At 42.1% G+C, this 72,089-nt stretch overlaps 1 protein-coding gene and 1 long non-coding RNA gene across 2 annotated transcripts; one reads left to right on the top strand and one right to left on the bottom strand.

Annotated features, from left to right (window-relative positions):
- The first annotated feature begins 8,961 nt into the window (after positions 1-8,961).
- syndig1l (synapse differentiation inducing 1-like) lies at positions 8,962-47,046 on the top strand. Its single transcript, XM_034580181.1, has 4 exons — positions 8,962-9,387; positions 15,558-16,224; positions 36,897-37,034; positions 45,791-47,046. The coding sequence occupies exons 2-4, from the start codon at positions 15,706-15,708 to the stop codon at positions 45,947-45,949; spliced, it is 816 nt and encodes a 271-aa protein (XP_034436072.1). The 5' UTR covers positions 8,962-9,387; positions 15,558-15,705; the 3' UTR covers positions 45,950-47,046.
- Positions 47,047-47,415: 369 nt separating this feature from the next.
- LOC117758475 lies at positions 47,416-60,376 on the bottom strand. Its single transcript, XR_004613295.1, has 3 exons — positions 60,366-60,376; positions 50,573-50,577; positions 47,416-47,953 (listed from the first exon to the last, which is right to left on the bottom strand). It is a non-coding gene; the product is annotated as an uncharacterized LOC117758475 (long non-coding RNA).
- Positions 60,377-72,089: the final 11,713 nt, after the last annotated feature.

Consider the following 72,089-nt stretch of genomic DNA (forward strand, 5'->3'; position numbering starts at 1 on the left):
TTTTTAGATTAAAAAAAAGCTAATAACAATAAATTATAAAGGCATTTTCAAACCATTTACACAGGAGTTAATGCAACATTATCAGGGGCGGATTCAGGAAAGGAGCCAGGGGGGTACTGGCCCCAGGTGAAATCTGACTGTCAAATCTACCTGTCAGTAGTTTATTAAAAATATAAGCTAGTCATTTAGTAACAATAATCCCAATAAATATAACAATTTGTTAAGAATTTGTGTTTTCTGAGCTTTTTTGAAGAGCACAATGTGTTTGAACAAGGAACACAATCTTTGCTGCATATTTACAGTTAAATACCTCAAAATACATGGTAAAGTTACCATAAAACATCTTTCCAGTCAGTTGCTGCAATTTGCATGGTTTTGTGGATATTAACAAGTTAAGACATTTGCGGTTGTGCTACTACATGAAATCAGTGAGTATTCAATGATGTGTGGCTTTGCTCAAAGCTACAGAGCCAACAGTAAACAAGGAATGACTTCAATGTGCACCTTACAGAATGAGGAATTGTACATAGATGTTACATATGTGACATATTATTGGCCCCTTCGTGTAAATTGCGGCCCCTTTATGGCCCCTGATTTAGAAAAAGCCTAGATCCACCACTGACATAATTGCATAAAAGTTATTAATCAAGACACTGTGCGGCTACAGTCATCATAACGCACACCAGAGAACTTGCGGGGGAGAATCCTTGTCATCGACGGCTCTACTTGTCACTCAGTGTTCACTGGTGGCTTGGTCATGTGATCGTAGAACAGCCGCTCGGGGTTATCTGTGGTCACGCCAGGCGTTGACTGGTTGGCGGCCGAAACAGTCGTAAGCAGGCGCAGCACAAGCACAGGCAGGTGGTGGAATCAAAGGAGCGGAGAGAAATACTTAATAGGACACCCAAAGGCTGGCAGTGATGCAACAGAGATGGAGAGGGTCCTGATCAAAGAGGGGGATGAGCTGAGAGCGGCCATCAATGGAATATAGTACCAAAGAGCTGCATTAGTATTTTGCACTGTATCTGGTATATTGCTTAATATTAATGTGGAATGTGTGCACAATGCCAGACTGATATATAACAGTGTTCTGCCGTTTTAACACTTTTAATGCTCAGCCCTTTGCATTAATAGACATTCACCATAGTGTATACTTGCATGTACGCGTGCACATACGCACATGCACGCATATACAAACCCACATCCTGCGAGGGGAAGACTGGAGTCATGCCGAGAGATTCACAGGTTCACCGACAGGCCAGAGCCACGTACTCCTCTCCTCTTCTATCATTAAAACAAATCTCTTTAATGCCAACACTTTCTTGTATGTTCGCGATTAATGGCCATAATTTCCAGTGACCGGCTGCTTTACCCTTATCAGTCACGAGATTCTGAACATATGCATCAGGCTACACACAGGAGAGGCTTATTACACTTTTGATGAAACAAATCCGCGATTACTTAATTCTCTTATCTTGAAACGTATTCATTAGAGCAACTGACAGTAAAGATTTATTATGCACAGTTGAACTGAGCGAACCATGTTCACTTTGCTCTGACAAGTGACTTTGTGGTTTGAGGATTAATCTTTCTGAGAAGGTACATGCCTGAATAAACTTGACTAGATTTTTAAAGTTTTTTTTGTTCTTCTTTTATGTCTACTTCCACTTTTACTCACCAGAATTCATTCATCTGAACACATTTGAAAAATACATCAAAATATGAATAACTTATACTCTATGTGTAGAAATAGCTGCATATCCTCTACAGGGGATGATTTTAGATATAAAGTTGAAGATTTGATTTGATGAATAAGTCAAGAATTAATTACAATTCATATTAAATGTACATTTAAGTATGTGTCGTACTTTCGATGAAGGATAGAATTACAGGGGAGCTCCAATGAAAGCCTACTTTCGTGAACTTCTCTTTACTGAAGTAACAGATGCCCGCTTGCCTTTTGAAAGCCACTATGTATTCTGAACGCTGGGTGTAGTGTTACTCTGAGTACAGTGAAGTGAACAGCAGTGATGATTTTTTTAGCATTTGCATATCAACAAAGGACAAATGCATTTCTGGTGGGAAATTAAATATGGGGTTTTCTCCAGGTACTGCAGCTTCCTCCCACAGTCCAAAGACATGCAGATTGGGGTTTGGTTAATTGGAGACTAAATGGAATAGAGTGAATGGTTAACTGGTGGTGACCTGTCCAGGTTGTACGCTGCCTCTCGCCCAATGCCACCTGGGGTTGGCTCCCTCCAACTGCCCAAGGATATGCAGTATAGAGGAAAGGAAGGAAGGAAGGAAGGAAAATGATACACCACTGCGTGATTTTATGAGACACTAAGGGCTCAAAATGTAGATCCACACAAGGACCTGAGAAACTATTCAAATAAGAGGACTGATGGATTTCTAGTGGCAGTGAGGGGGTGGCAATCAAGCGTCATTGAAGACTCCTCCAAAGCAAACTGTAGTCATGAATGTACTTTAAAGATGTAGCTGGAGTTGAGAGATACTGTAGAGTCTCCGTCTTTCTCGACAGGCTCAAAGCTTTCTCCAATAATCTGCTGTGACTGCTCTCTTATTGAAACGAGAATAAAATTCACGACACATTTCAAAGTCCATTTAGAGCAGTGTGTGTTCAGCACAAAGGAAATGTCCGCTCTTGGTGCGCTTATTTTTACACTTTTATTTTATGAAATTTTCTTTTGTTCTCTGTTTCGTTTGGTGGAGAGGACAGGAAGCTCTGTTTGAAACGGACGCTCTGATCTGCTCCCATTGTGATTGTGAAATCCAATTAATGCATAAACAAAGTTAAAGTTATCGCTAAAAGTGAGTGGGATTTCATTTAAATTACTGAAACGAGTGCTGTGCATTTAAATGCACTTGAAGTCCCTGGATGAAACGGCAGTTGAAAAATACTCAACGCTTACTGCTGGTTTTCTTTGTCTGCTGAGTTCAGAAAGATGACGGTGGTGAGTTGATGGCACGCGGGCGGCAATTCTGTCTCTGCAGCACCAGTGGCTCTCTGCTGCAGCTGGGCATATGTGACTGATGTTGTTACCTACTGATCTTACCTTCAGTGGAAGGCTTAGAGGGATATGGAGACCACAAAAACATATTTTTCTTCTGAACCACGAGGTGGTTCTGCTTAGTATGCCAGATGCGATCCTTTCACTGCTTCTGCATTAGCCACATTAAACACACAAAACAATAATTAGACTCTATTCGGCTTTCAGCTAATACAAAGAGACACCACTTCAGCCTCAGAGTCATGAATATAATTTAGCATATGTAGCTCAACCTAGCTACGTATTAGTAAATATGTACAGTTAGATTAGCAAACTGGAAACGATGTGAAACAGCGAATCGACTCAATGAGATCCAATTAACCCGCAACTCAAAGTATCACTTGTAAATATTTATTGCTTGTTAAATCCATAGACTCTATATAAAGATTCATGATATGAGGGCTCCCCAAAAGTGAAGCCAAAGCATTGTGATCAACCACCTACCGCAGACAATGAAAGACAACATTATCACAAATTATTAAGGTCATTTTATACTCGTGACTAGTAGATTACTTGATGAAATGTTGATACTCACTGGTTTCATAAGCATTTACAATGTTTTATAATAAGTAAAGGCTGTGGCGTACAGATAGACTTGACCTATTTGATGTACAAGTCACCACTTTGTAGTGTGTTGTGTATGTAAACTGGTATTTAAGAATGCAATGCACACTATGAATACGTGCTGGCTATTGGGTGAGCCTACACTGGCATCTAAACGCAGCCTACGCACATTATCAAGGGGTTATTGTGGTTCCTAACAGGTTTGATTCATCATCCGATCAAATAATCCATTGTGTTGTTTTAGTGCATATACAATAGATTAGAAGAACAGGAATATTTGTATAAATTTGTCACCGAAATCTTCTACTTGATACATAATCCCTCTGTTTTTCTCTCAGGAGATTACTGGGAGTGTGTGGCGTTCGAACTAGCAGTAACCCTGTGTCAGGGCAAGCAAGGCAAGCAGGGCTTGACCTGTTGAAGCTAAAAGTAGATATGAAATATACAATGCATGAAGCAATATATATCCTTTAATATGATCTCAGAACAGTTTCAATTTTTGTCATTTACTGACTAGCAGCCATTGCAACTCACTGTCTCTGTCATTTTCACGGCAGCAGCATGTTTTGCGCATGCAGGTTGAGAACGAAAGCTGGGATGTCTGATGGCTGACTTGCGCCAGACAAGTGCGTTTGACTCGTTGCACACATTATCATACAACATGTGCACGTGCCTGTTGAAACTGTTACTTCAGCAGTCTTTCCTTGCTAAGCTTTCAGAGGCAGCAGTAGGAGGTGAACAAAAATTACACTGTCATTTATCATCTCTGCCAGATCTGCAGTAAGTCTAAGAAGTTAGAGACAATGTACAGTTACACAAGAAGTGCAGCTGGAAGTTCAGTGTGTGTAAGCAGTGAGTGGGCGAGAGAGAGAGAGAGAGAGGGTGTAACGGAGAGTTGGAAGTTAGCAGTATTGCTGTGAACAGTAAATAAATGTTCCAACTCCTCAAGACCTAAGCCCAAGTTCATGTACTTTCTGCTGTGAGATACCCTGGTCTTCCTCATTCCACTGCCCTGGTCTTCATCACAGCTATAAGATACCCTCATATACATTGAATTTACAATATTTTTAGTGTAGTAACCTGCAGAGTCATGCATTGAGATGGTGTTTTGTTTGGGTTTGGGGGTTCAACGGCTTTATGTAAGTCACCTCATGCCACTGCAATAACTGAAGTCACCAGCCGAGGAAGTCAACACCTACTTGGGTTGCGTCTATACTTGACATTAATTGGTCTGTAGACGGGCACGCATCTAATTTTGCCATGTTGACATCTCGGCTAATGTATTTGAATAAAGTGCATAGAGAAAAACCTGTATCTCCATTTGAATGGAGAAAATTAATGAACTGGTTCACTTCCTTGATTCGTTGTCAGTGTAAAATCATTATAGTTTTACTATCGGCAAAATGAACGTCCATGTGGTTCAACAACATTGGCGGGGAAGACTGTGAGCTGCCTCCACTTCTTTAATGGTTTAATGGCGTCTCAACTTCCAGCAATTGGTGTTTTCAAACTGCAAACAATCCAAACCAAGGTTCAATTTGATCGGGACTGAGACCACATCTTTCGGTCGGACAAAATTTTGGTCATTTGCTCCGGATCGTCGTCTGATGCATCGTTCACACCTGTTATTTTAGTTGTAAACTGAAAAGTCCAAAGGTCCGGACCAAACAAGGCAGGTGTGAAAACGCCCTTAGAGTTGTAACCCTATAAATGAGCTATTAATCTATAGTGTGAGTCAAATTTATTTGTGTAGCACATTCAAAACCAAAAGGAGTTGTAGCAGAGTTCTTGAGACATAAAGTTGGACGGGCTACAGTCAGCCACAACGACCGAGGTAAACATCTTCGTCTACTGTCATCTGGATCCACTTTGTAGAAGTTATGGCTCCTCCAAACTTTATTCTCACATTGTCGCTCATTTGTATTCCCCCTGTTCCTCTGCTGAGAGGTAAGAGTGACTGCAGACGTTGTAACTCTGAGCACGACACTGTCGATGAGTCTTCTACCTTCTAAATTCATTTGGGAGAGGGTCTCTGAAGGTGACAGATGAAACCATGAGGGGGAAAGAAGACGTTAGGAGCGGAGTACAAGGTACCTCAGGTGTTAAAGAATTCTCTCCGTGCTGCTGCCATTATCCCAGTGTGCCTGTCTCCTGTCTGAAAACCGACTGTAAGCCGCAGAGCCCAGGGATATTAAATTACTGCCCTAATGTTCTGTGGCAAAGGAATTGGAGCCATCTCAACACAACAAATTGGATCTCGCAGCTCATCTACAATGCAAGGCATGCCCATAGGTGTGGCGTCGAGCTGAATGACCGCCTCTAACAAGCAGAGGAGGATTTGTTTGAAATCTGCGGCGTGACAGGCGGTTCAGTGGTCAGGCCGGATTTCGGAACAGGAGGAGTGACGGGAGGAAGAAAAGCTGTGTATGAAATCTGTGAGTGATGGGTTTCTGATGAGGTCCTGAGTGCAGCTGGCCAGTGGATCTGAATCTATTTGTCAGATATGATTGTGGTGATATTGAGTTAGAGAGAGAGAAGAAAGAAAAAGGAAAAAGAAGACAGTGGATGACAATGTGGGGGGGGGGGCGAAGACTGAGAGAGTGAGGAAGAGGAAATAACAGGCAACAGTGCAGGGTGAGAGCAGAGAGTGGTTTGGAGGAAATGTTGAAATGGAGGTGTGATCCGTGTTTCAGAGCACTCAGGCTATTACAGCACCTGTCAGAGCCCTCGCCCTCCTTCCTCTCCCCTGTTGCCCACCCCTCGGTCATCCTCAACAATGATCAGTGCCGCTACATTTTCCATCCTCTCACTTCCTGACTATTTGTTGACCTTCTTTTTCTCCCCTCCTTGTTTGCAGCGCGGCGCACAAGGTTCAAACGCCAAAAGCACAATATATTGTACATGAAAGGAAAAGGAGGCGTGGGTAGCGGAGATCCCTCGCTGGAAGCTTGGGGGATTTATCTTTAAAGATCAAAATGACAAGATTGTGGTCAGGACTCCACTTACGTGCTGTTTAAGAAGATTTAGATCCCAGATAATGATACGGGATTTCAGGCCTGGTGCCGTGACTACGTTTGAAGTCCATTCACTTGAATGAGCTTCTTCATCTACACATTAACCCTGTGGAAGCTGCCTTGAACTTTAAATGACGACCTTCTTTTTAGGAGTCGGAACATTAACCGTGCCTTTTAAAGAGTGGTAGCCTATAAGTCACAAACCATACAGTATATTTTTACACAGATATTTACATTCAGCGTTGTCATTATAGTAGGACACAGGCTTTCATCTACGTTTATCGTTTATGTCTGAGCTCGCCTTTTTAATCATGTCTCGATTCTAAATATAAAAAACATCAGTAAAATGACTCTACATTTATGGAGCGGAGCCCTTCAGCAGACTGCTGGAGCTGGAAACTGCTGCACTCCTCACTTTTCATTTCCACACAGCGTCAAAAGAATCCGCACAGAAACTTTTACAGATATTTGTGGAACTTAATTCCCTTCAATCGCACTCTTGTGCAATAACAGCTTGTTACATCCAAACTCCAGATTACAGTTAAGAGCATTTCAAGTGCATTGGAAAGGCAGCATGTGTGCAGACTAATAAAGACAGTCCGACAGAACTTGTCAGATTAAACATCTGTTTTTCTCCTCACATCCTACGGTGTGTGTCTTTGTGTGTATTACCTTTACTATACAAACAACAACACAATGACATCCAAGAAAAGAAGACAGCAACCTATAAATAAATATGCTGATGTGCAAGTGCACGTTTGCATTATATCTAATAAAATAATAATTCCCTTGATAAGTGTTAGAAAGGGCAGGTGATTAATAGTGTTACCAGGCAATAGCTTCACCTACAGGACGACTGGAATATGCAATACTTGGTTTGTCCCTATCCTCTCAGGGGTCCCACGGGTGCAGCTCCTAAAATAAAGCCCCTACGGCGACAAGCGTAATGATCCGTCGGTGTCATGGTTACAGTAAACTTGGTCGGGTTTGGGGAAAGATTGTGGTTTGGGTTAAAATGGGCACTTCATCCATCGTCGCCATGGTTACAATATTAATCACGCAGTTACAAATATTTTACTGTAAATGCTGAGAGGGAATAAACGGATTGTTCTGAGTTGTGTCCGCTTTTATTAGCCTGCAATTATTGTCATCACGTCATTGAGTTTTTATTGATGGCCTTCATTTTTAGAACCAAATAAACAACATTCAACATTATAGTCACATGATAAAAAAAAAATCTGACTGTGTTTATGTGGCTTGATTAGGTTTGACTCACGGCAGCCAAGCAACCCACTGATGTTGCTAAAATCTGATTGGTGGTTTGTGACATCACCACACACACACACACACACACACACACACACAAACTGCAGCCCATTCAAGCTCTGTGGTGAGATTGAAGGAAGTTGGAGTGACTAATTTGAGCTCCACAGACCTGTCAGAGTGCCTTCTCTTCCACTTGAACTAATCAAATCAGTCGGCTCGTGCAGACATTACCGGTCCACTGTGGCGGCTCCCGGAGCAGCCAGCTCTCCGCCCTGGAACATGAACTCATGAGAGGGGACAGCACAGTCGAATCCCATCACTGCCCAGTGTGATGACGACTGGGTGCTACTTATTTACACTTGTTGTTTAGTCACACTTATTAGTTATGCTTATTGAAGCAGAAACTGGTTTTGTTTAGTCTTGTATTCAATGAAAGGACATATTTGGACAAACATATACATTTTATGGTGCTTTCCACATTTCACACAGAGCTACCATGTATCAATAATTTACCAACTACCCCCCTTTTTAAAGATTATATAGATTTAAAATATATATTTACACTATTTTAGCATATTTAATTAATAATTCATGCATAGGAGGGATATATACAGTATATATATATATATACACGAAGTTTCCGTATATTGAATGGCATTCAGACTTTATAATGAGACTTGACTATGAAGAATGAAATCTGAATATATGAAATGAATGTTTAAATATACTGAATGAAATCGAGAATGACTGTTTGGATACATGGATTCAATGTTTGAGTATTATGGAATGAAGCTTGAATATATAGAAATAAATCTGAATATATTGATTGGATGTCAGATTATATTCGATATTTTCAAGTTTCATTCCATATATTCATATACATTCCAACTCTCATTACACACACACACACACACACACACACACACACACACACACACACACACACACACACGCGCGCGCAAATATATATAAGTGTTCAGTGAAAAGTGAACGCATGTATTAAGGGAGGCTGGACTCTCCTCCTCCTCCTCCTCCTCTTCCTCATCTCTCCATCCGCGTCTCTGAACACACTGAACCTCCTCGCAGCAGGACACGCTCCTTCCTCTCTCTCTAACACACAAACACACACGCACACGCGCGCACAGGAGGTGGTGGGTTTAACTTTCAGGAGGCGCAAACGTTCCAGTCGACTCTCAAGGCAAGAGGTTTTACTGGTGCGGGGGGAGAGACCTTGATATTTATAGCGGATAAAGAGAGAGAGAGGGGTTGGGAGGCAGTGACGCTGGGTGTCTCTCTCTCTCTCCCGGAGCGGAGAGACCTGTTCGTCACTAAGTGTTCGGCTGTTTCTTCAAATGAAAAAGTCTGAGAAATGTAATGTCTTGTTCTGCGGACGACGCAGCCACGATGCACAGGCGGGGACGCACCGGTGTTTGCAGCCTTCACATCATGTTTGGATCGTGGAGAAGTCAAAGGTAGGTAACTACAAATAAAGATTCACCGATTTAGTGTTTAGGTGTTTGTTTTGTTCCCAGTTTGCGCTCTGCTCCCTTCCTAAGATGTAAAATGCGAAATAAATGTATATTTCTGGGGAGTTTTTACGCACGGTATCCACCATATATGTATATATTTTACGCACGTGTCCATCGCGATGAATAGAATAGAAAGAAGTGGGAGCATGTGTCGCAATGTGTCCACTGTGATGGAGGAGCTGGAGGAATGTTGTTGATGATAATGAACTCCGCACAGTTTCCACCTGCGACTGCCGGAGCATCAATCCCACATTCCCCTGTGTGTGTGTGTGTGTGTGTGTGTGTGTGTGTGTGCGTGCGTGCGTGTGTGCGTGCGTGTGTGCTTCAGGCATGAACTCATCAAGTCTCTGTGTGGGCTCTCTGCTTTAACACTGTACACAGATCACAGATTACATGGTGCATTCGGGGGAATATTTCTCATCCTGTAAACAAAGAAAGCTCTGAGAGGGGAACAAAATAACATAAGATCCGTGGAGGAGTGGTTCAGTGTCTGCACACAGTGTTTGTCTTAATCTTAAGACTCTAAAGTCATTGGTTGAGGTTAATAAATGTTTTGGTAAAGATGAGAAAATCAAGATAAATGAAAAGATGCATGGAGCACTCAGTTTATATGCCTTCTCTGTACACACACACACACACACACGCACACGCACACACACACACAAAGAGCTATCAACCCCCACTTTTTCAGTCCGATCTACCCCTGGTGCCCGCAACAACTGGGACAGCACAAGTGATAGTGATGTCAGGTCTGATCGCTGCGTGAACTGCAGCCCTAATAGATGGAGCTGAGTCGAGAACGTGGCTGGTCCTCAACACACAACCATTATCTCTACCCCTTCAGATTAAAGGGTCACGTGGGGCTGGAACAAAAATGTTATATAGGCTATATAAATGGTTATTATTTGTTATTATTATGTAATATTCATTTGAGACTGAATCCATGACACATCTATTTATCCATCCATCCATTAATCCATCCATCCATCCCTCGATCCATCTATCTCTCTCTCTCTCTCTCTATCTATCTATCTATCTATCTATCTATCTATCTATCTATCTATCTATCTATCTATCTATCTATCTATCTATCTATCCATCCATCCATCTATCCATCTATCTATCTAAATTCTGGTGTTTTGCCATCAGATCATACTGGAGACCACGTTCAGTAGACAGTGAAGACAACTTAGCGTGAGCCCGCCTGTCACTAACAACAAACCACTCTAGCAACAGTGTACACGGCTGCTATTGACAGGAGCCCCGCGCTGAATTATTCAAACATGTGGCTGAGATTTTCAATGGTGCATTTACACATCAAGGAACACTTTAAAACATGTGACAGAGATGTGGAAAACACAGAGGCAGGTGCCCCGAGTGCGGTGGCACGAGGTGCCTGAGGAGTCCTGACTCCTGGGTCCTCGCTGAGGGTTGAATGTTTCATCAGCTCTCGAGACAGACGTGTAGACAGACCGGTCGGAGTATCAGCAGTGGCTGCTGACACAGGAATAGGATTCAGATGAATGTGAAGTGGATCATGACATTTTGACACAGAGGATAAAGGAACAGCCAACACTCACTGTCAGAGGACTTTAATGTGTTGAGGCCGGGGGGGGGTCAGGTTAACTGACAAATCTGCCGTAGGATTTATTTGCATTTTAGTAAATGAGCTCTCATGCATTGTCCCATTGTGTGGTCATCAATAACTACCTGCCGTCGCCTCATTATGCGTATTATACGCCAGCTCCTGCTTCCACAATTAAATTACCGGAAGATGAAGTTGTTGTTGTCGAGCACAGCGAGCTGATCTCCTCGTGCCGTATCCAGGAAAAAGCTGCAAGAGACATGGCCTGGATGAAGTGGGTTGGTAAACATGGCCGACAGCTAAGACACATTGGTATTCCGCTGCATCCTGCCACGCTGGCCTCGAGGCCTGGCTGATAATACCCACTCTCGGCGTCAGGGTCAGAGGTCTGGGCTAGATTGGCAACAGGCTGACACAGGGAAACAGAGTGTGCTGACTGTGGTCTAATGGGGTTGGAGTGCACAGACGCATGAGCGGGGCCTGGCATGTTAGCAATGCCGCAGCCAAGTTCCCACCCACCCATCCGCACCTGGATGCTTACAGGTTGTCCGCCAATCTATTAGCCCCCTTGTCAGACACCTCTGGGCTCTGGTACACTGCAGCGCACACGGGCCTGCGCTCGTGCCATCTCTGTCGTGCTGGATTGTTTTCCCTCGCAGCAGCGTTTGCTCTGCCTCATTCGCTTTCAGCTACACCTCCCAGCTCTTTATTCCTCCCAGCCGGTGCAGTCTACCAACATGCCCGAATGCACTCAACCGGAGAATCACATACAAGTGTGATCTCTCTCTCTCGCTTTCTTTTCCACCCCTTCTCCCTCTCTGTCTTTTTTGGTGCCGTTTCTTTCCGCCAACAAACACATCCGCCCACTCACACACACATATATTTACTCGCAGCCATACATGCACAAAACACAAACGCCTACAAACAAGCACGCACGGAAACCATGATTATTTCTATAACATACAGTATATCTGCTCTGATTACGAGATGTACTACATTGCTGAGCTCGCACTCAAATGGCTTATTCTCCTTTGTTTTTGCCGTTAACCACAAAAAGTCCTGCTCTGCGCCGGCAACGCAGCAGCAAACACCCAAAAAGATTTGTCGGAGCATCCCTGAGTAATGACGCCAAGAATAATCCGCTGTCAGCTTGTAGCACTGGTGCAGAGTAGTTCTACAGTGTTTGCAACAGGGAAGTACTTCAAAGAATACTTATTATGGCTTTATGAGAGCCACTGCTTGTGCTTCCTCAGACCCTTTCAAAGAGTTTATTAGCATTGATCTGGTCTCTAATACCTGGTCTTTTGGGAAAAACCTTAATGTAGAGAAAATAGGAGGGTCATTATTGTCTGAGCCATTTTGAAATCCTGTGTTGTTTCTCCCAGCATCAAATCTAAATCGTGAAATAGAAGTAATGTGTTCTATTCCAGACTGTCTCGAGTGATTTTGCTAATCACACCACTGCTTCAGTATTAATGCAGCAGTGATTTATTGATGCTATGTGCTATTTGTCTGCCTCTTGTAACTTAAGTGCAGCTTTATGAAAAGCAAATGCTTTCTGACGTTTTAAAAACTCAGGGACATGAGGGTGTGTAACGTCAAAGTTGTCGTTGACACCACATTAAAAAAGCCCATAAATAGAAAGCAGCACGAATTAAAAAATGTCAAAGAACAGATGGACTCCATGTCCAGCAAAATAGGTCTTCGTTTTTTCGCCAACCCTACTGGGGATATCGCAGCTAAGATTCAGCGACAAACTATCACCCCTGGAGCAGCCAGGACGGTTAGCTGAAAGAAACTTTGGCAGGGCAGATGCCACCATTGGGTTTCAACTAGAGTGTGGGTTCAAACAAAATTAGTTTTAAATCTTTTAATTTCGCCTTTGGGTCAAGTTCGGCCAAGTTGGCTGGGCTATCTACTTGATTTTTTATGCTGCATGCGACTTTATTCAGGGAAAACATCCGGCCGGGGTCTTGTTCGGACACAAAAAACAGAATGCCTGTCAGATCCGGGTCGGTCTAGTTAGTTTTCTTTCAGAAAATTGCTGCCCCAGCCACGCTCTAGTTTGATCCCGGGTCAGAGCGCATCCTGCCCCAGAAAAAGCAGCAGGGTGTCACACCTGACAGCAGCATCCACTGCAGATAACAACCTCAAGCACCTGGTCATCTTTCGTCTTACACACGAATTTGTTCATAACAAGGAAACTCACACTTTCAAGAACTGCATGAGTGTGCGTTGCCTGGAGCTGTTGGTGGACCAAAGGGCACGCTGGTGTGGTACAACAACATCAGCACAATTCAGGCGCAGGAGGTCCAACAGGGAGGAACCATGAAAACGTTGTTGTCTCTCCGGTGCTTACTGAGCTTCAGGAAGCCTGGGAGCACGGCATGTGTTTTATTCATGGGGCAGAAAACATGAAAAGTATAACAGACAAAAAGCCTGCATGAGGGAAAATGAGGAAAGTTCAGAGAAAAAAAATAAAAGTGTACAATGGAAAGAGGAAGAGAATCTAAAGAAGCAAGTGACGACACTATAAACAAAATGTTACTGGGTCCGCCTTTTTTGTTTTATCAAGACTCATGAGTTGTCCTCTGAGAAATCAAGGAAAATGTTGAAAAGCTCCCTCTCTCGCTAAGGGAAAGACAGAGAAAATAAATTCTTGGATCTGCCCACTGATCCAGATCTGCATCAAAATTTATTGGGTTCTTATTTGACCCTTGCCACATTCTTCCAATAAAATGGACAGGGATGAAAATATTACCTCCTTGGCGGAGGTCAATAAGAATTAAAGAAGAAGGTTAAAAGTGAAAACTCGATGGGACAGAGCAGAGTTACATTTATATAGTAAAAATGTCAACACACTGAACCATGACGTGATTGTCTGTTACTGTCCCCCTCAGGCTATGATGCAATGCGACATCTGTGTAGTCGATGTCCTTATTCAATTGGCGACCATTCTTAGCCCTGGTCCATGAAAGAAAATAACAATTTGAAAGAGACAGTCTAAATGTTTCCTGATGTCATGTACCTTACGCTGGATGTTTAAACGAATGAGCGACGTAGAAGATAAAAGGTTAAGCAAAAATAACAATTAAATTCAAACTTAATTAAAAATTAGATTGAAATTGTTGTTTGCCGAATACGAATCAGCAGAGGTTTCTGACCGCGATTAAACAAAGGATGAAGAAATATATCAAATCATCTGCGAGATGATCAGTGTGCAAGTTATTAACCTGTGAGCCAGACAGATATTATCCATATCCCATCGCCATAAGGCCATTTTGCATTATGTTTAATCTTGTTGCCTTCAGTTGGGAATACCGTATTCTTTTATTGGGTTTGGTAATATTGCAGCAAGCCAGCCAAACACGATTGGGGTCAGGACCCTGACAAATAATCTGCTTTTGGCATTTCTATTTTAAATGGAGATTAATCAGACAGAGGTGAAGGGTGCCAAGTGAGAAGCAGGGAACTCTGGGTTGTTTCTGCAGAGTGTAGAAATAGCTGGGAGGGGATTTCTGAATCATTTTGATGGTTACATGTAGAGTGTGTGACAGTTTGTCTGTCCTCTGTGGGAGCAGAAATTATTCGTATTCCACTGTATGACTGTATGATATTTTACAGGATACTGATCGATATTCCACTTACTTAATATGCAAGTTCCCAAAGATTAACCATGTTAATGATTGTGCATCTCCTGAACTTGAAATGTCAGAGATGTAACATCGTAACTTGCCCGCTGTTGCTCTCTGATCATTTCATTTTAATGAGGAGAATTGTATAAAAGCAAAATGTCAACCAAAAAAAAGCAATCAAACCTGAATGGAATTGACCCAGTCACTAATTCATAATTTTGAATTAATTTTGCTCATGATATTCAAATTTGTATTCCTCTCATTCCATAGAAAGGAGGCCGACTGGGTCGTCTCAGTCAACTCATCATCATTAATTCATCATCCTCACGTTTTAAGCTCTGCTAACTGGGGTTTTCTGCTCATCTTCAACCTATTTTGAATCATTTGTTCACATAGTAAAGAAAACTTAAGAATAAAGCCATATACTCACACGGATGTGGAGGATTAAAGCCCTCTAAGCTGTATATGTGTGTATGACAGTGAGGCTTGTGACACCAAATAACAATTCTACCATAACAACCTCATTAGCTGAACAGAAAACACGTGTGCATCCAGACAGCGAGGGATAATCTGCAAAACTTTTGGAAGTAGCTGGCAGTATCGCTTTGATATGTTGTTGTGCACGGGGATGTGTGTGTGAGTGTGTGTTAGCTCATGTATCCAGCGTGAGGAAGGAAATTAAACTAAATTGAATCATCTGCGGGGTGCAGCTCTTGACAAGCGAGACGCTGTTACAGTTGTTGCCGCTGAGGGAGCGACAGCTAAACTTTGATCTTGTCTGAGCCACTGTTTGGTAAATTGTCACCAAACTGTTACCTGCTGGTAGATGTCAAATGAAATTCTGCCTCCGAGTTTTAAACCCCCTCTCCTTGTTGCTGTTGTGTCCTCTGCAGGTCCCACAGTGCTGAATTCTGAATGACATCAACGCCTTAACCGAACTCAGCGCACGTCACCGAGGAGCCTACTTCACCCGTCGCCCTTCCATATCCTCGCTTAAATCGCAGAGAAGCTCCTCCTGCTGACCTTTTGACCGCCGCTGCTATGGAGAACCTCAGTGAGCTCCAGAACCCGTTGTTGGACAAAAACAGTAAGCACATGGTCAACGGCTACGGGGGAGACTTCCCTAATAACCAGTACCAGGAAAACATTATCAATTATTTCACTGGAGGTGGTGGCGTCGGAGGCGAGGGAGGAGGAGGAGGCGGAGGAAAAGTGAACAACAGCAACGTGGTCAGCGGAGGAGGTTTCAATACCAACGGGAAGGTGAAATCTCAGCAACTTTTGGACGCCACCTCGCTGCATCTGGCAGTGGAGGCCTTCTACAGGCCCAACTTCATCCTGTACAAGGAGGACAGCGGCAGCATCAAGGCTAAGGAATACAAAAGTGAGTGCTGCGAGACCACCTTCACAGAGAAGAAGGAAAAGGAGGCATCCAACACCGCAGGGGCGGAAACACCCGGCACAGAGGATCCTCAGGCAAAGCTGCTGGAGGAGGGCGAGCATGTCAAGATTCAAACAGTTTCCTACGAGGTGGAGGAGGAGGAGTATGTGGAGTACGAGGTAAGAGAGAAACCAAGGAAACTTGCATTTGATCAGAATACATTTTTGTGACATTCAATGTAAACTGTGATCATTGTAATATCAAGGATCTTAACCCAGAGTTTTCCCTTTCGGCATCATCCAAAACAGTGCAGACCATCAAGGTTGCTTATACTCTCCAAAGAGACACATACAAATGGATTTTAAAAAAGGGGGGGTGATGTAATTTATTCAGGGGTCAGGGAGAAACTCGTGCGCTTTTTGTGTTTTTCAATGAAAGGCCCAGTCGAGGTTGAGAAGTCACACAAGCTCAGATACCTGCAGTGCTCTCGAGTTATCAGAGAGAAAAGAGCAAGCCGGCTTGTGTTCCTGTGGTGCTTGCACACTTGTATCGCCACACCAAAGGATTGGGCTCGGTGCCTGGATCACACTGACATTTTACCAGCCACAAATCCCATTTGATCCACTGACCTTGGCTTCAATTCCCAACTGTCGTAAAATTCATCGTTAGATAATAATAAGTCACCCGTGTCTGCTCCACAAACACACACAGAGAGATACTGGGTGCTACAGCATTAGCAACAGCATTTTCCCTCTCAGCCGGCACAAAGCGCTCTAAAGGATTTAAGGGATTGGACGGATGGAAATGGATGTCGAGTTTGACCAGTTCCTGCAAGACCGAAGGGACTGAGCACACACCTGCGGATCCGCTAGAACTAACCTGGTTCGGTGTGAAAAACATGTAGATGCTGAAATGCAACGTGACATGGATATATATGCAGCTACAGCTGGCTCACTCTACAGAAATATAAATAAAGAAATAATTACGGAGGGAATAAAAAAACAAAATTAAAACCAAATTAATTTCAAAACCTCAAAGAGAAATACAAGAGAAGAAATGTGCAGATGCCAAAGAGCAAATCACCCGTAAATGTGATCCCCACTGCCTGCACTGCCACGCAAAGAGGAAAAGACACAGGGGGACTCATTATGCAGCCTCCTTGCAGTCGACCACTGACACCACAAAGTGTGGGATGTGTCGGCCGCTGTCTGACACGATGCAAAGACCTCACACAAGAAAAGCACTTCTGCTGACACACACATCGTGCATGTTGGCGTTCTACCAAGAAGCACAAAGATGTATGTGTTATGTAACCTGAGCCTAAAATGCTTGTTAGAAAACACATTAACAGTTTATTTATTATAGATCATTATGTATTTACTCATCTTGCATTTTGCATGCTTGGCCTTTGGGGATTTCAACTTACAAATTGAGGGCAAAATATAGTTTTGTGGGTTTGTTTAGCATAATAGCAAAGTTTAAATGTACCATGTGGACTTTTCTTGCAAACAAAGAAAGGTTACGTTTATATTCATTGTTACTTACCGGACAAAATCTAAGAATTGACTGCATTTGTTTCCACTTTAAAAAGCTTTTCTTTTTTTTCTTTTGCAAGATTTTCATCCATGTATGCTAGTTTGTAGCTTCTTGGCTAACTTTGTGAGCACAGCACTGCGCTACTTAACGTGTTAGCGCCACCTACTGTTGATCAGCAAAACAATTTGTGGTAGAGTGTAAACTCTGTCACCGATATACTCGCTTGTGAATTATACAAACAAGAAGCCGCATGTAATCGCTTTGCTCAATAGCACTACTAGTGGTCAAAACTGTAAGTGTGTTGTTAGTAAATCAATTTATGGACAATTTAGGTTTTCAAGCCTCTAATTGCTGAAATGGAAAAGGACTCTAACTTTCATTGTGATATAAATATTTATGAATGAAAGGGAGAGATTGTAATAGCTGGGTAACGCTTCACTGTTACTCCCCTTCATTAGCATTTTTATGCCGCATGTAAACACTTACATACATAACTTCTGTGTTCAATTGTGTTTGTGTATTTGAGTGTTTATTAAGCTACCATACATTCCCCACATTAGTTAGAGTGCGTCTGTTGCCTGAAAACCTTTGTTTAAAAACGCTGTTCTAGTGCAACTGAGCTGAAATAAAATCGAATCTCTTTTTCCCTTTATGACGGAGGTGTCTAGATGATGAAACTTAGGGAAGTGAAGGCTTCTTTTGAGGAGGTTAGACTCGGAAGTGTGACAAAAGGATAAAACATGATGCCCCTTATATCAAGGCAATTCTTCTGGTAGAATCTAAAATGGTCATATATTCATAGTTACACTTGTGTGTGTGTGTGTGTGTGTGTGTGTGTTCCTGTACTTAAATCTTTGTGTGGACCATTTTAAGCATAGACCCTACAGAGTGAGGACATTTTGACCGGTCCTCACGTTTTTGGTTTTAGAGTTATGGTTAGAATTAGGTTTAGGTTGGGCATTTAGTTTGGATGGTTAAGTGCAAATGTGTGTGTGTGTGTGTGTGTGCGTGTGTGTGTCTACTTTGCTGTGTGTAAGCACTTTATAGGAAGCGCTGTCTTTGAGGAAAAACGGGGACTTTTGCACTGGAGTGATGTCTCATGTCTCTGCTTTGATTACGGGTAGAGTGCGACAGTTGCGCTGCTTTGTGCGACATCCTGAGGAACTGTCAGCTCTGGAGCAGTGGTGTCTGAGAAGGCAGCATTTTCTGCTGTGAAGAGCATGATGGGGATGTTTCACAAAATAGTCATTAACTATTAATACTGCCTGTGCACTGCTTTTTTTTTCACAGCGACCTCATAGACAAATTATTATTAAGGCTTGTTCAAACCAGCAAATCACAAGGTTCCCTCTCTGTCAAGTCAGCTTCTCATTATATGCAGCTTCTCCTTCAATAGTTTTATCGATATTTCATAAAGGAATCTATAAGGTGTAATGGCCTTCGACAGTCTGCAGCAAGACAAGGGTTTGAGCCCTGTAAAAAGTAGTTTTTGACCAATCATGTTGCTTAGTTGAATCGACTGTCTAATCCATAATCATCGTAATCCGGCGACGCAGGATGATGGAGTCGTTACAAATTCATATTATACGTGTTATCTGAAAAGTTTGCATCCGCGCTTTGAAACTAGAGAGAGAACTTGTGACGATGCCAGAAAGCTCTCTAAAAGATTGGAACACTGTCCTTAAAAGGAAGCCTGTCCCTGCTCGGCTAATAGAGCAGCAAAGATGCCAAAACAGTACAATATGACCAATCTCACAACTTGACCTATACCTACTATATAAAGATTATTACTGATTGAAAAAGGTCAGAGTTATTATCGGCCAAGAACTGGCAGAGGACTTGGCCTGAAGAAGTGACAGAGGAACCTTTAGAGGTACAGAGTGTTTTCGCTCATCCAGTTACATACAATATGAGAAACACTGCGAAATAATGAGCTTTAAATCCTCACCAATTCATAAAAGGTCATTAACTCCGGGCGGTACGAGATGTGCTCGTCTCGCTTTCCCTTTAACTCGCAGTTATTAAAAGCCTGTTGTTTTTAGAACTCGTCACGAAAAGATAAAAGGAAGAATAGAGTGTTCTGTTTAATTTTTTAAGTTATTAAATAAAGCAGAGATTATCCAATTATCAAAGTGCATGAGTAACTTACAGATAGCCTCCGAGGAGAGTCAGTAGAGGAGAAATTTCATCGAGGAAATTTAAATAAAATGTTCCTATGCTCTAATACCTGTCAAACCTGAAATGCAAACTGGAAGCTGTGTTAATGATATTATGTTGTTTTTTTTTGCAATCTCGGTACGATTTAACCTCAAGCTGTCATTTAGAGCTCAGTAATCGCTGCAGAGGACAAACCTCTTTAATCAAGACACCAAAACAGCCAATTATCATGTCCTGTTTAGATTAACTCAAGTTCTTTCTACTAAAATATGTTTTTTTTCTTTGTCATTACATTTTTCTTGTCTTATATCTCCCTATAAAGTACATTTAACATTGTTCACTTCCTTACTTTTGATCAATTAGAGACTAAAGTCTGTGTCCTCAAGTAACATCGCTTTCGGTCTTTCTCCTCCTCTTTTTCATCAACTTGTTTTTTATTCTTTTTGAATACTAGAAAAGCTGCAGTGCAGTTGGTAAGCAAGGACATCGAATAAGTAGAGCACTATCCCTGCAGAAGTGCCCTTGAGCAACACACTGAATCTCTCCAAGTTGCAAGTTCACAGCTCTGCATTCTGAGCTCCAAGCAGGAGATAAAAGCGAAGGGGGTTTTTGCCTCCACAGGCCGACGAGCCCTGTACAGTCCATCCTCTGTGTCGGTTAACCAAGAAAATCGGTCTCTTCTTATCAGCTCCAGTCTTAACAAGTTTACGGTACAACAACACTGGAGGTCCGCCAACTGGACCCACTCCCCCTTTTCTCTGCTGTCCTCCTCTAGTCTCACTGCACATCCGCTGGTGGAGCCATGTTCACACATCGTCATCTACCCTCCTAAAAATCGCTGCTTTCCTCAAACTATCAGATTCAGTGATCCTGTCCACAATGCTGCTCTATGCACTAATGTCTAGTGCACACAAAAGATGTAAACCTGTATCTATAATCACTGGTGCAGTGTTATCTGAGGATGTAGAAGAAGACATGTCAAATCCGTGCGCAGGCTGACTCTTAAGGCCCCGCCCCCACTGACTGCAAGGCAATGTTCGCATGTTTCTTCAAATTGTATTAATATTGATCTTACCACATGTCCAGAACACACCTTAAATTTAAAACTGCCCTTCCTTGGGCCCTCAACAATACACATGCCAAGAGTTAAGTAAGATGTGTGTTCCACATAAGTCGTTTTCAGACCTGACTGAGAATTGGACACGGAGTTTACCCAGAGTCTGTCTTTCACACTTGCACAACACAGCGGGAGGTTCTCTGCACAAATACGTTCACAACAACATCAAATCCTCCGTATTGTTCAGGCGAGAGGTGGAGCAGCAGGCAGAGACAGGAAGTGACGTATTACCTCTGCTGCAGTAGGAAAGAACTGCGGAGTCCAGTGTAGTTCTGAAAGCAGCTATACAGACAGACAGACAGATGACATCATGGCGAACCTTTGAGAACTTGCACCATTTACTAAGTCCTCAGCTAGAAATATGGGTGTGGTCTTTGACCAAAACCTGAGCTTCGAACCCCACATTAAGAAGGTTTTGCAATTGTGTTTTTATTATTTAAAATACATAGCCAAGGTTCAATCTTTTATCTCACATAAAGACCTGGAAAAAAATAATTCATGCCCTTATTTCCTTTCGCTTCGACTACTTTAACTCCCTCTATAGTCGTCTTACTCAGAAATCAATCACCCGTCTACAGTTAGTCTTTAATGCTCGGCTTTTAACAAAATCCCCAAAATGTACCACCCCTGTTTTAGCATCCTTGCACTGGCTGCCTATTGATTTTAAAATTCTTTTAATTACCTCTAAAGCCAGGCATGGGCTGGCCCCTCCCTTTATTTCAGACCTTTTATCGCCCTACGACCCAGGACGCAGCCTGAGATCCTCTGGATGTTACTAGCCATTCCAATATCAAAAAGATAGAGCCTTTGCCACGAGGGCCCCTATACTTTGGAACAATCTGCCAGAAGAGATTAGACTAGCAGAATCGATTACCTGTTTTATCTCCCTTCCATAGACACATAATGCTTGTTTATAGAAGCTTTTATCGTGGATGTCTATGACTTTTATCATCTATACCGTTATTACTACTATTCTTTTACTCTGTTTGTGAATTGCATATTGTTTGTTGTAAAACACTTTGTTACTTGTATTGAAAAGTGCTATACAAATACAGTTATTGTTATTATTAGACAGGCAGAGATTTCTGGAATTATTAGAAAGATTCTGTCACAAGCATGAAATTGTGATGGGACAGATGTGGTCAGTGCTGCTGTGGGCAAATTTCCTGATGGTTAACAGGCAGCATTTATGAGACAAATTACCAATTTACTTTACTGCCTCGTTCATTCAGTTGTCTGACAGGAGAATCAGAATAATGTCAATAACAACAAAAAAATGTCACGCTCTGCTGCACTGGCACACAATGGAAGTGATCATGAAAAATAGGCAGTGACAGAAGTGAGGGTTTGTTTGCAAGAACTAACAGATGAGGAGGAGGAGTAGGAGTAGGAGGAGGAAGAATGTAGTCATTTTTCTGATTTGTGTGTCAGTTATGACAGAGAACGTGTTACAAATGACCTTAAGATGCCAGTGTGGACATTCATCACATTATGCAGTTATCTGCTAAATGGACGGTGATAGATGCAGTGACACAGTCCGGGCTGAGGGGGCCGTGGAGCTCCCTGCTGAATCATAATAAACTGGGAGGCTCAACATGTGGCGTCTGTCTGGTAGATCTTATATGTTCTATATGTGGACCCGCCTGGCAGTGACGGAAGAATAACGTCACAGTACATGACAGGCCTCGGTCTGGTCATTAGTCTAAACTACTCACCTCCGCTGGTTATTTGTGGTGGATTAACTGTGGTTGATGAACCAGCAGGAAGTGATTTACCTTGATTTTAACCAGATCCCGTTGCTGCCTATTGTCCTCAGTAGTATGTGTTCAGTGTTATTCTAGTGGTAACTCCTCATTCAGATTCTGCTCTGGTTCATTTAGCAAATCGGTGGCTACTGGTTGTTAGGCTGAGAATGTATTGATAATACTGTTTCCATTAATCTGTTTTTAAATGACATGTGTATTGATTGCACAAAATTTGACATATTGATCTTAATTTAAAAAATCAATGAAACCAATTGCCTTGAAAAAAGTGAATTGTGATTATTAGTGTTAAGTTTACTTCATAATTACTTTTCCCTCAAAACTTAGTTGTATTGACTTAATTTTGTCAAGTTGCTCAAACTAAAAAAAGGCAAGAGAATTAATCTAAAATTAAGTGGAAGTAAAACAAGTTAGTCTGTTTTAAAGGTTCAAGATTCGGGGGAAAGGATCTATTGGCAGAAATTGAATATAAAATAATCCTAGTGATGTCTTCGTTACAGTAATTGTTTTATTCACCCAAGAATGAGCCCTTTATATTTAAATATAATGTAGAGGGTCGTCTCTACGGAGGCCGCCATGTTTTTTACAGTAGCCCAAACTGGACAAACTAAACACCTTTTGAGTTTTTATGACAACTGAAGGCTACCACAGGTTCTCTGTCATGTTTGGAAAGGGGAGGGTGATGTGAGGGGTATTCAGCTGCAACATACAACTTCACCTCTAGATGTCACTAAATTCTACACACTGAACCTTTAAATGTAGTGTTGGTCCCTGAGCGCATAATGGCTTCACACATCTACACCCAACAAACTACATTACCAACGCTGGATGGTTCATATTCTGCTCTACTGCAAAAAAGCTTGCATTCACTCCTGGAAACATGAGTCTGGTTTACTCAAGTGGACTTAGTTTTAAATCAAGGCAAAAACAATCATACTACTCACATTACATGAGTTGAATCAATTACATCATAAGAAATGAGTAAAGAACACTAATGTGATGTCACCAAGTATTGATATGTGGGAAAACGAGCCTCACGCTGTGACTTGTTTAACTTTTTTCACTTTTACTGTTTAACTCTGTGAGACTCAAATATACTTCAGAATGTTGATCTTAACTGGTAACTAATGAGAAGAAAATGCATTCAACAGCTGGACAGCCATAACTAGCATCCAAAATAGGACTCATATTATATGATAGTGACTTGACTCTGCTTATCTTTGATCTGGCAGAGATTCACTCTGTTCAAATTTCCAATTATTTTCCCCTGCATAAACAAGGGTTAGCACTGGGGATAAGATCCGCCAATTCTATTTGTCTGCCATCTGTTACACCTTCTCCGGTGCATGAAATTAGCATTTATCATCACATTCCATATTGATATAATACTTTGAACTCGTAGTACTCCTGCTCATGAGTAGTATTCAAATTAAAGTGGCCTCCTCATAGCTTTACTGATTGTACAATTCTTTTGTTTTTTTAAGTGCGGGTATCCGACTGCTACAATTAGGGGGGCGTGGATGTAAAATAATAGACTTTTAAAATAAATATACCTCTAATTGCCCTCTGCCTCCTCTCTGCAGGGTTTGAGTTCAGGTTTGATTGAAGAAGGGTCGTCCATTCCCACTGAATCCGAGTGCACATGAGCGCTTATGCCTTCATTAAATCTAAAATGTAGTCATGCTTCGGTTCAGCGCACACACATATTGTTCATCCTCTGAAAGGTCCAGCACTCAGTATGAGCCCGTGTAATATACTCTCGTGAAATCTTTCAGAGATATCCAGTTTCTAATTTAGCGGCAAATGAAATACCGAACTCTTGAATCATTTCAATTCAGCACTATAAGTGGGTCTGTCCAGTGGATTCTTAAGTGTTGTCTCCTCAGCTAACGGCTGATATTTATCCCTCGGTTTGGTGCGTCTCCCTCTGAGCTTATTGAAAGTGTCGCTCTGTGGTGCAGGAAGAAAATAAATTGTGACATGTCAAAAGATAGAAAATGATTGCTGAATAAATGGTGTAAAATTTAACAAGAGAAAAATTCTTTACTCTGGTTTTATAGATTTCATAAATCACACTCACATGAGCACAAATATTAGAAAAAATAAAAGATTCATTGTAAATTTCAATCATAGACAATATATGAAGATGGACAACAGGGCAGCTCCCCAAAAGGGAAGCCAAAGTATCTCAATTGCCCCCTGGTGGCAGGCTGCAGTGTAGCTCATAAATACCGCCTCCTCCATGTTGTTGGATGAGACATGGGCCAAACTGAAACGTCAAATACACGTCAAATACATTTTTTTCATAGATGTTTTCTGTCATTTTAGGTAGTTCTTATCCCACCAATGTATGCGAATGTTCATTTTCCGGTAATTTGTTATTTGATGCCATTAAAAACAGAGTGAAACATCAGGATTGACACCTGAGACTGACTCATGATTGGTTGTGCACATGTATCACATGACCGTGCTACTGCGGCTCCATCTCCCAATCGCTACTGGGCAGATTCTGGCCCCAAATACACAAGATGGCGACGTTGTCTCGATAGTGGGAGGAAAGCTGCGCTGACTTGCTTTGTATGAAGTCTATGATTTCAATAAATTCTGTCAACTACTTCAAATTAAAACTTCAAACATCTTTTTCTCCTGTTGTCTAAGAAATTACATTTCTGAAATGTCAAGGATCTGTTTCATGAGCAGCCCTGCTGAGAATTCCAGCCCCAGAATGACACCTTATTCTCTAACTATTCATTTCTGTGTCGTGCAGCGTGAGGGATAAATGTTTTTATTTTAATTATAAAGCTGTGAAAACAAAATGTCTGTGAAAACACCACAAATATTCAATCAGAACCTGATGATGCTCATGTGCGAATTGAATTTTACATTTCAGAAGGTGCGGAAATTCATCTCAATGTCAATGCTTCTGTAGCAGTTACAGCAATACCAGTGTCAAGTGAGTAGCACATCATCATAATGGCACATCTGTAATGTGCTGCCCAGTGTGAAATGAAGCCATGGCAACCTGACTCCGTCGGCAGTCGGATATTCTGCGCCTGCTGGGATGGAGTGGAAGAGAAATGGCCAATCAGTCTGATTCAGTGCTTTTCAATAATCATTTGACGTGGCCCCCTTCACTTCCCCTTGGCACGTGTTTTACACATAGCGCCGTACGTCACATTAATGGCCACTTGTAGAGTGAAGGAGGCCGGGTCCAAGGGAAGCAGAAAATGAAGCAGACTTGTCCTTGAGGAGCTCTGATAATTGAGAATAATAAAAGATGATTGAACGCAGGTTATATTCATAAATAAGCCCTTCAACTTTCAACACTGATTGCTTTGTTTACTTATCCTTAATATTCCATGGGCTGAGGAAATGATAAAAGCTTACAAAGCATTTTGCTCGTCCGTTTAAAGTCTGTCATTGAGGTCGGATCTCGAAGAGCTCAGATTAATACTGAAGATTTGATCATCTTTAAAGTTACGACAGCTGAAGGTGCAGATTTGTAGAAATTCAATCAGAGATACAGTCTCCAAAGTCAGACAGGGAAGCACACAGCGGGATGGTTCTGTATCCCAAAAAAAATACAAGGTCTCAACTTTACGATAGCTGTATTTTCAACAGATTGCCTCTTGAATGGGGATTCTCTGAGACAGACACATTCACAACAACAGGAAAATATCTGCAACGCTCAGACGAGGGCCGGCACCTGGGTATAGAGCATATGAGAGACGTAATAATTCCACTGCAGAGATCACATGTTTTTGTTCACAGCACATGGACACCGGTGTTTCCCCTCATTGACCAAAGCTCTTGACTCTCTTTCCAAGTTGACGTCTTTGTCTTCAACATCTACGGCACCTTTTGTGCATCCAGAGATGTTTGTATTCTTTTTTATCCATTTTTCTGCTTTGCATCCGCCACATGTCGTAAACATCAACATGTCAACACGCCCACTCGCTCGCAATGAATTCACATTTTCCTTTCTATATTCTCACATGGGCTCACACATTTTCTGGACATCTTACTAGGTGGCTGGCATGTTGTGTTTTTTTTCTCTAATTATGATAAAGTGTCTTCAGATAATGTATGTTGTGATTTGGGCTCTATACAAATTTAAACGTTATCAAATTAAATTGTAAAGAAGGAAAAATCTCTGAGCCACCAGAGACCTTGGCTTAAACACCAGCAGCGGTTCTTTAAGTGTGGACCACAGCTGCCAGTGTTTTCCAGGTGGGACCCTGGTGAGGGATTTGTGTATCAGATGGAGTAAGTGCTCTCCCTCTGTGTACATTATCCCTCCCCAGAATGAGACAGGGAGCCAGCAGCAAAGATGCTATTAAAGTTGGTCATCCCTAAGAGGACAAATTCTATCTTTAAAGTCACAGAGCGTCTGGTGAAGTGATGGTGATGTGACGAATTTCCTGTCTGTTGTTCACTGGGCTATCGAAATACATTTTTAAGTGTGTTAATTAAACCTACATAATTATACTTTCTCAAATGATAGAAAATGATGTAGAGAAAGTCAGAACTGTAATCTACCAGTTTATGTTTCCCTTTTCTGTACGAGCGAGCATGTTTTTTGTCTGTTTCTCGCTTGTCATGCTTCGCCGGCCATTTTATCACTTCTTGGTGATAACCGAAATCGTTTCCAGAGCAGTTGAGAGTAACACCTGAATGCACCATCAGCTCGGGTCTTTAGGGTTTGACAGTGCAGGTCCATTCTGGCTTTCAGGTGCTTTGCAGGATGCACCTTCATGAGCTGCACCCCTCACAGGACACAGCCCCTGATTAGGGATATAGGTCACTGGATATGCTGCAATACATAACGCAACACAACACAACTAGAACATGTTCATGCTGTTGAGGTTTTAATGCAGAAATGAAAATATATTCATACATTTATTAATGCGTTTCACTTTTTATCAGAATATAAACTTAAATTTAGAATGGCTGCCCTGTAGCAGTTATCATATGATATGAGACATAAGAGTCAATTCTAAAATAAAAGACTTGCCTCAGTTTTGCGTTTGAATAAAGTTCTTGAAAGAAGAAGAAAGTAGCACAGTGTTGTGCCGCTGCCAAAATTCCCTGGTGCTCGTATAATCCTCTCCTGAACGGAAGCTCAGAGTATGAGAAGGTAAATAATGAGAGCGATGCCTCGGTAATGCAGCGAGTTTTGAGTAACAGCCGCCCTTTGGGGATGATTGCATGTTACAAATCTGATTGACAGACTGTGTGATTTGTGGACTGACATAGATTTGCATGGTTTAACAACAAGCTCTTTTTGTGATTGTGTAATTGGGACAATACCTCGGGGATGTTGAGCCTAAAAACAACTCCTGTCCCTCCTTCTCCATTAGTCGGGCAGGTCCAGTCACACACCTTCTCATCAGGCTGTGAATAATGTAATAACATCCCCGTAATACACGAAACAGATCCAAACAAAAATCTGGACCGAGTGAATTTAAACGTTTTAATTATTTAATAATATACTGAGTATGTTATTAGTGATATGATTGCTTTATTTTTAGTTGAGATATTTCCACTTCAGTCCTATTTATCTACAAATAACAGTTTTTACCCTTTAAAAAAAGGGCATTTTATGCTTTTAGGAGATGTGTGTGGGAAGGGTTAGGGTTCGGGTGGAGTAAGCCTGACTCAAAGTACTTCTACTTCATGTTTGTTCATGTTTCCATACCACTAAGGCCACAAGGGCACCAAAAACTGCTTTTCCAATAACATGGAGTTTACAAAAGGTCTTCTGGCTTCACAGAGCTAGAATTTCTTATCATTTTTCTCAGATGAAATCGCTGTTTTCTTTGATACGCACCCCACTTCTCCTCGTGCATTCCAACCTGTTTGCGGAGCCCAGCATGAATACCAAGCACGACGTGTGGCGTGTCTCTGTTGTAGCCTCATTACGGCATCCTAAATAGTGCACCTGTCAACAAGAGGCCACGGGGCAATGGGAAGAATGATAACAAATATTTAGTTGTAATTAATTCACCTCAGGTAGCACATACCCCCGCAGACTGCAAAGCATGTTTGAGGGGAGTGCATCGTGACGAGGCTTTTATCATTGTGATCACACGCTCTGTGACTGAGTGTCCCTCCGAGGTTCCTGAGTGCAGTGGACCTGATGTGGCTGCTGAGCCCAGACACAATCTAAATCACAGGTTCTTGTTTACCAGCATGGGAACGTTTTTTTTTTTTGTATACCGACCCTTTTGTGGCCCTCTTTCCCACGGCCGCATAAATTACAGACCCTTAAGATAACACCATAGTTACATCCGGGGCCGGGGTCTCCTGCCCCAGCATAACTTAATATGGCCGAGCGTAGATACAGAGCGAGTGTATGTTCCACTGATGCCACATTAAGATGCCGAGCATGTGACTCGCGCCTCGTGACGCACAGACATGGAGACCAGGTGACCTGCAGATGACTCCTGACGGACAACAAAGCGAACGTGCGGCAGCTTTTGTAGAAATGTAATTAAATGGCGGAGGACTATTAAGAGCGCACAGATTTTAACGGCTCCTGCCCGCTCCCTCTTCTAATGGCATGATTTCTAATGGACAGTGTAGGTACTAGATATCACTAGATAACATTGTGACATGATTTACCATGAATAGCTGTCACGTAGCTGAGTTGAAAATGTCAAAACGTGCAGTTAGCGCCAAGCAGGGGCGGAATTTTAAAGTCAAGCTACCAAGAGTAAAAACAGCACCATGTTTTTCCATAATCTTTCATAATATCTCTCTTATTGAGATAGTTCTAACAAAAATATTTTATACAGTAAACTACAGCAAAAAGTGATCAATACATTGACTCATAGGTGAAAAAGTGCTTTGTAAAATCCCTGTGGAGAGGGCAGATGCATCAGTCCACTATTGGGAATGATAATGCACAGTAGTGCCCTGATATCCTCCCTCCACTTCAAAGAAATTCAAATATCAAAATATGCATTTATTATAAAACTGGAGCCCAGAGGAAAGCAAGCAGCAAATTAAAGACGAGGCGCTCAGTTCCCTGCATAATTAACATTAGTGATTTGGGGATTAATGTGTTGAGTTAGGCAGCGATGGATTTACTCGTTCGAAATAACATTTAAAAAATAATTCGCATTTCAGAAATGTAACTACGTCAGGTAGTCAACCGGAAGACAACGTGATAGGATTATTTCAACATGATCTCACTTTAAATATTACTAACATTACCTATAACGTATGAGAAAAAAAATGCCCTCTCCTCCTTCTTCTGTAATTTTGTACTTCTTTCACACACTTCTATCTGAAAGAGTTCAGGGGACATGTCTCCTGGGTCGCCCCTAAGTTATGATCCTGCAGCCCAGTAATTGAATTCCCTGTTGTTGTGAAGTGGTTTGTTCCTGCATCCAGACCTTTCTCTAGACCTTTGTGTAGCCGCACAGTGAAGCAATTAACTTGCGAGACCTCAGCCGCTGGCTTCTACCTCATAAAACAGTTGAGGAGGACACAACACTAATTTCTGTGGGCGTTTTAATTTGTCTCGGTGTGGTTAGTGTCTCTTAATTTGCGATGTGTTCGTGGTGTGGACTTTCAATTTTCCTCTGACTAAGCTGTTGCGTTGCTAACATCTAAAAGCTGGGGTTTTTTCATGGTCTCACGCTGTTGGGTATATTGTATAACATGTCAAAGAGAAATAATCCTTTCCCTACATAGGCTAGAAAGAACATTTATAGCATGATTTGTACTCAACAGCATCAAAGACAAGTATATAAAAGAGACTGTGATTGATTTTGATACATCCCCAAGGACGATGAGCCATAAGCACATTTCATAGTTGTTTAATTTGAAAGGCAAACCAATAATGATAGAAGTCCAGAATAAGGTCCAGACTAATGGGCAGTACACAGGGTGATTTCATTCAAATGTAGCCAAGATACACAGTTAAGATGAAGCAAATGTACAGTTACAGTTTACCTCTTTTACACCATCAACGGGTACATTCGGGTAAACAGGCTTAAAACAGGTGATTGTCTCCTTCCCCTTTGCCAGCAGAGGATTTCTCATTTTTGTTTTTTCCCCCAGTGAGTCATGTTCGACGTCACAAATGGGCCAGAAACCGAGAAGCTCTCTCACCTCGTGCTCTTGCATTTTGCACGATACGAAGAAAAAAATCGCTGAAAAAAACATGAAGTTCAATGCTTATGACGTTGTGCAGGAAAAGGTGGACCGTCAGCATAGACTACCAAATTAATGAAGAAGAAGAAATTAGCACGTCATCCACTGCCGATCAGAGCTGGAGCCGACAAAAACCTGTGTCTACCTGAGTCATTTGACTGGGGAGTGACGATTGTATCCATTCACATTGTGGACATGACCCAGATGTTAGTGGGTTTATTGACTAGAGGAAAAAGGGGCTTTATAGAATATTAGGTTGATGTGCCTTTATTTTCCTGCCATGTGTAAATAATGAACAGGAATCATCACCATGCAATGTCTACAGAAACTCAATTCGTAGACGTGCTTTGAAGTATGGGTTCGCGCATCACAAATGAAAGGACCATCTAATAATGTGAGACACTTTGTATACAGCAGGGCAGCTCAAACCAAACATACATTAAAATTCATGTCCACCCACACACCATCTTCAGATGATTACCAGCCTTCCAAGTGCACACAGGAGTCCCGCTATGAGACATCCACTCGACATGAAAGCAGGTAGAAAGAACACTTGGGTCGGGAGGACGGAGGACAGGGCGTAAAAAACTGGGCCGGGGGCACAATCCTGTACGTTGTGGAGGCAATTTGGCAACTGATAAATTACACCAGCCCTCCTCTTGGTTACGCTGTCATGGCAGAGTGGTGAAACCATCCATTAGCTTTTCGTTACCTGTCAGCCTGTTGCCTCGTGTTGACAGGATTTACGCCCCACAAGACATATCTGAGAATGGCTAGCAGCAGCAGCAGCATGCATAGTCATTAGGACTTGCAAGTACAGGGGAGGTGGTAAATGAATGACAATGCACGTGAGCGTGCACGCACACACAAACACACACCAACCACCACCGCCTGCAGCATGCTCATTAAAAGAGGGCTAGAAAACCTGGAAAACAAAATTCTGTTTATTTTGAATGAAAGGCAGAAGTCACTGAGTGATGGAGTAGTTATTTTAACCTTCAACTTATAAAAACAGGTTCCTGAGAATTGTATTCAATTACACAGATTTCAGGAAAAATAAAAGAGAACTGTAATCACACTGCAAACGGATCGGTGGCCTCTCTTCCTCTGGATCTCCTACAACCATTCCAAAGGTTCATGATTAACGACCTCCCCGCACATGCCAGGTCCGCATGCAGCTTCCCGTACACGCCGCCCCGTCCGCAGGTGTGCGCCGACTCCACCCGACCTCATTGTTCTCCCGCTTGACTGACTTCCTCTGCCTCTCTCGACTCCTCTTCCTCCCTTCCCTGGTGACTGAGGCCGACCAAACGGCGAGGATCCCCGGATGGTGTGTGTTTTCGTTCTCCAAACAGCCAGGAGGCTGTGCAGATATTGTCAGTGAGCTCAAAGGCACGGAGCCGAGCGGGGCTGGCTCTGCAGAGATTGCAGTGCAGCTCTTGCTTCAGGCCATGACGCCAGAATGACATTATGCAGAACGTAGGCTGCATTATGTGCTCATGTGTTATGACCTTTTTTCCGCCTCGGTGCTGCATTGTGAAGAGAATGAAAATATATCGATCATCTTGACGAGGGGGCTTGTGCTCGCAGAAGAACAACAGAGGGGCATTGTCTTTGAGTGCACAGACAAATTGGACAGGTTTTGCTCGCACGGTCTCATTTGGACTTTAATTTACTTGTTTTATCTTCCAAAGGTCTATTTTTGGAGAAAATTAATCCAGTGTTTCCACTGCCATTAGTGGGCAGAGCCCCCAACACATTTCAACCACACAGCCACTAATCCCCATCATCAATCAACATGGCTTTAAGGGTGTGTGTGTTATTAGAATTAATTGAAAACTGTTTCACACCTCCGAGCAAATGCATTCCCAACACTCTCACCTGGCTCCATTAATTTCACTTTTTAATACAAAGCAAAAACAACAGAGGTGCACTCTGTCTTTACTGAACCAAAACGAAAGGTTTTTAAAAGAGTCCTTAATACCCTTGTTTATTGAAATTATTCATGCAAGACATGCTTTTGTTTTAAGATGCCACTAATTTAAATGATTCCAGTAATCTTTCTATGCTTATATAAAACAAGTAGTGTAGTGAGGTAAACTTCAGGAAGCTCAGGATGCCCCCGGTGGCCTCGGAGGTTCCAGCGCAGACCATTAGCTGCAGCGTTCCTGGCTTGTTCCTCATTTTTCTTCTTCATTTCCTGTCATCTCACTATTGTTCACTGCAGGTTTACAATGAACCCCATGAGTAGTTTTAAAAGTTATAAAAGGGAAACAATTTGTCGAGACGTTTCAGTGCAGAGAAAGGGAAGTCACGAGCTCCGCTGCAAGACTAAAACAAATAGTGTAAAGAATGTTCCTGTATCTGCTTAGATAAGGATAAGAACTGTTATCTGTGTGTATGTGAAATAAAAGTCCCATTTCAGTAGGTTTACCACAGCGATAGGAACACATGCACATATCTTATGTTACAGTACGTGATATTATGTTATTGTGTGTGATATTGTCCACATATTGCCTACTCATCCATCACAGCTGGAGATGAGCTTTTTCAATGCTGCACTGGAAAAAAAAATTCCATCAACGTGATTGTCTGGGTCATTAATAAACGATTTACATTCTGTAGGGATTATTGTAAATGTAAATCCCATTAAAAATACCTACAAAATGAAGGATTACTTAAGATGCTGTCCGACATGCAGTAACGTTTTCCGAGCACTATTCTAGAGCCGGGACCTGGCAGCTGCTGCTTGCAAATATCTCGGGATGAAAAAAAAAGGTGCCATACGTGTAGAAGACGCCAACTGAGATGTCAATTTAAGCCAGCGAGACCTGAGAGCCGTTGGTGACGAGGGCCGACGCCGATGCTTCAAACTTGAGAACTTGATTTCCCCAGAGGAATTTATTAATTTCCTTCCTCCTGCGTGCTCTACCCAGACGCCACCCCTCGCCCGAGCATCCTGGAAGTGTTCCCGGTGTTGTGGACACGTCTTAGTCGGACAACCTCCTGCTGCGTTCTGCATGTGTGAGGTGTCTGACAATGGCCACGGTGACAAGCTGCCACATCTTGCAGGAAGAAAAGGGTGGTCGAGACATTCCCTTCATCAGATTGCATCGCTGTCTAAATTTGATTAATATACTGTGTGTTCCAGTTTCATTCCATGTCCCCATCGTTCGATTCCTCCCCCCCCCCCCCCCCCCCCCCTCATCTCTGATGAAATATTCAATTTAATATTGAATTCATTTTCTTCGACACAACACTATATTGTTAGCCTTGATTCTTCTTTTTTTTTTGCATTCATTTTTCATGTTCCGCCCTCGTGCCGGATCATCCTTCAAACAGGATGATGTCTGAAGGATGCAGCTTAATTGCTCGTGTAGAAACGCGTGACCTCAATCTGCAGCTTCTTTTCATCGCAGACACAGAGGGAAAATAAATCACTATCCCTGATCCTTCCTTTGTCGTCGGGAAAGATCAACTTTAAACAAGCGTTTTAGGAGTTGACGTGGCCAAAATGTTTTTTACAAATGCTGAAATGCTCAGCTGTGGACCAGGACTGAGCATCTGTATCCCCTTCGAGTGACTGCAGATGTACGAGCATCTCTTTCGCTGGAGGCGTCGCAGATCCATGTGAGGAATGTTGCGTGGAGCGTGAAATAGTTTCATAAAGCTTGAGGGAGGAGGTGTGTTTGATTCATAACTATTTCACGTCTGAAATGAAGTGCACTTTCAACCGTGGCTTCTTCCTAATGCCTTTTGTTGTTTAGATGCCAAACTGTAGGAATCTGCATATTTCAAAACTAATGAGAAACAAATGGTCCATCACCAAAAAGTCCATGAATACGAGCTGTGACATTACGTGGAACCAAATGATCCTGCATGCAGCCAACTCCTCTGTGTTTTGTTTCCCATTACACAAATGCCTTTTTCTCTTTCAGTGAATACAGATTCGCTCCCCCGCCCACTCGCCTTGAAAATCACATCAACCTGAACAAAGCTCGTCACTCTCGAAAAAACTTTTTCTTTTATTTTTCCATCTGCTCCAATCCACCTGTTTTGTCTGCAGATCACCAATGAGATGTTGCGATACCATTTTTTTCGGTAATACAACGCACCAATCTGATACCAGTGGATTTAGAAAAAATAAATATTCTATATTACATAATATAATTGTTTTAACAGTTATATGCCACTAACGCTGTATCGAAGTGCTGTTTGCCGTTATTGTTGTAGGGCCTCAGGTTAATTTTGAAAAACAAATACATTGAGTGAATGAATGCCGTAGCACTTCTTTTATCGAGTTTCACAGTCATAACTGAAAAAGAAACCACTAATAAATAAATCTGACAAAACACAATTACTTCCTTTAAATAGCTTGAAACTGAAGTCTTGCATACTCAGTGTTTTACTTGTGGGACTTTCCAGCGGGACTCTCTTGCTCTGGCTAACGCTACACTGGCATCGCTTTTTGTTCTCCGCTCTAAAAGCAGCACCTCCCAGTGGCAGCACAGTGCAACTGCTGATCTGGAGTGGCGACGAAGAAGCGATTTCCGGGAAAGCGATCGGATTCTTACATGGATTTCGTACTTAGCAATGCCCCACCTGGCATTTTCCAAGCATTGGGAGCATTTCCGATGCTGGTATCAGTATCAGTACATCACTAAATCAAATTTTTCTAAATATACAAGCCTCACTGAAAGAACAGGGTTTACCTCTGACTATAATTGGTCCAAAGGGGGGGCTGCGGGATATGACACAATGATGGAAGGAGGAATTACAACAGTCAACTGCACAGTATGAACAATGTAAGTGTTTGTATAATGGATCAGGGTGTTTTCTGAAGTTGTAATTGATTTTAATGAGCGATGTGCACGTCTGTCACACACATCTCGATGCATTAACAATGATCCAATGCATAGGAAGCATCTCCTGATCCAATATGATTCAACCTCTATTACAATGCAACGCAATTTGACATGATCAGATTCAACGCAATGCAGTTGATACAGGAGAATGTGATGCAATGCAATTCACTGTGGTACATGCAGTGTAGTTACCTGTCTCCAGTTACACCTGCACACCTTTAGGATCTCAGCAATCTAATGATGCTCAGGAATAACAATGAAGCGTAGTGCAATGTGCTGTAACCAGTGTCAGCAGCAGGATGTGCTCTACACTGTCAGCAGGGAGGCCAACACAGCAGTGAGCAGGCAGCAGCGGTGTTGTTTTTACACGTCCCAACCGTATAACCGTATATTCTGCAAACTGCTTCTTGTCAAATTGCCCGTCTCCGACAAAAAAAGTGTCATTTGATTTATCGCAGTTCATTGGAATGTGTAGCTGTTCCTCCTCCTGTAATAATCCCTGAATCTCCTTGACACTTTTGAGAAAAGGTTCAGAGGAGGAATCAATCTGAATATATAAAATGTTGGTCACATTTCTAAATAACCACGAGAGGCCTGTACCTTTGATTTGATTTAAAAATGGAATTTTACCAATGCAAAAGCTGTTAGAAGTGATACATCCCAAATTGAATGCAGTGAACACTATTTTTAATTGGGGAATAGCATCGTGAACACGTGCCTAAAATGAATAATTTGACATTTATGAAAATAAGGCTATTCACCTTGATATTACTCTCATGTCTGTATAATAAATGTGAAAATATGAAAATGCAAAGATACTAAATATGAAGATTAAAACTAATGATACACTAGAATTTGTATATGATCAAACAAAAAATGATATAACGCTTAAGTATTGAAGGTGCTGGTAGATGGATTTGGAAACGCTTTACATAGGTTTATGCAGGTACTGGGGAATAACATGTGAAGTGATGGAATAAGGGGTGAACAATTCAGGTTCTTACAAAGAACTGATACTTTATTTATTTTTTATGTTGTACTACATTATTAACAGGGTATTTCACATTTCGGAAGAACGGTGTATGGCTCGATCAGACTCAAACTGCAGAATTTTGAGTGATGTTTTTTGTTGACTTGATGTTGTCTACTTGCGACATCACCTCACATGAACTGTGATTGCTTTCGTGTACAGGGCCACAAAACGAGTTGTGTGTTGTGTGTTGGGACCTGACTCTGTGTTCTCTGTGCAGACGGACTGCTCCAGCGACAGCGAGAGCGAGGACAACTTCATCGTCGTCCCGCCACGAGATCATCTCGGCCTGGCCATCTTCTCCATGCTCTGCTGTTTCTGGCCTCTGGGGATTGCAGCATTTTACTTCTCGCAGGGGGTAAAGACACACACACACACACACACACACACACACACACACACACACAGTATACATAATATATATAGCCTCCAATGATGTCGTCTGACACCCACACACATGAATCATGCAGCATCTGTTTTTCGACGTCTAACGTGAAGCAGGTGCAACTGCCCACGTGCACGCGGACACGTTTCCCTGAATCTGTCGACATGCAAGCACACGCACACACATCCAGCTCCTTGAATGACTCATCACCCTCAAGATTAAGGACTATTACACATTTTAAAAAAGAAAGAAAAAAAGAGCCTGACAGCTGACTTGCTTTCCACCGACGCAAGGACACTTTTTACCGAGGTGCCCATCAATAACTCAAGGCCAATCTATAATGGCTGCTTGATGTTCTGTAAACAGGCTGAGAAGCGGCTTTGGGGAGAGTACATAAATCACTCTCAAGGCTCGGTCTGTAAATTCCAACAAAGGAGGTGTCTGAAATACTCAGATGAGAGAAGCCCCCTTTGCACTACTGGGGATTTCAAGGGGATTGGAGATGAACCCTATCACAGGTGTGGCGACGTATTAAAAGCCGATGAGCTCTCAGACACATGAAACTGACCTGTTTGAGCTGCAGTTTACACAGAGATAAGAAATGCATGAAGGCACGATTTTATTTCTGATTGTCTTCCTGATGTGTTTTTTGTTGCATGCATAAAAAGGAGCTTTCTTTCTGGGCCTATTTCTTAACTTTAGCCAGTTTCAGACGCGAACTCTGCAGAATACCTGCACAACGGCGTCTGGGCTTTCTTTCTCCTTTCACATATGCAGCAGGAGATTTCTCCGCTCGAACATTTTCAAAACCAATGCGGAAATCTTGGGAGCGTGCAAATGAGGGGTGGAGCAGCATGCAGAGGGAGGACATAACGTATAAAAAGATGTGTCGAGCCGACGAGACAACACTGTTGATTCTGAAGCTTTTGCCGATATGTTCTCAACAAATAACATCGGCAAACTGCACATAATGGTCGTCTAATGGATTCCTACACGGCTTTCTTTCCCTTTTCAATTCTAGAGGAAACAAAAAGCGCCGGGATCTGCCCTTTTTTCTCGCTGCTAATCAATTCTGCCTCAAAGCAACATGAAAAGGCAAAATCCGTTAAAAGGCCTTCACACACACACACACACATGTATAGTGTATGTTTAAAGGGACACTCACATGTTACAGACGGATGAGCTTTTCAGTAAATTGCTCTGCCTTTGACTCTTGAATCTCTTCAAAAGCTTGAGCATTTAGCTGTCTTATCTGTGGGCACGAGCAGTCCAAGGCAGATGAAGCCAGTCAGTGAATTATCTTGTCAGAAGCTAATTTGATTCTTCCTGGGTAATTATGGGGAAGTGATGGCTGTGTTTAGGGAAAGTGCCGTCAGAAGGTTCCGTCCAGAAGAGCTGTCAGGAGAAGATATGGTGGGAGTCTGGGATCGCTTCATTTTATAGCTCAATAAACCACTTCAGTGGTCTTCATTTCATTCGATTGTTCAGGAAACCCCTCCGACTGAATGAATTAATTCTGTAGGAGCCAACACGAGATATTGTACATCCCTTATCAGGAGCTGGAATGATCTAAACTTCGGTTTGTCCTGAGAGAACAATATATGTGTCTTTGGACAAAATGCAGGTAAAATGTGGTAAAGTGTGAGATTTGATTTGACACTTATTTAAAAAATAGCAGGAACTGGTGATGGAGTTACAAGTTGAATTCAGATACATTATTCTACCATGTTCTTTAAAGTGAGCAACATTTTTTTTATCTGGTGTGTTTTATTTCTTAATAAATTAACGAGCCTATCTGCATAGCCATGCAAGCAGGGAACTATTTTCACCCCGATCTTTTTGTGTATGTATACAGAATACCTGAAAAACTAAAGGACAACTTTTCATCAAACTTGGTTGTAATATTACTTTGGAAGATATCTCCACATTAACGTTTAGAGCTGATCGGTCAAAGGTCAAGGTCACAGTGAACAAAACTGTGGTCTGAAAGGCACATTTTCTAAGATATTTTCACAAATGATTGACAATATAAAGCTTATATTGATCAGAAATGTATTCCTCATCGTATTATGTCATATGATAACCAGGAATAAATCACAAAGAAGTCCGAAATGACAGGCATAGTTCAAAGATGGATTTTTCCCACTATCTCGGCATCCTATACTACTGTGGACATGGCATTAAGTTTACTTAGATCCAAAATATATGATTGGCACATAAGATTGAAAGGATATCATCATGACATCACTATGAATTCAGAAAATGATGTCATATGGTCTTCAGGTTTTGCAACCTATAGTATCACAGACATAATCTAAAGCTTATTTGTATTAACCAATCATAAAGTGTGAAAGACGTCATGTTGCAGAGTCAGTTACACAGTTTAAAGTTCATTTAAGGTACGAAACGTTTTCTGTGTTAAGTAATGTGTTTGTAGAGCGACAGGATATGCTAATGGTAATATGCTAGCGGGCTTTACACATTATGAAGGTGAAAGCCTGTTTCACTTAATGTTTAAAGGCTAATTATCTTTCAGTTTAATAGCTTATATTCTTTCTAAATGTTTTATGTGGGCTATATTTTTGCTCGTATTCTACCAGAGTAATTTTGTATTTACAAAGTAAATGCCAGTAACCAAAAGGAACATCATGTGAAGGGAGTCACTCATCATGATGACAACATTATGAAAGGGCAGGATAATAATTTAAAAAGTTTGAATTGCCTAAACAGGATATACACCACACATTTAGGCCTCTTCTCTCTAATGTTTTTTTCATTTTGGTTTCATAGCAGCTCATTAACTAGTGAAGGCAGACACAAACAAAGTGTACAGCTCATTTTAAATCACCTGAACTGATTAGTTTAGTGTGAACACTGATACATGTTTTGATGTAATAGCCAGTGATGATGGCTCAGAATTACAAGTCGAACTCTAAGGTGCAGTTTTTTTCTTCTCAGCTACTTGTTATCAGGCCGTAAACAACAGGATGTGAAAGCATGGACGACACGGTTCACTTCCCATTTGAAACTGATAACAATTTTATCCATGACCGGTCCACAACAGGGGCACTGCAACGGATATTTAGGACTTGTTGCTTCAAACCCTTTCCTATCAACTTCGCATTTCTTGTAGTTACTGCTCTCTGCCTGCGTGGGGCAGTGTAAGCAGAGGCATTATGGGATTTGACAAGGGCAGCTTGATGAGCCAAGAAGAACATTTTTGGAAATGATTGCACATCAGCTTCACCACTTACTCCGAGGGCATTTACAAACAAACAGGTTAGCAAGTGTAATAGAGTCTGTAGACAGCAGATCAATAGTGTCTTTGTCCCACTGGAAGGTCAAGCTTAGTCAAACAGAGAGAGAACGGAATGGCTTCCCAAGGAGAGGAATTTGGCGAGAGCGTCACAGCTCACGAACGTACACACAAAGACACACACGTGCATTCATTCGCTTTAAATGGTTCGTATCCTATTTGCCAAAGACTACAACTTTAATACTGCGCAACGTTTTTGTGGTAAAAAGTGCTGCACAGTTAAAGGATCCAGCATTAACCGCCCACACACACACACACACGCACAGCCGCAAACGATAATGACTAGAATACCATGAATATCTGGGGAAAATTAGCTTTGAGCATTTGATTGGGAAACGGAATTGAGTTTCAATTACTGCCACTAATAGGGTGAGTGTTTTGTTTGGAGATGCTGATAAATGTTTCTCTCAGCTCTGAGACATCTGCGCTGGAGAGTGCAGAGATGAGGAGCAGCAGCAGCGATTCCCGTCATGATTATGCAAATCAGACTCCTCTAAAGTTATCTTATGGCGCACAAGTCATCGTAATGGAGGAAAATGAATGAGGAGTTGTGAAACCGTTATGTATTTGCATTTGTGTGTCTGCACAAGACAGACACAGAGAGGGGGAGGGAGAGAAGGAGAGTGGTTCCGGGCTGTGGGCGTTGTGTATTTGGAAGAAAAACCTGTTAACGATGCTGAATTGACTTCAGAGAGCAAATCTCAGTATGAGGCTCCATGCAGCTAAGTAGGAGATGTTATCTGGATTTTCTATGACACCAAATTTCAGTCATTCTGTCAAGGTTGTGGAGATAAGAATAATCTTTCGAACCATTTTCCTCTCAAGGGGATTCAAGGAAACATACTCACATTGATAAATATATATATATATATATATATATATATATATAGTACATTATACAAGGCTGGTGCTTCGAAGAGAGCATGAGCGCACCGCACCCACCAACCATCCATCCATTATTCACCATTACACCATTTCATTTCAAGACAACAAGGAGATAAAGTTCCAAAGATTGAAGAGGGTGGTGCAAGTCCATGTAAGGCCTTATACACAATAGTTGTACCGTGCAGTGTTTATTAACTGTGTACTGGTGTGCTGTGTATTTGTGGCCTGTTTTGAAGACTTTATTCTAAGATGAGAATAAGATGAAAACATGCTGTGTTCCAATTTGCCTTGACAAAAGGCTGGAACGTCTTATTTTTTAAAAATGAATGGCCGTATATGGCTGGCCTAACAACTTTATTATATGCTTCTAAATGGAGTTGGAAAAGGTCATTTGGCTTTACAAGAAGGTCACATACTGCTTTGTATCATCTTGAACACTGTATATACAAATGCAATACATATACAAGATGGATAGAAAAAGCAAAGGGGCCAAGGACTGATCCCTAAGGTACACCAACCTAATTCAGATCTTCTATTGTGTTGAGTTCTATTGATCAGAATGAATAACACCATGAACAAAGAACTTCTGAATAAGGTTTTGCCCTCGGAGAGACAGAGAGTTTATCGTTTGAAATCTGTAAGACTGGTTGTTGTTGTAGTGGAAATAATAATGATAGTCTTCAATTGTATCTCGCCGTCTTCAGGTGTTCGAGCCTTTTAATCGCAATAGCATTAAAAGCCGAACCTGCCGAAATCTGGCTACTGGCTTGTATGGCAGTGCTATAAAAGCCATGTGGCACACTCAGTAGATCAGACGTCATTAACTCTATGCCTAATTTTTAAATTAATACTTACTCTCATAGGCAGCACAGTCAAAAGCTGTAATATTTAAGAAACAGAGCTTATCACTCTTCTGTGATGAGTGGGGTCAGGCATCCTGCAAAAGAAAAACCTCTATTGAGCTACTTTCATCCATTTTTCTGAGAGCTTGTAAGCAAAGGTGAAGGTCAAAACAAGGATTTCTTTCTCCGGTGCTTGGACGCTGCCTCTAACTAACAGTCACAATCCCTCTCCACCTCAGTTGGGATTAAATAAATGAATAGGGCTTTTATTAGATGACCAAGGTTTCGGAGTTGGAGGAAGTGACCCTGATGCCAGCTTTATCTCACGCACACAAATCAGCTCCATCATTATGAGAACGGCTCCGGCATAACAATCAATGTAATTTCACGCAAACGCACAGCCTCTTCTTTTCAAATCACACTGCCATACAATCAGCACAATAGCCTGATGGATGCATTGTGTTAAAGGCACAACAAATTACGACTGGGATTTAGCAACATGGTGAACTGTTGACCACTGAATCTCATCGAGTGGAAAAAAAGATAAATCAAAAGATTAATATGTGACGACTTCTGGAATAAAACAGAGCAGAAATTAGTTTAGGGGAAGGAGGGTGAAAAATGGAAAAGCCAATACAAAGCCCAGACAATGCCACGGTTAGACTTTCTGCCGTCGTGTGTAATTTCTGCTGGGGTTCTGACCTCTGATGTAAATGAAAGCAAGAAATCAAAAGAGGCCTTTCTCTTCTCTTCCCTCTGTGTTTTTTCATAGAAAGCAAGTCCATTCAAATAGTAAGATAGCAAGAGCTTTGTAAACACAGCGACAATGGACCGGATGAACACAACAAACCACTATTTATCATCACATTTTTCAAGATAACTACTTATTTCGGTTACCCAGGTTGTGTGGATTTATATAAAGAGCAAGGACAAGAAGCCATGACTCATTTCAGCGTCACTGAAATGCTCCAAACTGTTGTTATTTCTGTTTAAAATATCTTAAATGTATTTTTGTGGTTTTGTTCATTGATCACCTTTGAGATTTCACTGAAGCGGCAAATGATTTGAAAGTGCTCTAATGAATGTTTTTATCCCAGCTACTGACTACCTGTCATATAAACTCTATATATTATCCCATTATACCATTTTCAGCTCAGTGTTTTGGTTTTATAGCCTGTGACTTAACTATTTTGGCTCACTAATCTGTTTCTGTTCTTCAGCGTCAACAGGCAGCTGTTTTCTGCAAAGTCATCTGCACGATGACTTTTAAATCAGGCTCTAGCAATATCCTCACAGAGCTGACACGTATGACTGAAGCAACACACATTCTGAGAAGAGTCAGACGTCCACATAAGACAACGAAAATTGTTGCAAAAAGAGTTCACACAACATCAGTTATTTGGAAATGTACCATCACAGAATACGCTGCAACGATCTGTGCCGAGGAAGACAGGAAACACAATAAAGCTTCTCCGCCGTTTGAAAAGGTGTAATCCCACTGAGAATACACAAAGCCAAAGTCTCCGTTCCCAAACTACTAGTTCTAGCAGGCAAGCTCATTAGTTCAAATCCCAGCGGCAGTCACGCCCACCTGCCTTTCCAGTCTTTACTGAGTTTGTATTGTACGATATGTGTGGCACTCTTATTTTTAGTTAAAAGCCTTGTTGCTGTTGCCTTATGGCACAAACAATGTTCTTGAGGAGAGCAACAAGCTATTGATTAAAAAACCTAATTAGGGCTGTAGAAAATGGTCATTTGATTTATTTGTGGTTCAATCCTAAACTGAATAAACACCTTGAACTATAAAATATATGAGTTCTGTTTACATTCGCTGTTATTATTGTGTGTATTCGTGTGGTCTAACAAACACGTTGAATCCCTCATCAATAGTATTAACCGGACACACCAATAATTATTAATATTGATCAATATATTTGTCAAATTGCCAAACACAAAAGTCCAATTGGAAGCTAATGTCTTCAACTTCATATCAGCTGGATATTAAAAAAATGATTTATGCAGCTATAAATAATTTGTTAGATTAAGTAAAAAAAATTACATATGATTAATTGATTACTCTTGTCATCAATAAGTCATGCAAGTACTCTATTTCTAATTAATACTAAATGGTTTGAATCCAGTTATCACTTATAATGATCTGTTAAAAGCACAACTGGCAAGTTTTCTGCATTGAAATCTAAAAACACGATAAGACCTATTTCAATATTTTGTTGAGGGTACTTTTATAATCGGAAATGTTTCCAACAACAAAAGTTAGTGCTTGACTCTTATGGCCCCTTTAAAACGACGGAAGAGAGACACAGGTTTTTAATGTGGAAGGTCTTTCCTCCGTTTTTTACTGGTTTTAATCACCTGCACTGTTTATCTTGGCGAGGAGGAATCCTCCGCTGATAATGACCCTCACTAAAAGAATCATTACCGAAGGCAAATGGCTGCAATGACGGCACCGGTGATACAAACAACTCCCTGATCCCACGCTACTTCACAATGTCACACAAACTCAGTCTCTCGTAATTGTTTTGAAAGCAACACATTACGCGTTTAATCAATTACTTATGAATTAACTATCTCGGAATACAACAAAATACTGAATAATGCATTCCAGTATTTGTTCCTGTTTTTCTTGTCACGTATTGATTGGCTCTGTGGTTGGGCGCGCTGTGGCTCTCGGGTGCCTTTTTGAAGCACCGGCCACTCGAGAGTCATCAGAGGAGAGAGCGATGTCAGGGCAAAGGGCCACGGACATGAAGAGGAGAACACGGTGACTGTGGTGCTGGTGATGAGCTCGATGCGATGGTTGTTTTCGATGTGATGCTCGGTTCAGAAGATGACTAAAAACAACAGAAAGTGTTTTGTTTCGAAGATTACAAATTCTATACAGCCCAAATAATTGTAACACCAGTCAATTTCATGCGCACGGTAGAATAAATTATTTAAATAAGTCTTTATTGAGGGAAATTGTCTTATATTATATAGTTTTCAATGAGCTGCTGTTTAACAATTAAGATTTCAATTGTTATACACTGTGGTCATATTATAGTAGTGGAGGACTTTTTATTTGAGAAGATAGCACAACGCCACAGAGAGGACCTAAATGTGCCTATAGTGCACTGTAAAGATGCACTATAACCTTAAATACATGGTAACTGACTCATGGCAATGGTAAAAAAAACAAGTCCTGCGTGCAATAAAGCAAAATGGATTCATAAAGAACCTGCTTCTGTTTTTACTTGAAATACACACAGCAAAGCAAACAATAGAACTCATGTCAATACTTTAAATTTGTTGCCTTCTTTTTTGCCTCTCTTTGTGGAGTTTGTTTTTTTTCAATGACAAATTATGATGAATGTGCTCTGCTCGTGTGTCGTTCATGATTCCGTGCGCTTGGCTGAGATGATCATAACATACAGTTCTTGACATTTTCACACTAATTGCCATTTTTCGGTGCTGCCAGGCATGGTGAGCTCTCCAGGGCAACGCTGAGCCGCTCGGTCAATGGGCCCATCCTCCCGTTCAATTCCCTTTTTTTTTCTCTCCTACACAGCCACAGAAATAACAGCTTCTGTAATTATGGTGCTCTTGAAAAGTGAGGTTGTCTGTTCTCTCGGGGTCCATCCAAACTGTGTCTGACTCTTCTTCTCTCTCTCACCATTCCTCTCCTCCAGACCTCCAAGGCGGTGAACAAAGGTGACTTCCCCATGGCCAACATCGCCTCCCGACGCGCTCTGTTCCTCGCCGCCCTCTCCATCACTATAGGCACTGGTGTGTATGTGGGGGTGGTGGTAGCTCTCATCGCCTACCTTTCGAAACCAGGACACATATAGCAGCAGACGCGGCTTCTCTCCACGCACCTCCGGGGAGCCCAGGAAGAGAACAACGCCCTCTGGGGAACTGCATTGCTCCTGCGGACTTTCAAGGAAAGTTTTCCGAGGATGTACGTTTTTTTTTCTTCCTTTCCGTTCTTTCCAGCCCCTCTCTCCCTACAGGCTCTCTGTCAGCCAATATTAGCCACAGTGACTGGGGAGAGGTCAAGATGGAGGGTAAGAAGAGGGGGAATTGGGGATAGTCAAAGTTTTGTCTGTTAAATGGGGTGTTGTGAGTAATGGAAGTATTGGAGCCCAGTTTGCATCCCATTGACTTCAACCTCTTTTGGCTTCATCCACTTTCTGGCTGGTTGCGAACGTCTAAGTCGCCCTACAGATACGTTTCAGTGACAAGACTGAGACAATAAGTCCCTCGACTGAGGCAATTATTAAAGACACAAAAATCAGTCAACTCGATGTTATTGTTATTGAGCTGCTGTTAAAACTGGAGTCCTGTCCCCTCTTATCTCACTTTGCCAACCAGGACTGTCTTTAATAGACCATAGTCGGCCCCCATCAACTTCTAAGTCTGACTGTCTCTAAGTGGAAGAAAAAAAAAAAGTGGCAACATGCATCATGACAAAGGAGGGCTTTCATCCCTAAAGAGAAAAAAAAAATACAGAACTACTGATAATAGTTTCCATCTATAAGGAATAAAAGTCTGAGAGGGTTGAAAAAAAAAAAAGAGAGATCACATTCAGCCAGGATCAGAGGCTGTTTTCTTACTGAACCATATGCACTGGCATGAGTCACAAGAATCTCAACGGAGCCGCAGACCCGTATTTTACCTTGAAGACGACGACGTCCATCCGTTCAACATGTGCCCTGAAGTCCAACAAAAGCTGTTTGTGCCCGATATAGTTTGCCTACATACATGCAAAACTGTGCTTTGTTTTTTACGTTTGTCGTTTTTATGTCGCCTGCTGTCCAAAGTCACCTTGATTGGTCTAATTTGAAAGGAATCTTCATTTACGGTCTCGGAAGTAAATCACTGATGTGAGGTCGGACAGATGGTCAGAAATTCCAGGGGGGGAAACTGCCTTCCGGTGTCACAAAAAAAAAAATGCTGCCTCTGGTAACATGGCATGAAGCGAAGCATCAGCCAGTCACAGTGGGCGTGGAAGGCCTACTGTAAATCAGGTAGATGGTGTCATTAAAAGGCGGCCTCACATATCCTCGGGGGCCGCGCATATAAACAAAGTGTCGGCAGTCTGACAGCTTTGAATGTAGCTGTGATAAATTATTCTTTGCATGACTCTACTTATGCCGGCGGTACCCTGCTACGCATGACTGAGAGGATTTAGAGCTTTTTCGTCAGATCATAAAAAAGAGCTTGAATTAAAATTGATCAGCCCCGTGAAGGGGCTCATATTTCGCGCAATACTTTTCCCCATATTCCTCACTTCAGCTGTTACGCAGAGTAATTCATGTTGATGAAGCATTGAGATGTTTGATGAGTTGTGAAAACAGTTTCAAGGATTCTTACTCGAGTTGAAACCCACTGATTATGCTTGTATGAAGGGCTTATTAATGACCGAGCATTTGATTGGCTTTTTTTTCGACACTGTAGATTTTACACCTGGCAGATGCTAGTTCAAACAGTAAACCCTCATGAGGTGACACTACGCACTTAGTTTTCCCTGCACACTTCCTGCATTAGTCATACCTGACATTTATGGTGCACAATTAGTTCCCCTGTAATGGCTTTTTCTGAAGGAACGTGTACACTCTGGAGCATTGCCCTTAAAATAGCACAACCACATTAATTTCACTAATAAGCCACTTTTGCCGTCACCGGGTTCTGTCAGAGCCTGCGAGTAAATAATCCATTTATACATCCTCGGCTCTGTGAACATTTAAAAATAAACATGCAAGCCGGTTCCCTGCTAATGAAGATTGAATATTGACTACATTGGGGAAGTTCCCGCTGTGCTTTGCTTTTAATAAACCTGCAGCTAATACTTACTTGGAGCAGTCAGATAAAAACCATAGCTAGAATGGTATCCAGTAAGGAGCATACCTCCACCAAGGCCCAACAGTCCCCTTATGAAACCACATTTAAATTCACTAGTCCCCTAAACATTCAAGATCCAAGAATTTTCCTCTTAGAAATGAAACCAATTTAAATTTGTGCCGATCCTCTATCCGGATCGGCACCAACATTTGATGTCTTCGTCCTTGAGTCATGCCACATCCTTCCAACAAGTTTCATTATAATCCGTCCAGTAGTTTTTACTTAATCCTGCTAAGTATCTAACAAACTGATGAAACGGGTATTTAGTTGGAGCCCTCAGATTCATCTCATTGAGTTTCTGGTCATCTGAAGACCCCCCCCCGGTCATTTCACTGAATATGTCTGAACACACGTCCCAGCGGTAACTCACAATCGACTGATTCCAGTTCAGTGTATGCACACGTCACGACCATCACTGTAACTATAAAGAAATGTTTGCTTTCATATCTTGGAGAAACCTTTATTGCTGATGACGATGATGACGATGATGATGATGATGATGATGATGAACATGCTTTGTGTTATGTAGCGTGTCATTAAAAATGATGTGTTTCTATCTGGCTTCTTTGGCAACCCGGTGTTGTTCAGTGTGTTACAACAGTACGTTGGTTTCAATGCAGTTGTTATTTCCTTCTCATTGTGATGAGCTGGTGTGCAAATCCACGCGCAAAAAAAAACCCATTTGCTTCATGCATTCCTCAATGCCAGGGTGATAGTGCTTTATTTGTGTCGTGCACTTTAGCCAAATTTAACTTTTTTTTTAATTACATATATGTTTTGGGATTTTTTTTTTTTCAATCTTGTGTGAAGGCAACATGTACATAGTGCAAATAAAGACATGTTCAAATGTAATGACAAATAAATCAGAAAGGAAGGATGGCCTTTCTAAAACGCAAAACTGTTTTCCTCTGTGAGTCAATAACCTAAAGCTCAATATTCAGATTCATATCTCCCAAAAAACACAAATCCTCCGCAACCCGAGAGAACTGTCTGCGTAATTGAGATGCTCGAGTTGTCCTTAAAACAAAAAGCAAACACAGACTGAGTCATGGTGTGTAGGTGGTTTTTTTGCCAGAAACAGACAGAGGAGGAGCTCTGGAGTTTATAGTTGCAGTGTTCTCGGTGCCTTGTGCTGGAAAACACGCTTCTCTCTTTGTGGTGTAACCGTCGTGGTTATTGAGCTTGTAAATGCGGAGCTGCACTCAACTAAACATTTCTCGCTCACGAACAAGAACAGGGCATACTGACATTACAGTGCCTTCGAGCCAAAGTGATATTCGCAGTCTAACAGCAGCAATTATGTTTCACTGTGTTGTGATTGTCTGTTATGTATCTTATTATATATCTGCGATTCCAAACCTTTGTTGTCTAAGAAACCAAACGGCTTCAACAAAACTGCTCAGGTGCCCTCTGACGGACACCACCGACAAAGTGCTGTGTACTGGATGAACTGGCCTATTTAAAATGTATACATTACTTTTTGCGAATTATTTTAACCGCTAACTAGTTATAAGCAGTTTAGGCTATTGCTTGTTTCTATAATATTTCCATTAATAGTGTAATACAATGGTGGATATATTTTCAATCCCATCACAATGTGTTTTTCCTCTAGTTGAATTGGTTCCAGTTTAATCCAAACCAAAGAAGTCAGCTCAGCCCATGAAGGAACTACACCCGTGCACATGAATCCTGCTGCGTCAGAGCTCACCCTGAGCTGTTGTGGGTTTAACATCGCTGCTGGTGCACATGCATCAGCAGTGGGTGCGTCTGCAGCAGCAGCGGCTGGGGAAGAGGTCTCATTACTGACGTGAGTAAGAAGTGAGTCACTCGCTGATGTCTTTGTCAGTGAACACGCTGCAGCACAATAAATAATGGGATGCTTGCCTAGTCATCAGGGCTGAAAATGCTCCTACAAGACAAAACAAAGAGCATGCTCCACTTTTCCTTCTCACCAGGATATGCTAAACAAGTGCTGCTCAACACACACACACACACACACACACAGGCACACACACTCACACAGACACAGGCAGATCGAATTCATTAGCACTATAGATCAAAAGAAGACTGGTGTGTTTTCCAGCGTTCATTCTGTGTGTTAGCCTGAGCAAACAAGACAGTGAGCAGGAAAATATTTTGCTCGTCCTCTGGTGATGTCTGATTTGTTGTGCGCTCTCTTTAAAGGTAATTTGTAAATGCTTTAGGAAAATATATAAAGTTGCAAATATAATCACAAGCTTTCAATCGTTTGAGATTGGAGTTGTTTTCTTTTTCGATGTGACTCGAGTGTCTGACTCTCTCAATTATCTGTCGGTGAGTCAGCTTTTCATGATTTCAACAACCATTTCTCGCCTGTGTAAGCGGATCATGCCAAAAAGGATCTCAGGAGAGAAATTAGTCTGGTTTTCTCTGCTCGCTTCGTGTTTGTAACTGGAAGCTGCAACCCTCTACAGTGCAGTCTTTCTCTGCAAGTGCAGTTCCTGAGAATGGTTATTGTATTTCACTCAAGTATGGTGCAATACCCTGGAAACGTCCACTTCACGAGCTCTCACACTTTGCCCACACATGACGAAAACTGCAAGTCAGGGGAGTTGCAGCTTTCAGTTACGTTGTTCACACATGGATTAGGCAAAAAAAATAGGTTCCACACTGTGCTACAGTTTGTGGTTCAATTACAGGTATGTGCGTCACTGATGGTTTTCAGAGTCCGATTATTTTCTTAGCCACCACTATTATGAATGCTGTAAACAAAACAATTTTTTTTCCCAATGGAGGTGAGGTTGGCCAGAGGAAAAAGGCACAGGGCTGTAATACAGGGTAATCCAGAGGTTTTCAACTCCTTTCAACTGTTTTTGATGTTTTGTTCCGTGAGATAAACTACTTCCGAGGCATCCTTAGAGGATTTCAAAGCGGCGAGAAAGCCGAGGAAAATATAAAATGCAACGCAAGCGAGCAGCGTCCTCCCACCGGGGTCACCCCCTGTGATATTTCCATACAGCTATAGACACAATGCAGATTGTTTTTCAAAATATTCATACTTGCTTAACCTATTTGATGTGGGGAGGCGTAGGATTACGTTTAAAAATAATAATAAGAACAATTATTTTCAATAGAACTGCTTTGGACATTAAAAAGGTTTTTGGACAGACTGTAACCTCAGATAAACAGGCTTTGTGAAAGCAGGTGCTGATTTTGAGCATCCTTCCATGAACTCTGCCTCTTATATTCTTTGAGGGCTGCAGCAGGAGCTGGAGCCAATCATAGCTGACATTTGGTGCGAGGCGGAGTGCACCCTGGACAGGCCAACATACAAAGGCAGATAATTCACATTCACACTCCCACCTGCGGGCAATCCAGATCTGTTTATGTAGATCTCCAACTAACCTCACCCAGAGGAAGCCGCGGGAAGCCGGAGTGCTCGGAGAAGACCTACGCAGACTCCACACAGAAACCCCCCTGGCAGAACTGAGATATAAATTTGTAAAACCTCTTTTACACCAAAATAAGCGAGGATACGTGATTGACTCCCCATTTTTTTCTCCCCCAGTGCGTCATGTTTAACGTCACAAACTCTTACCTCGCTGTCTTGCCAAATTAGCGCATTCACATTCATACTGCAGACAGAAGCCAGATGTCCGTGGGTGTAAGTCAGTTGTTGACCAGTGGAAAAAGGGCTTAAAAGGCAACTGGAAAACGAGCTGAGGGAAGTGGACACACATGCGGATGTTACATTATCTAAAGGGTCTCACTGGCTCCGTTTCCATAGCAGTCGCCGAGGCTACAACTATAGATAACAAATCATTCACGGTCATGAAAACTTTTGAGTTTAAAACTTTTCCATCTCCAAACTGAACGCTGCTGTGGACCTATTCACCTCTTCCTCCCTATCCAGTGTCTGTATTTAAACAGGATATTCTTTGTGGATATGTGGGCTTTCGCTTATCTCTTTCAATTAGCAAACCTCGATGGAGAGAAGGAAATAGTGTCCCTGCTGAATAATACTGATGAGAAGACAGTGCTGTGTTTGTCATCTATTCATGAGACGTACAGCTGGAAATATCCGGAGGAGTGATGTGCATCAGAGGTCCTCAGTTGTTTGTTTGGCAGCACATACGTGAATATCGAACCTGTCTGGAGCTGGTGATGCTTTTTAAAACCTGTAAGTTTGATTTTTAGGCATCAGAAGAAATAATATGAAAGCTTGTTTATCATGAGAGTCAACTTTTGCCTGCACAGAAATGAACTTGTGGCAGTCTCATGAGCACATGTGCCGTTTTATTTGCACAAGTATTCGGATCAATGTTTACCTTGCAGCAGCACTTTCTTTATGTGGGCTGTTGAAGAGCCGGTGAATAATGCGGCTCTGGATGAGAACCTCTCATACAGAGAAAAACCTGGCTTTATATAAAAGTACAGCTGAATCCTACGGCTGCCGCACCGCACCCATGACTCTGCACACCTCTATAGGCTCTGCATTTCCACGAAAGCACTTTTAAATGCAATGAAAGCCGGGGATTTCATGTTTTCACATAACTCCGGCTTTTATCTCGCTTCTGCTCTTGTCTGTAAGAGAGGGGAAGAAGGGGGTGGGATGGAACTAAATTCATGGGTTTTGAAGCCCTCAGGAGAGAGACAGATGTAAAGATTTATTTATCAGCTCAAAAGCAAGCAAAGGAAAGTGGAGTCAGAGTTGGGCAAACACGAGACTGTACAGATGAATCTATGCATGTATAGCTATTCAGAGCCGGTCAAAGCAAGCTGCTGAGCGGCCGGGGGGAATATCTTCTGTTGGAAGACGATATGAAGTAAAATGCCGAGAAAGCAGTTCTCAGTGTGGATAGCAGAATCATATTACGAGTTTTCAGCTTAAGTTTTGAAGTGAGCGTTTGTGACGCCTTTGTATATTTAAAGGAATATATGCTTTTTGATTGAAGAAGATCGAGACCACCCTCAAATCTGTAAATATGAAAGCACTGCTGCCTGCCAATTTCTTTAGCTTGGCAAGTCTGGAAAAATAGTGAACGCGTTTTTGTCCAATGTTACAAGTGCCGTAAAACTCACTGACACTTTTTATATCATACGTTTTAAAAGCTCCAGTTCTGCTTTGTAAAGGTTTCAAACAAGACAGGCTATAACAAGTTAATTAGACAGTTTTAGAGGTGATAACATCTTTTTTTTATTTGGATACTGATACAACTTATATTCCCTTATGTGTCCAATTTTCTATGCTAAGTTAGGTTAACTAGCAGCTGCCTGCAGCTTAATTTTTACTGTCTTTCTCAGTTACAGTAACAATAAGTCTAAAGATGCCACAGGATGTGAGTACAGACTTAAATATTGTGGGATGATTCATGTCTGAAATACAACTGATTAATATTCTGACACTGCTGTTCAAACACACACACACACACACACACACACACACACACACACACACGGCCAAGAAAAAACACAGCCATTTAAATCTGTTGCCTGTGGCCAAACCACATCACTTCATGTTTTAGCAGAAGTGAAAACTAATCTCTTTTTTCCTCAATATTGGCTGTGTGTGTGTGTGTGTGTGCATGAGCCTAATAAACATTTATGCTCCAAGCAGAGTCACGACTGTCTGTGAAATTCAAAAGCCATCTTCCTCAGGCCTAAGAGGAGCAGGGTGTGGATGAAATGTAATAAAATGGACGTCTCAAAGCAACGTGCTCAGAGTGGTACTGTGGGTGTCTGCTGACAGATGCTGGTCCCGAGGAGCTGCCTTCAAAAGCCCCTTTTCTCTTCCCACACTGGTGATGCAAAGGACTTAATTTAGACAAAATTAATGCTTTTAATGACATGAGAGCGGGCGACAGACGCACAGGACTCAATGTGTGACAAGTCCGATTAAGATGCTTTTTCATTAACGGAAACATTAAAAAAGAATCAGCGCAGCAGTTAAAGGGGCTTAGGCCTCGTAGGTATGGAAGAGCTGCTGCTACTCGCAAACAGCCTTTTGCCTCAAGCAGTGATACACTGCAGGGGAAGGATGTGTATCCATTGCTTTTATGACTGCATAGCACCAATTTGCACATGTAAATCGAGAGCAATTGAATGTCTACAAGGCAAAACTGACTTTCCAATGCCAAGGTTGCACGAATATGACCCCCGACCGAGCGAAGACAAGTCAATTATTTAGTTCCCTCTTCTTTTTTTTCGCATGACTTTTGCAGATCTTCCCACACATGTATATATAGTCATTAAATGTCACTGTGGTGTGGGAGTTAATGACTTGAGAGGCTGTGCTGGATATTCTCATCTCTCTGTAAAATGACGTCAAAAAGATGATGTGCAAAGTGCTCAAGTGATAAAACTGTCCACTTCCTGCAGCTCCACACAGTCGACTCGCACATTAATGATTCGTAAAACATTGCAGTGTTTCAGATGAATGACATCTGGACCTCCCTGTCTTTAGTGGGCTCACGCTTGAGTTAACTGCATCTCGGCGGGAGTCTTAGATGAGGCTTTTAGCAGTGTGCAGCTATAGGCATCATGAAACATAGAAACACTAACATTTTGAGTAATGCTACCGGGGCTGCACAATTCCAGAATCACAATTTTCTTATTCAGAATTAAGATCACAATCATTATCCCATTCATTTTGTAAAATTGTCCTTAGGACAAACTTTTATCCACTTTTCTCTCATTCTCTCATGGTTTTCTGTTACTCTGCATTATTCGTCGTAGTGCTGCGTTGTCATTAGTGTGATGGAAGTTTTCTGGAAGCTGGTGAAAGGAGAACTCAGGCAGCAGCTGACGTCTCACAGCGAAGGGTTCATGTACATCAGAGACCCAGGATGAAACAATGGCAACGTTAACAGGGTAACATGAGCAATTGTCAACCCCCGAGTCTGAAGATGTCTCCCACAGCATCCCAAATTATCTCCCTCGTCTTGCGTCACCCATCTCAAAAGCACCTCCACGAAAGCAAGCATACCTAACCTTTACGTCTAGCCACTGATGTAATACGCAAAAGAATTGGAGTTGTTGCCTCTCAGTCTGGGCATCTGAATTAGATATGAAAGTCCATGAGCGTAGACACTACAGTGTACTGCTAGTTGGCCCTTTATCTATAACCTGACCTTGGGTACTGCTTGGAGAGAGAAGGGAGTATCTGTGGAATGGGTCGGGCTGTACTCTTTATTATCTCACAATTAGCTGAGGGAGAAAGCAAAGATAATGCAGCATTTTGGAGGTGATTCGTGCTGCATCCACACTACTACGTTATCATTTGAAAAAGACAACTCCGCTACAGATACGCCAGGCATCCACGCTACTCCGTAGTTTTAAGCAGGTAAAAGTGAGAAGTCAGGTGTGTTAGTATGTACAAAGATTTAAACTGATACAGATCAGAAACGCTTGTGTGAGCAAATACTTTTACAGTTTGAAAACTCCAGTAGTAGTATGGATGAAGCCTGAGATTCTTTGGGAGAAAGTAAGAGCGCTTTTTTGGATGCAGCTTATGTCCCCAATTAAAATGCATCAGAATCAATTGGAACTGAGAATGCATATAGGTGTGAATCGAGGTATTAGGTACCAAACACCCACACTGTCTTTATCTTTGACAATACACATTGGCCCGATTGTAACGTCCCCTGCAGCCACCGCTCCAACGGTCTCCTGTTCCTCTGCACTTCAGTCATATTTTCCTCTTTCAAATACGAGTTTCCCTGTAATGTTGGCAAGATTCAGGAGGCCAACTCTATTATTTCAGCCTCAGCTGGCAAGGCAGAACACTGAGTTTCCTTGGATTACTTTCAGGCCTGAGATTTATCACTTTTTATTAACATAGAGTTACCCCAGTTCATTGTTTGCAGGAGACTGCACTTAAGGCTCTCTATTTTGTATTTTTTTGATTAGCAGCAGCGCAGCATTCGAGAGGAAATGTGGTTCACGCATCACACAAATTTGAGGAATTTGCTGCCTTGTGTGCAACGCCGAACGTTATTTCTACTGTGACTTCATTTCAAGGAGACACACTGTACTGTAGGTTGGTGAGTGGTTTGTCACAGTTGAATCTGTTTTTTATTTAAATAGCTCTTAAAGCTATTGACTGTGTCACCGCATTGTGTTTGTGCTTTAAGCGCAGACAAAGGCCAGCAACTCAATAGAGCTTACCGGGATAAATGCTGCTTCAGTGCCGCGAGCACACTCAGATCTCACAATGACGAGATAAAAGGGGGTTAGCTACCTACACGAGTCGATACACGTGTGACCGGGGAGATGTTTAGCCTTTGAGCAGAGCCAGACGTGAGTGCCAACATCTGGCAGGAGGCAGGGGGGAAACCTTTAAAGCAGGGACCGCTCACTCAGACGTCTCGGCCCAGTGAATGGAGCGATCATTCCCCTGAAAGGAAGAACACAGTGGAGCTGTACGTGGAGTAAATAGTGTCAGCAGCAGGAGACAACACGTGAGAAAGTGAAAGAGAGAGATTCGTCTGGACAAAGGAACTGTATGTTACTGAGAAATAAAGAGTGAGGGGAAAGAAGAAGACCAGGGCGGCCTACCAGTCTGCCTGACAGGCAGGTAGTGATTTGCTGCCAGCCTGCTGACTCTCCTTGTTGTCTTTGTCTCTAATTGACAGTCAATTATCTCCCTACGACAGCCCCCCCTCCGATGGTGAGCCAGTCTGTGTGAAGGCTTTCGTTGACATCCCCAGGACAGGGCTCAGTTTACGAGGCTCGACTTTGGTGGCAAATCGGTCTTGTCGACATCCTTCCGTCTCCTCCTGAGAATCAAGAAAAAGGCCCATTGTGACATGTGTGAGTGATGTCCAGGGAAGATACACACCTACACTGCAGGAGGAAGAGAGAATACAGAGCGTGGAAATGAATGAAAGAGGCGGGATGGAGGTTGGGTGATTGCACTTGATTATTGTGTTTTTCAAGAATGGATATTTATGCTCATATTGAGGTTCATAATTATACCTCTGTCTGTTTAAGGCACCTCTGCTAATAAAGGCTTTTATTGGCCAACTGGCCTCCACCATTGTGATTGGTCAACCGCCTCAAACAACATACTCGAGGAAAGAAAAACTGAAAAATCACAATATGTCTCCTTCAACATATAATTGGAGGGTTTTCTAAATGGACATATACACACACTGTTGGATCCTGTTGTCACTGAGGAACCTAACACAATCAGAATATGCAGGGATCTGCAGAAAGCTACTGTGGCTTCGACCATAATGCATTAGCAGACCAGTCAGCAGCGAATCAATTCTTAATTATGGTGTGGGCAAAGAAATCCAGCTGTTTGGCCTATTGTAGAAAAACTCTTATCCCGGGTCAAAGGGTGTCTGTGAAGAATGGTGGCAGCGGAATCAATATGTATTGATGAAGTTGCAGCAGCAGGAACCCGGCAATGTAAAGCATGAAGGAGGACAGCGAAACAACTATGCACTAAAGAGACACAGTGGTGTGAGACATGTGGGTGTGTAGGTATTTGTTTTTCTTATCTCCTCGGGACCTTTTTCAGCACTAACTTTGACCTTATCAGGACCAGTAGACCTCATGGGGACCAAAGCCTGATCCTAATGAGGCAAAGCATAATTTGCTGGTTGAGTTTAGGGATAAGGTTTTGTTTAGGCTGTACGCAATGAATGGAGATCAATCTAGGTTCCTAAGGCTAGCTGTGCAAACCTGTGTGTGTGCATTTCTGTGTGTGTGGTCCAGGTATTACTTGTGTTGTGGGGACCTAAATCTGTTCACAGAGTCACATTATGGGGACTTTTCTTCCTTATGGGGACAAAAAGCAAATCCCCATAGCGAAAATAATCACATTTAGAGGGGGAGACATTTTATTAGGTTTAGGTATAGGTTATGTCAAGGTTTAGGTTCAGGTTAGGGAAGTAGTAACTGGGTTAAAGTAAGTCTCCAGGAAATCAATGTCAAAGTCTACATAATGTCCTCTGAAGACATGGAGACATGACTGTGTGTGTGTGTGCACATGTTTTTCTATGGGGCTTTTTTTGGACGTCCTCGAGGCAAAGCTCAGAACCCAAGATTTTACCTCCATCGCAAGTATTGTCGTCGATGGCTTTTTTCCCGTGAGGTTTCATCTCCCATTCATCGATGAGAACAGCTCGGTGAGGCCCTGTGCCTGGGCTCGGTAATGAAAAGACGTGCTGTGTGCTGCCAGGCAAAGAGAGCGGTTGCAAACACCCTCCCAACACCTGTCCAATCAGCCCAAAAGGCCGGGCCTTAAATGTTTTCCACCGGTGCTGCTGGTGCTCAGGAGCGTCGGCGCTCACAGGGAAAAGTTTGTAATTGGCTTCTGTTTGTTCCTGGCCTTATCGGCGTATTACTTTCATGGATAACTTGGAACTAATTAATCAGGGTATAGAGGGAGGGAGGGAGGGAGGGAGGGAAGGAGGGGGGGGGTTGCCTTTCTCTCTCTCTCTCTCTCTCTCTCTCTCTCTCTCTCTCTCTCTCTCTCACTCTCTTTCATTTTCCTTTTCTTTCAAACCCTAACTCTTCTCACTGTGTTCAGGGCCTTCGGAACATTAGGAGCACTGATACGAACTCGGGAGTGGTTGAGATAAAGGCGTTGAGTGTTTCCCCGATCGAAGACACTTTGTTTTTTTTGAACATGCCTAATCCTATGTTTTGGTCTCACACTGTCTTTGTATTAACAATATTTGTCTTCCAGCTGCCCTGAGGCATCTCACACTCATTTGTATGCAAAACAAAAAAGATTTCATAAAAAAAAAAGTACTGTGTTGAAATAATTGCTTTGATACAATCTAGGAATTTTCATCTATTAATGCCCCAGGAAGTGTCTTTAATGGAAACAGACTGAGTGTTGTTCAACACTGAAGCTGGGAACTGTTCTCTCCCGCTTTGAATCCCACAGCTTCATAACATGAGAAATGTACACAACACATCCTCCAAACAACCGTGATACAATCAACACCATGTGCTGCGGTATAATTCTACAATCATAAACAAGTAGACGTGACTAATTTCCTGTTAAGACTAATTAATCATATTTACAACATATGGGATCAATTCACTCCTCTCACATTTCCGTGCAGTGCCTGTTGTAAACCTGCCTGTTTGGAATGGGCTGTTTGCTTGGTCTGTGGTGACGGTGGTTGCAGCTTCTCTGTCTGAATCTGTAAAAGTGACCTGCAGTAATTGAGTCGTGGCAAGTAAGCCAATCCCCAGAACCCTGAAGCTCCACCACTGCACAAAGAGCTGTTCACCTGTTTATCCAAAGTTCAGTGAAGCTCGACTCGGTACACTGAACACAGTCCAGAGTACCCGAACTGGAGAATCATTTGTCGTGATTTAAAAAATCCGACAAATGCCGATAAGAAGCCGATAAGAAGCCGATAAGATAAAAAGCTCTGGAGACATACGTTTCACAGACAGACTGACAGACAGACCTCTGGAATTATTCGATAGATTGAAGCCTTTTGCTCAAACATTCAATATCGAATACAAACTTTTAGTTGTAGCTTTTTTACAAAAGGAGGAGTCAGGGGCTCCTAAGCATTTGGAAAAACTTGTACTACACATATTGTGTCACGCCCATGTATTTATTATATTTTGTATATAGTTTATATAGTCTATTAAAAGATACATACTTTAAAAGTATGGCACTGTACATGCACCTGATACATACACAAATGCAAAAATTCCTTCTTGTATAAGCACGTGCAGAATACTGCAGCCACAAGCCATGTGTTTAATACTGTATGTATGTGGGTGGAAATAAATATTAATAATAACCAAAACTAATTCTAACCTTGGGACCCTCCCCACCACCACCACCACCACCCTGACCATCACTCTGGATCCACAAACTCAGCTTGTTGCAAAGGTTAAAACTTAATTCTGTATTATACGAGTTCATCTTAATGTCCGCAGTGCCACTACTGAGCATGGACCATCAGAAAAGCCCAAATATTAGATATTTCTAACAAATTACAGAACCAGGCAAACACACTGCTACATAGATGTGTACCATCACAGCTGCACTGAACAGAGGCCCTAAACCTGACGTTTTCTTGGCATGAACTCGGTCCCCGCGGCAGTGGAAATCCTTCACGTAGCCGCTGTACGAGCTGTTGTTTGTATAGTGTCTTGCCCATGAGCTCCTTCCCCGTAAAAGATGAGCAGCTGGCTCTGAGCTTCTCGGGGAGGTTCTTTATGTTCCATGCCAAAATACACAAAAGACACAAGAGATGCATTTTCTATGTGTTGGAGAGAAAAGACAGAGGTGTGAACTGCAGCAGCTCAGACCTCAGCCAAGAAGGAGTTGACCTTTTTGTTCTTGTAGAAAATGAAGAAGAACAATCTGGACCAACGAGGATCATAAGTCTTGTTCACACATTTTCCTGAGGTCATAGTGGGCTAGAGCGCCCCCCTACAGAAACAGAAGATACGTAGGGTTGTGAAAGGGCATTAGAAAACATTCAGCCTGATGGCCTCAGAAAGGTTTACCACCATTTGTTCTCCAGCTGAGAGCTGCAAAGGCTGCAAAAGAGGTAAAGGCACATGCTCTTGCTCAAATGGTGAAGCTGTTAATATCCAACAGGAAAGCTTGCAGATTAATTCATTCTGAGGGTTTAGGGAAGTTGTGTTTGTATAAAAACAGACAACGAGGAAGAAAAGTATCATCATGACATTTGTTGACAATAGTAAACCCTCGTCAAGAGATGTTAGAATCTGTTTGAGTAATGGCTACAGGTAGCGTGGTGAGGTGATCTCACACCTCCCTACCCTTCCATGAGCCTTAGTAGACCGTGAGGCAGGGAGAGCAGTATCTAAAAGACCCCGGCACAGACCAGAGCAGCATCAATGACAGCACATGACATTGATTAGGTCAGATTCAGTACGAAGAGGAGGTGCTGTGGTGGGGGTGGTTGCAAAGTGGCTTGTAGTGAGAACAGGAAGAGGTATAGGCAGGGGAAAGCAGCACAGATAGAGCACGCAATATGAGCTTTGCCAATTGGAGGGGGATCAGCTGAGCCATCAGATGATGTGTCCGGCATAGAGATCTGCTGCTGTCAGTTAACGTTCTGGATTGTGGCTGAACTTGACTCTGTCACCTGTCTGTACTGACGCCGTGCTCAATCTCCGGCTTGGTTCGTGTTGATTTTCAGTCATGAACATTGAACCTATATGTCACTCAGTGCAAACCTCTGCCAAGGCCCAACAGTGTGAAAGCATAAACTCCTTGGCGGAGGTAAAATTATACATTTTATAGCATCACAATATGTCAGTGAATAAACGCAGTGTTGCTGGAGACTATCTTATGTCATTACCAAATAATTGCATTTGAGTTGTCTTTCATGTTTCATTATCAAGATGGAAGTCGGGCCTTACGGAATTCTTCTATTATCTGAGAAGCAGCAGGGAACATATTTTTGGGTATAAAGCACTTTGACAGATTTCTTTAGTGATGAAATGTATCCTCATGCTTCTGCCCAGCATGAAGTGCTTCCACCACAAATCTATCATTCGAGTGGCGGCCCATGGGAGATCATTTTTTCCCCTCTCCTCTCCCTCCTCTCGCTCTCCTCAGCCTCGGCATGTGGGAGGAGAGCAGAGGGGCCCCGCATTAATGCCCCGTGCTTTCAGATGGAAAGCCATCAACTGGGGATGTGTGTTCATTTCATTTGCTTGATATCTAACTTGGTAGGAGGGATGGGAAGTGTGAGGATTAGCAGGCAGACAGACAAACAGCGTGGAGGTCTGTCTGGCTCGCTTGACTCTATGGGATCCCAGCAGACTCTGTGCACACATCTACACGGGCCAGAGGGTAGAGCTGAGGAGGCTGTTGATGTTTGAAAACACACACACACACACACACACACACGCCGATATGTGGACACACACACATAAATATGAATATGTACTCATAACCATAAATACCACACATAGATCGCATTTCATTTAGATCTACTGCTGTTATAATATGATCCCTTAATTTTAGAAGTAGCACAGTGTCACATTTTCCGTGCCCCCGCTGATATTAAATGGATTGGAATAGAAGCTTCAGAGAAGCAGATTGACTCCCACCTACATAAAGCTCAGTAAATACACCCACCCAGGGTGTGTGTGCTGAGTTTCGCTTCACTGTGTGTGCTGAGAATTTCTATGATGGGCAGAAAGGCTTGAAGCTCATTTTACTGATTATATAATGCTTTTCTTTATCTTATTTCAAAGTTACCAGGATATTCTTTGGGTTTGGGATTGTTTGGACTAATTGTTAATTGTATGCGGATGCTCGGTTATTGACTTATGTACAGCAACATCCGGTTTGACATTTGAATCTGTGCCATAGACCGTCTACAAAAATGGACGACATGACAGCTCTCCAAAGGTGAAGCCAAAGCATCTCGATCGCCCCCTGGTGGCTGGCTGCAGCATCCATCATAAACCCCACCTACTTCATGTTAGTGGATGATACGTGGATAAAACCCCAAAATCGAAGTAAAGTTTTTCTCAAAGATGGTTTATGTCATCTAAGGTAGTTCATATCACCCTGATGTTTGTTCAAATGTTTATATGTTTCTTATAAGTTTGGTTTGGTTTTAATCGCCTGCATTAGGGCTGCTGCACACTAGAGGATAGTTTTCTAGACCCCAGTGTTGCCAACCATCAAAGACAAACTGAAGAAGAACAAGAATATAACAAGTCTCTGAGACTTCAGTTTCCTATCTGTAAAAACCAAGGCAAAAAAAACGCCCATAAAATATCTTAAAATATTATTGGATTTTAATTTGTTATATAATGCTACAATAACCAATAAGTCTATCCCTGGGATATCCTCTATCTGGGATATTTGGGCTGATTCTAGAGGGTGGGAGGAAGTGGAGATGTGCTGTTTATCTTCATATACAGGCTCTGATCCATGCTGATAAATTACACCAATAGTAATCTTCCTGGACCTTTTTAGCATTTTTAAGCTTATTGTTTTTTCGTTTTGGCTGAAACAAATCTGTTTTTAGAGAAAAATCTCTATAAGGCAACTGCACAGAACCAAACAGTACAGAGTCATTATATCCAGTGAACGTACAGTGAAGTATTTAGCAGCTAAAGAGGCAGATATTTTCCTCGGGAAATACAAAACACAGCTAAACAAATAGGGAATGTGAGGTTAATTTAGTTTTTGGTCTGATATATGTAAATAGCCAACTGGTTTCAGACACATTTGTCGATCGCCACCAAAGCTTGATTCTACTTCCCCTAAATGGCACAAAAATAAATAAATAAAGATTGCAGGTTTAACATTAAATATTTCATAACTGTTGACATGTTTGTGTTTATGGAGACAATAAAATAGATATGTATATGTTTTATATGTAGATGTTAAATGTCAGCATGGATTGCATTTAAATAACCAGCATATTAAACAACGTGAATGTATGTACATGAGGACATATGTAAACGTAGGCAATTTCACCAGAACATGCTTTTGAGATTGTAAGTGCCTCATTTGACTTTGTCGTGCATAAACACATCCTGTGCTTCAGATGCAGATAAAGGAAAAGATATATCATTTTACCATCGGCCGCCCTTTCATCGCCAACCTCTGCTTATATAAATGTGACTCCAGCCATGTGGGAATTGTGTGTGTGTGTGTGTGTGCTCGTGAACACGATTTTAGTTTTCTTCCAGTTTGATCAATAGCTTAACTTTGAGTGGTGCGTATATGTGTGACTGTAGGTATGTGTTCCTGATTCTGTGCAAGTATGTGTGAGTGTGAGTGTCAGTCCAGTTGTGCGATTGTGTGGGTGGCTGTGTTTTTTCATGGCTAAGATGAAAAGCTTTGAGATGAGAAGAACAAGCCCTTTATTATTTCCTTGCAGAGATTTATGTGCAATCTTCCACTGAGGCTCAGCAGGCCCCGATAACGGAAGCCAGTAATCTCAGCCACGGATTTAGTGCCAGAGCCAAAGGGTCAACAACCTCGTTCAACACACACACACACACAACTCTCAACGCGAGATGGATCACCCCCGACCGCAGCAGGACACCACGAATCTCAGCCATATTCTTCCTGTATGTCAGGACTGACAGCTGCCATGCAAAGCACCTTAAATGCCCAATTACGTAGTTGATGGCTTTTATGAAGATTTTGACGCAATGACCGTTTTTCTGACGTGAACTCTGGAAAATGTCCTGGAAATTGGGTCTGGACATTTTCTGGAGTTTGCCTTTCACATATGAAGAAGGCCGCACGTTCAAAACATCAGGAAAAATGTACAGAGCAATCCGGTTGACGGGTGACGTCTGGGTAGAGCGCGCAGGAGGCAGGACACGAAATAAATTCAGCTGTGGAAATCACATGCATGTAACAATCACAGCACATCAACACCAGCGTCAACACAAAAGCACTCAGATCTCGTCGTGTTTCCAAGTTGACATCTTCCTTTGTGTCCTTTTCATCCTCAGATATTTCTATTTGTTAGTGTTTTTTTTCCGTGTGTGTTAGAAACCTCATCAACGCGCCCACTCGCTTGCTGCGAATCTTCTGGACATTTTCCAGCTGTATTCTCACGTGGGCCCACTCTGACATTTTCAGGACATTTTGTGAAGAAAATGACTCAGACATTTACGCATATTCAGCCCCTCTCGTCTGAAAGCACCTTGGGTAGTGTTTATCATCTCACTTTCCTCCCACTTTCCAAAATACAGGTTTGTTGACCCCCTTGCACAAGAAAACTTTCACGGAAAGGTTACGGAAAGCTTGAAAGGTTGTTGATTCCCTGTAATCAACATCCTTTGATACAGTGAGTGCTGACGAAGGTTGTTTCAGAAGGTGTCTCATGTAATTAATGTTCTGGATCATGTTTTGGGGAATGAATACTAATTTCGGGTTTACACGATTTCCTCAGATAATGTGCATGCATACACACAAATGACATGGTTTGTGGAGAAAGATTATATCCTAATGATAACAGGCAATTGATGGACCCCTCTGTACAACATATTCCACCTCTTCAAACTTTTCAAAACTGTTAAAAGAGAAATTATATTGACGATATCATATTCAGTATTACCTGCAGTAAACAAGTCCCTGTATCCAGTTTCTCGACTTACACTTCCTGATTCTGATTATTCAGCACAGCCCTCTGAACGCTCTGCCAGCCATATACTTTGAAAGCCACTGGGACAATTACTGAGACACGTTGACACGGAAATGTAATTATAATGTCATTAAATGATAATTAAAAACACGGCCTTCATAATCCCAGTGGGGCCACTAACTCCACATTTGCCATCAGCCACAGCCAGCTCAGTGGTCCACAGGGCCTGGGCGGCACAGGCAGGCGATGAGAACTGTTGGCAGCACCGGCGTCGTTTCTTTGGGAAATGAAAATTATTTCCTCCGCAAGATGTAAATACCACATCCAAACACAAACTCACATTATCCAACATGGCATTTAGCTTTCCTCCAGACTGCTGCTGACGGCTCTGTCCTATACACCTCTGATAATAGACAGGCTGTGCATTTAAACAGTATGAAGTTACAAGGTCTCACAGACACACTCTCGTATTGCTGCGTCCACAGGAATATTTAAATATCCAGTACTGCATTTGCATGTGAGAGATGGTTTCCTACATGAACACAAACGCTAAAGTGAGAACCGCTTTGGATGTTTCACGCAAGAGATTTATTTATATTATTTTATTGTCTGTGCTCTTTTCACTGGTTTCGAATTGGGTATTTAGGTCTCAGGGAATAAACATGACTTCACATATTCCTGTGCACCAATCATCAGCGTTGTGAATAGGAACTTGATGAAAGCTGTTTGGTTGTCAGAATAGACTGTTTACAAAACGGCTGTCAGCAACGTCAGTCGACTCTGGACAAACATCGTCCACATGTCCTGATGAAGCAGGTAAGCTGAGGTTTATGGCCCGTCTGAAATATCTCTGATTGATTGTCATGAGATCTGAGTCAGTTCTAGAGTCCTCTAGAACCACCATCACATAATTCGTCCAATACTTTGAGTCATGTATCTGAGACTGAATAGAGCAAAGTTCTGCTCGTCAGGGCTGGATGTTGCTAACAAAAGGTTATAGAAACCTTGTTATCTGCAGTAAACAAACTGTGTTGTTGTCTGTACAACAGGAACCCCTTCTTACTGTTTTGGTGAAAAGTGGCTTTTTCTAGGTAGAGAACGTCTACTCCTTTCCAGAAGTGGTAATACTTCAGTTTTCTTCAGCTGTCTTCTCCTCGGTTGTAGTTGCTGAATTTTGTATGCTTAAGGTTTCATAAGACTTCCTTTCTTCTTGTCAGTGAAGAAAGGTCTGAACAAATCTTACAGTTTGTAGGCATTGCATGGCTTGAGGGGCAGCTTTAGGCCTCATTTGTGTTATGCTATAGCAGCTGGTCCACACACCCCAAACCCCTTTTTGCCAACACTGGTACATCACACGCCGGCAGGCATTTTTTAACATGCAGTGGATCCGTTTGGATTGCTGTAGAAGTTGAACCTCAGATGTGTTACCTCTTTGATGAAGATGAGAGAAAACCGATTCAGCCAGGGAGGAGGCAATTCTCTCTCGGTGCTCCTCTCGCACTGATCCTCCGGCAGCAGTTTGAAAGCTTGCCGAAACAACGGCGCTGGCAGAGGCGTGGAACCCCAGAGCAGTGAAGAATGAAAGTATTATGAAACAACAAACAATCCTAGGGATCAAGTTGTTCATGCTTGTGATCACTCATACCTCAGACACTGGCTGATAATTCAGCTCAGTCACATTTTTTTATCTGCGTATTTGCCATAAGGGGCACAAGCTCGGCAAGGACAGAGGTGTGTAGCTGATGTTCGGTGTTGTGTGTTGCTCGGCTGGGGTCGTGCGTAGCCACAGTGTTAAGTCACCGCTACTTACCTGCTCTATTGACTGTTAAACAACAGAGCGCGGTAATAGTGGACCTTGGAGTGGGGGAATAGCTCCTGGTCGGCCCATTTAGTAATAAACAGTAACTGGCTCATTTCACACTCTTCCGATTATTCTGGCGATGGGGGCTCGAAACAGGACGCCAGCGTTAAAGCTCAAAATACAAAAGGTTTTCGAATACCTCCACCAAAGATGTTCTGTTTTCACGTTGTCTGTCTGATAGTTAGCAGGATCAAGCAAAACCTACTGGATGGATTTTTACGAACTCGGTGGAAGGATGTGGTGTGAATCAGGAAGCCATTAAGTTTTAGAGCGGATTCTGGAATTTTGTGTCACTTTCTCTGCAGCATTTCACACGGTATTAATTACATCCATGAATGAGTTCATGGTACACGTGCAAGAACATTGCTGTCACGTGCAACAGATTCTGAGTCACAGGTACACAGACTAAAGAAAGATAAGTTCTCCCACCTGCGGGTACGTGCATAACTGTAGCTGAAACTATGGAGTCATCCTGTCTGCAGGGATGGTAAAAACGTCATGTACAATAGCACAGTAGCATGAGCAAGCACACAGTAAAACACCAAGTTAGAAATCACTTATTTTATGAGAAGTGTAAAAAAATTTGGTTCATCGTGAACAATGGCGGGCTGCCACAGTTCAGGTAATCAACGGGAAACATTGCTTTGACATGGTGAGATTAGAGTTTCCTTCTAGTTACCAATCAATATGGTTTTCTTTTGGTGTTATGAATTATTTGTTTAGTCAATAAAATGTCAGAGTATTGTGTCAATAATTAATAGAACAGTGAAGAGTTTTTTTCTGTGGTTTGGTTTAAGATTTATTTATGGAACAATGTGTTCTGCACTGAAAACAAACACTGGCTTATTGTCGTGACCTGTTGTTCAACTTGGTTTATTCTTAAATGTGTTGTGAACTTTAATGTCACATATTTCCTCCAAGGCCCAAAAGTCCCTTTAAATTCAATAAAGCTGCACCAAATTTCACAAACTCATAAGCCGTTTTTCAGACATGACCTTGTGCGACGGAGTTTATCAACCCACACACACACACTCGCTCGCGGTGAATCCAGCGAGGGATCCCCCATTGTGCTCACACATCGACTTCTCCTGGATTTCCGCCGACACATTAAAGAAAGGACAAAACAATACCCCAGTACTGTTCCAAAAGTAGCTTTTGCGTAATCCTGCCAACATACAAACATAAAGCAATTAAAACCTAACCCCCTTTGCAGAGGTAACGAGCCTGTAGCGCAGATTCCTATACAATGCAAACTCAAATCCTCTGGCTTTGAAAGAACAATAATTCAAGCGTGAATATATTAGAAACCTGTGAACAAGTCTTTTTGGCACATAGCAACAGGGACAACAGTGACAAACAAAAACACACACACAACACACAAAAGTTGACTCGTAGCTTATCCCTTCTCAAAGTGTCTCGCTCGTGAAGTACACAAACTTCCACAGCGTCAGTAGTTTAAATTTGTAGACTCTTCAAGTGGCTGCGGAGAGCATCATCTCACAAACACGATGGATGTTTGGAGGAATAACTCCGGCAAATGGAGAAGTAAACAGCCGCGGGTGGTGTGAGCATTAGAGGAGATTATACAGGTGGCGGGCTGCGGGGCAGACCTCGGCCCATTAGCATCAATGCCGCCCTGGTTTAAGAGCAGAGGCGGCGTGCTGCTCCTAAGCCCTGCTCGTGGGGCCCCCCCTCACCCCACGCCAGATGTGTGGCTCTGCTAAGCTCACCTACATCCAAGCGAGGGGTGATAGAGGCTTAGCATCCCCAATCTTAATGCCTGAAACAGGGGGCGCGCATTTGTGGCAGCAGGATCGTAAAAAAAAAATTAAAGTTGTGCGTTTATCTCACATTTCATCGTGGGTCCCTGGTGGGAAATACACCTCCACCGGTGAGGCTTATACACTATGTGGTTGGAATTTGCAGCGACTAAACTTTTTCCTCAGCCCCGCGTTTGTCATCTTGTGTCACACGGAGCCATCAAATGAATGAATGGGCGTTTGCTGTGGCAATCTGTGCCGTGCTTTCGATGAGGCTGACAAATTGCATTCCTATATCGTCTTGCTCATGTCAAAACAATGTGATGTTAATTACTGAGCAGTTCCATATGGCTCTGGTTTGCTGAAGCGGCGCTGCTATTTCCTGCTGCAATCCAAATGCATTCACACGGAGGAGGGCCAGGGAACGGAAGGTCTTTCGATTTTCAAAATTTCTGTCTGTGTACATTGATTGCCAATTAGACAGGCAGACGGTGCACTCTTCGCCCAGGTTCTAGGGACAGGTATTGGCGCCCCAGGCTCTCTCTCTCGCTGTGCCTTTGTCTCCGTTTTCTTATTTTTTTTGATAGGGAGCACTTGCGCTACCATGGGGGCATAGAAATGAACCGCTCTCTTATTTGCACACCTCTCTTCTCTCGGCGGGAGCTGCTTTTTGAATGCTAAACAGTGTTTTCTATATCTTCAAAAGGCGACAGTGGATTGATCCCCTTGAGCAATGGAGGACTTTTCCATCAAATCTGGGATCAATTTGCGTCCGCGCTGCACCCGCCATCCACCGGCTGAGAGTGAAAACACAGAGCTAATTTCAGATCAGGATCCACACTCTTGGTGGTGTTTACTTTTCTGTTCTTTAGAGGACGGAGACATATCAAGAAATATATATCTCTTTCTTTAGGGTTCCTCCTCCTAACTACTTTTCTAGCAGGAGATTGCAAAAACAAAAAGTCTCACACCTGCCGGTTAGGGACTTTAAAGTCGGAGATCTCAAGTTTATGCCGACACTGACACCTCTTAATAGAAGCTATAATATATTACAATCAATCAAATCAATCACATTAAATTGTTATAGCCCATATTCACAATCACAATTTACCTCATAGGGCTTAACAAGGTAGATGGATGGATGGATGGATGGATGGATGGACGGACGGACGGACGGACGGACGGACGGACGGACGGACGGACGGATGGATAGAGAGAGAGAGAGAGAGATGTTGCAAATTAACAATATTTGCAGCATTAATGAGAAAAGATGGTCACTAACATAAATGTTGAGGTGTCTCAGTCTTTAATGTATTTATACAGAGATGAAGGGAGCAGTGATGACAAATGTGATGATAGCGGTGTTGCCAGTAATAGTTGTATATGTGAGTAGACATATTGTATATCTAAGAAATGTAGTTGTAATCATACGATCAGCTGCCACCACGATGCAAGATGTGGCCGCAGCAGCGATCCTGGATCTGCAACGATAAAGCACGAGGACTTCAGGGAGGAAGAATATAAAAAGTATGCAAACAGACGACAGACAAATACAGACTATAAAATAGCTTAGGTTCATCTACTATCCCGAAATTTTGATTAAATATTCATATTTTATTCCTGTTCCTTGCTCCCCGATGGACGCGTTGAAAGGTCAGACCGGTGCCACTACCACTTCCACCACTAATCGTGTCTCCAGCTGTCGGGCATCTGTGTTTCCATCATATCCTCAAGATGGACCCACTGAAGAGGGGGGAAGGTTCAAGTGTCTCTTGAATTCAGAGCTTTCCTTTTTTTGCTTCCAAGAAAGCGATGAAGGATGTTTTCTAAACCTCCATTATAGACGTTATCATAGCACCAAACTTTGGGGGAAAGCAGTTGTGTCACATTCTCCTTCTGGTTGTCTGGTTCGCTCATGAGGAAGTCTTTCTGACGGCCCGTGTTGTCACTCAGATTGTAACAATCGACTCATTTACCATTCAGGAGCTGCTCCTCTCTTTTGATGCTCTCTGCAGCTCCGTGCACGTCTCTCCTCAGCCTCCGCAGTGACATTTGGAGGATGCTACTCACCGTGACTTTGCATCCCTTAGACAGACACTGGAACCTAATAGCTCTTTGAAGTTCTGACTTTAGGATGAAAAAAGACATGTATTTCAAGATTTGTTTGACAGCCAAAGTAATTACTGTTTCCCCTTTTTGTTGATATGTATCTCCAGCCATTTCTTTGTTTTTCCTCTCTGCTGTTTGGAAAACGATGCCTTGGTGGATATGCAGCACAAATAAATCATTTGACAGAGTAAACAAAGGCGGGAGATAGGTATAGTTGTGAGACAGAAACAAAGCGGATGAAAGGAAACTTTAGCCTGTTTTTAGGGCCCGAGCACCGAACAGTAGGAGACAGTGGGAGGCCCTATTGAAATTGTAAGGATTATTTTTTAAATTTGTTTTCAGGCAAATGAATTGGCTTTTTGAGGGCTTTAATAATACATGCTTCTGTGCTATGTCTCCACACAATGGATCTGAAAGACTGCACAGGTAAGTCATGTCTCACTCTCTCTCTGTATTTACCCAGCATGCTAACCGATACAATTCAGGCTCATAATTTAAGTTTGAAATGAGACCACTGCATAATATGAAGTTGCTGCTGTTAAATGTTGATAATGTGCTGGTTTCTGTGCTGGTTTCTGTTGCTTCTATGACAAATGTGGGAATATTGTTGCTAGCTTGTTTTGTGTTTTCTGCTGCTTATCTTTGATTCCTGTGGTATTCTTGTCATTTTATGTTGTGATACGTGACAGCGTGATGCACCAGGATATTTTCACATTTCACATCTTATTCTACCAAACAATGTGATTTTTGTAACAGTGGGAAGATTAACCTTGGTATTTAACTATAGTATTGCAGAGAAAGTAATAAAAAAAACAACTGCCATCACTGCCAATCAAATTCAGATTCAAATTCATATCAAAGCATCTGGTTGCCATGGTGATTGATGAGGGAAGTTTTCCCAGTCATGTATTTCAGAAAATGCTTTTTTTTTACTGGTGAGTTTTAATTGGTTTATGGGGAGTTTGAATGTGTTTAAGGACAAGTTGACGGGAGCTTAAGCTAATGCTAGGAGCACATTACATGAGATGTGTAGCTCCTTTAAGGAAAAACCAATCCCTCTCCATTGGGTCTAATGTTATTTTAGAGAGAACATTTCTGGAAGGAGCATCAACTCGCATAACTCGCTCCCACGGTCCCATTTTTTTACTCTCACAAATCCCAAATATATCTGTGTGTTCGGCAACGTCTTGGGATTCTCACAGTGTCTTTATTTCACAGATAGGACTTATAGTTTTTGAATTATAGTTGTTTGAGTGCCGCACTCAGAGTTTAGGTTTGACTCTTC

Source organism: Hippoglossus hippoglossus, chromosome 24, assembly GCF_009819705.1.
Source record: "Hippoglossus hippoglossus isolate fHipHip1 chromosome 24, fHipHip1.pri, whole genome shotgun sequence".
Lineage (NCBI taxonomy): Eukaryota > Metazoa > Chordata > Actinopteri > Pleuronectiformes > Pleuronectidae > Hippoglossus > Hippoglossus hippoglossus.

Excerpts from the sequence above, each read along its gene's own strand:
- syndig1l (XM_034580181.1), top strand. The coding sequence starts at position 15,706 with ATGGAGAACCTCAGTGAGCTCCAGAACCCGTTGTTGGACAAAAACAGT. Across the intron at positions 16,225-36,896 it reads AGGAGTATGTGGAGTACGAG|ACGGACTGCTCCAGCGACAG; the intron begins GTAAGAGAGAAA and ends TTCTCTGTGCAG. Across the intron at positions 37,035-45,790 it reads CATTTTACTTCTCGCAGGGG|ACCTCCAAGGCGGTGAACAA; the intron begins GTAAAGACACAC and ends CCTCTCCTCCAG.